The sequence below is a fragment of the Andrena cerasifolii genome, chromosome 1, assembly GCF_050908995.1.
Source record: "Andrena cerasifolii isolate SP2316 chromosome 1, iyAndCera1_principal, whole genome shotgun sequence".
Taxonomy (NCBI): Eukaryota; Metazoa; Arthropoda; class Insecta; order Hymenoptera; family Andrenidae; genus Andrena; species Andrena cerasifolii.
Window position 1 is genome coordinate 9663273 of NC_135118.1, and position 72089 is coordinate 9735361.

Below are 72089 nucleotides of genomic sequence, written 5' to 3' on the forward strand. Positions count from 1 at the left end.
GTCTGCTGCTCGAGGTAATTACCACCGGGCTCCCTCGTGAACCGAGTGACAAAAAGCCGCGTCTTAATGCAAACGCGCCGGCCCAGGCCATAACTCGTTAATTATAGGCCGCCTCTGATTGATCCGCGGCCACTTCGCCTCGGTGTCCGCGAGCGGGCATGCCCCGTAACCTCCGTGCACCGACACCCTGTCGATATCCAGCGCGGCACGCGCGACCAAAAGGCTACGAACTGGAAAAAAATTAATTGAAAAATACCAAAGCTGACCGGCCACTGGACCGCCTACGTGCGTGACGTCCCTCAGAGATGACGCTAGCCTCGCTAGAAGCAGGGTGCTCCGCGACTAACCCTGCAATGCTGAACAGAATCAAGTCCTGGCTTCCGGCTATTGCTCGTGGAGATCGCTTTCAAACCATTCCAACTTATATAAATCTACCCGCACCCGGCGGGTTAAATATTTCTCAAAAGACGACGCCTGCCGTGCTGGGTTGATAAAAACTCGATATTAGAAAAACGACGCGCTGCAGGGATTCCAATTTGGTTCCCCCCAATTGCGCCGGAACTTTAGCCCTAATTCGATTCAACTAATCCCATTGTATCTGACGAATCGGACCCAGCGAAGATCTGCAAAGTCCTTGTGCAGCCCTGCCCTGTTACCCCCAAACACGGAACACGGGAACGCAGGATTCGCAGGATTCATAGCGCGGTAATTCGATTCAGAGGCTGGTAAGAGGCGAAAGGCCCAGGGCGGAGCGATATCGGCACGTCAAACGTAAACACATGCAGATTAGATATTTTCCTACGGCGCGAGGTTGATGGTCCCCCGGCCTCAAAGGATCCACGGGAAACCGCGGAACCGTGTACTCCGTCGATTCGTCGTAGAGACACGGATCTGCATGAGGATATTACGCCGTGGCCGAACGTGTAAGCGGATATTGGCTATACATATTTATAGAGGGCGAACAGCGCTACCAAGGCGACGGTTTTGCCGTTCGGTTCGTTTGTTTCTCGACCTCTACCGCCGTCACCACTTTGTTCCGCCTCCGTTCTCGCTGTCCTCCCTCTTCAGCCGGCCGCTGAGCGCTGTTCTTCTCGTGGCGGAGGCAAGAGGATGGGAGGGAGAATCCTTTGTCCGCGGGAGGACTTCCGTCGCACGGAAAAATATTTGCGTTATTATCTATCACCTCGAGCGGAAAATTGAAATTTTCCCCGCGACACTGCGGCCACCGCGTTCAGGGAAATAGTAATGAGCAGGATTCGCCCTTCAATTAACCACGCGTTCGTTCCTCGTTCTTCTCAACTCCCTCCTTAGTTTTAACGACGCGACTCATGTTGGTGTTTTAAAACATGGTCGTTTTCTAGTGCAGGAATCTGACAACGACTAGCAAAACGTTCTGGGCTAACTTTTAAAGGGGGAGATTCGATGCTTGATACTGGATGTCGTTTTCAGTAAATCGTAGCCAATATGTGCCACTGAAGCAATCAACTGAACTGTCAACTTTCAAACGAATTTAACGGCCTAGATTGTACGTGGTGTTAATATTCTCCACGCACCTTTCTTAGACCTAGATTAATGGTACTTAAAGTACTGCCTCTCTACTTACAAATTCGCTCATATCTAATTTGGTCTATTCGGTTCAATAAAACTTGTTTTATATTTCGTTCTGTGTTTCTCTATTTCAATCGGTTTCTTTATTTCAATTCAGAGAAAATGTTTCATCGGCTGAGTAAGCTGCAATTTCATGTCGACTACTGTGGATAGTCGGACACCCCTTCGGTGTAGAACTCTATGGTTTCTGGAAGCTATTTAGTACTGTGTATTTAATTCACTGCGTTGGAAGCAGGAATTGCGTATCTGATCACTCCAAAGATGCAGGGGAGACGGGGGAAATGAGAGCCAGTGGGTAATAGGAGCCAGTATAGTTTTAGCAATATTGTAAATCGAATTTCCTGCTATTTCTCGAAAATTTGCATCGAAATAATAGATACAAAACCTTTGTCTATTATATTTTGTTTAGGCATTATTTGAAAGATCCATAGTTAAGCTTTGTTATGATAACTTCAATTCTGTGTTTATTTCAAATGTTATTCCGCTATTTTTACAGAAATGATAAAACAGTAATGGGGGTAGTGAGAGTCAAGTGGCTCCTTACCCCACTAAAACTTTCAATAGTGACAGCTTTTTTGCTACAGATGCCATGAACTTGGAAACGGTTGGCACAGGTTGTGACACACCAAATACGTACTTATACATATGATTTCTGTAACTAAGTGTATCCATTTAATTAGAATTCGTTAAACATTAATCAAATCACTAAATTTGATTGTTGTATGAATCCCTAATGATTGCTATCCATTTTGTATTAGAAGAAAAGGTTTTAATTCTGTTTTGGGCTACATCATTTTCTGCGTCCTCTGTGAAGACTTGCTTGGCCCTCATTACCCCAACCTGCGGGCAATGTGGGCCAAAACTACTATTCCAAGAAATTGTTACACTTTATCTTGAGTTAGTGACACGTGAAAAAAGTCACTCTCATATTATTGTTAATTACTTGTTTAAAGAATTACTAAAGGTTCTAAAAAATATTTCAACAGATCGATTAAATACCTTGACTTTTCGTTAACTGGCTCGTATTTCCCCCGTCTCCCCTACCTAAGTAGTACTATACAATACTCAAGGTGTTTGTGGAAAAGGTTCAGGAGTTATTGGATAGCCAATAGCCACTAACAATAAGCTGAGTAATAGCTGGTAAATGAAATCAGGCCTGTCAGAGATGGAAGCAATTTTCGCCGTTAGTGATACGAGTGATTTACCTGTTTCTATTCATCGTGTGCATCGTATGACAGCAAACGAATGTCTTATCACATTCTTACCTTGATATTCACAAAACATGTTGATTTCTACCCCTCGCGCAATACATATCATTAAAAGCAGGCAAATCCCTTGCATTGCCTAAAATGAAAATTGCTTAGAATCTTGATAGGTTTCATATTTCGACCAACTTTAATCAAGTATCCTTTGCTCAGCTTAGTCAGCGCTATCCTAACGAGTACTGCCCTGTAAATCCTGCACCCTTTTCTAAAAACACACTGTATAGGACCGTTCATGTTGAGGTTCAATTATCACTCTAGGAAGGTTTCCTTACAAAAATCCTCCTATTGAAAGGCACTTCACACTTTGCCACGGATGAGCAGGAGGCATTCGAGAGCATAAATAAAAGTGTACCGTGTCCAAGCATTTCGTAATAAACAACGGTGGACAGGTGTTGCTGTACAGTCGTCAGGCAGTCGTCACCGAGAACGAGCGGAAAGAGGCTCGTCTCTTAAATCGTGCCCTTTGATAGTGCTTCTTCCTCCATAGAACGACGAGTGCAGTTTGGTGCAATTTGCAAGGTGCAACGCTGCGATCGCATTAGTCAGGGAACCATATCGGCTGGCAGCCATCGCGTAACGGTATGCGCTCAACAGCCAGCCGTCGTTGCGATTCGCCAGTGTTTTGCCGCGATGACACTAATGATCTGCTTAATTAGGATGCGACGCTGAATCCAGGGTCCACAAAGAGAATTCAACGATTCTCAGTAATCGATCACGAGACAGAGGAACGAGCTATTCGAGGTACAAAGTCTACGCAAAGTGGCTGGAATCGGGATATAATCAATTGCCCGTTCAAGGCTACTGACAAGGGGTTAGTGGACACGTGAGAATCGTACACTATTAAGAGCTGAGACACGGGAAGGTTGGGCCTGGCAGGCATGTGGATTCTACTGGACAGACTTCTTACCCTGTCTTCGTTAAACGCGTGATTAATTGAAATCAACAAAGAGTGTCATCTATTGACCAATACGAATGACTAATAACGATGTCTTGTGTAGAAATCTATTCGATGGGCGGTGTTAAAAAGCGTTCTCTATACCTCATAGTACGCCTTAGGTCCTGCATTGCCAGCTCCCAACAGGGTCTGTCGTTAATCCGTGATACAGAAAGTGGTCCTGAGCGGCCACTCCACACTGATTCCACTGCTGTAGAACGTTTTTACCAAAGGGAGCGAGTCCTGATAGGGATTTGAGAACCCAGGTGACTTCGGAGCTCAGTTTCTATAACTTGTGGCAGCGGGTTTTTCTATTCAATCGTAGATGGGGTCCGTTCCGGGGACCGTATCAGAAGTTGCCTTCCGTTGTAATTTATAATCAGGGTTCAGTACGCCGCACAGTGGTCCGTCTTATTGATAACCTAGCGGGACAAAAGTCCAAAATCATGATCCATCCAAAATGAATGGATCACACCACAAGCTACTGAGTCAGAGATATCGGAATGATATGGTATGCAAATTTAATAACAGTTTGTTAGAATGCATCAGAATCAGCTGTAAATCAGTAGTGCTCTGTTGTATCGCAATTAAAATTGTTAGTATTTTACAAAATGGATTGCAAACGTACAAGTAAGTACTACATGAAGTTTCCAGCCATGATTATTTTAATTTCCAACGTACAAAATTAAAATATGATCATAAAAATGGTGGATTTCTTCAAAAGCTTTCGTTGGAAAAGCTCTAGATATCCGGGAACCTCGTGGAACCCAGAAATTTTTGTGGAGCTTTGTTCTATTTGCTTTATAGAATACATATTGACAAGCTGCAGCTGCAAATATTTGCAACTCTGCATTATTAAATTGTTTGTTTATTCGCGAGTCATAACACAAAATCGGAAAATAGTCGGATTTTCAGGGGTCAATTTTCCCCCCTTAGACTGAATTTTTTAGCAGTAAAGGAATTGCGTAATACATACCGATATATCCTTTACATAACCCCAAAGTTTCATAATTTTACGAATTTTCGTGTCGGGGATCTTCCCTTGTGAGGGGTGAACGTTCTAAGGGTGGTAAAACAATGTGGCTGGTGTTTTCCAAACATTTTCATCTAATTAATGATTTATGGACGAACCGCGATTTTTGTCCCGCTAGCTTCTTAATAAACGGACCACTGTGCGCCGTACTGGCATATATGACGTCACTTGGCTTGGATTGGCTTAGCGTTGGTATGACGTCGCGGCGTCACCAACCAAATATAAGTGTTCCCCTTCTCCTACGCCGTACAGCCAAAGAGAAGATACGTCTGACGTCATATAGGTCAGCACACCGCCGTTTATTCAGTACGCCTGGCAACCCCGATTGTAATCGAACTAAAACAACTGAAGCTGAAGGAATTCGCAGCGTTCGATTTCGTAATGAAACGCATCTCTAGCTCAATTCACCCCTCGGCATTCCTACGACTGTATAGTTGCGCCTTGCGTTTGGTTTTCTCGCCGCGACGGCGCAAGGCGTGTATTTTCGCTGGAGTGGCAGCCAACAATACGGTTAATGTTAGCAACCGTTCAGGGGTCTGACAGAAATTCGCGGTGAGCTAGACAAATCTTCCTGAAAATCCGTAATAAGCGGCGACGCGGCGAGGCACATGTCGCGGGATGCGCGTGGGACATGTAACGAGGACGTGCACATTCGAACTCGTCAGAACGTGGCGCGTACGCATCGGTCACGCGTGCCAGCCAGGAATTCGAAGCTGCGACAAGGGGTGGGAGCGCAGCTCGCGCGACCAAAGCTCACTGCCAAATTCCGCGCGTTCCCAGCCAATTTTCGGCCCCGACCTTCGACCAACATCTCATCGATAGCATCAATCGAACGATGCTTCCTCTTTCAAGGTCATAGAACGATACCACAGTATGTCTGATCCCAGCTGACCAGAAATACCACTTGCTTCTCCGAATCGTAATTGGACGATTGCGCCCAGCAACAACCTTGCTCTCGCGCTCTCAGTTTTCCGGGCTTTCCCAGCCTGGGTCGATCGATCGGTAACCCCTTCGCTCCGGAGACTCTACCTTCCACCGAATCGACACAAGGAACGGCGAAAACGACCGATGCGTTTCGCGCGAGACGCTCGAAACGCACGCGTGTGAACGCGCGGCGTGTTCCTACGCATAAATCATTCTCCGCTCTCGTACAGCACAGTGGCTGGTGCAATTGTTATGCTAACCAGTCGGCCAGTATCTGCTCTTATATAGCCTATGTTTCCTGCTCGACCACCTGTTACCCTTCTCGAACCACGACCCCGGGATAACGTTCGACTCATCCGTCCCGGTTCGGCACGTGTATAATTGCGCCCTCCCTAACGCGATCTTCCTTTTTTCGCCTGTTCCCTGCCATCGCGTTCCCCTAGCTTCGTGAGTTTTTACCGTTGAATCGTCGGCCATCGATTGGGGGGTACGGGACTGCTCGTTGAATTATTCAGTGCTGCGTCGATTCCAAGTTCACGATGAAACGCGGACGCGTCGAGGTAATTGAGGGTTCGCTAACTGAAAATTTACCTGCAGCGGAAAGTTATTTATTAGCCGAGGACCTGGTGCCAGGGGCGCGAACGTTGGGCATGGGATTGCGCGGAGAGAAAGGGACCATTCGCAAAATGTTTCCTGCTCGAATCCGCTTGCAATGATTCGTGGTTTTCATTGCGAACTGTGGCGATGGAATTGCTTTCATTTAGAGCGCAACTACTTTGCTATCTTTGAGGAATATTACCACAATATTTCCTATACACTGCATCAATCTGTTCCCGTATAGTTCAGCCTGCTTAGCACCAAGTAAGCTGGTTTAAAGAACTCCAGACCTATTTCTTTGGAGACAAAATTATTATATCTGGTATGCGCCTGTGTCTTCTGTTCCCAACGTAGGGTTCTCTGTACTGCCGAGCGGACGGCACCTCTCATTGCTTTCCCCTTTTCCAAATGGGACCACGCGTTGCTCGATACTTTGCCCCTTTATCGCGGTGGCTCCGTTTCCCACCAGTAAATAAGAATAATGGACCGCGTTATGGTACATCCTCGATGGCTATCTTAATAACAATCTGTTCCTCGAATAACGCGTAAATTACGGAAGGATAAGCTTGCACCGGGATTTAGAAGGAACGATGGTATCGATATCAGAGGTGGTTATCAGACCATTACGCCACCAAACAACAAGACGTGTTACGTACGCTTTCTGCTCCAATGTATCGTGCATAATGACGCGTTCGCTCGCGTGCATGTCACGCAACATGATTTTGTTAACTATAATTGCCAAGGGATTTATGGTTCATTACAAATTAAGAAAGATTACAATACCGAAGGGATAAGGAATACGATGTTGGCCCTAGCGGACCAGGTAAGAACGCGCGGCCGACATTGGGCGGTTAGAAAATGTGAGATTCCACCGAGGCGATTTTTTGTCAACGGACGACATCGTCGCTCCTTTTTTTTCGCATGCAACATGTCACCCCCTCCACGATTTGCATGCGACATGTTGGAAACATTAGTTTTTCTTTCCGTGTTCCCAAAATTTCTCTATCTTCTTGAAGCGCTTGTTTTACAGGGGACACTTCAGAGCAGGGGATTTGGAGCAGACCAATTTTTTATTCGCTCCGCTCCAGCTACTTTTTTTTTAAAATAAAAATTTTTTTAATACCTTCAAACAGTGATCTTTCATTTGCAACAAACTCCATTTTTCTAGCTTTTCATTTCCATATAGAAAAAAAATCATAAAGAATGCTTAACTTTCGGACAAAGAAAGCACTGTGCCTCCTTAACACCGGGCTGCGCGGCCCTACGATATAATATTTTTTTAATCTATACTATTATTTAAAGAGAGAGCCGATTTTTATGTTCGCACAAAAGTCAAGACCTATTGAACCGATCTTCCTCAAATTTTAACACGTTATTTCTGGATACTCTAGGACGGACATAGGCTATGTAGCATGTCTAAAAAAAAACGGGTTATTAACCTTTAGAGGGCCGGGATTTTTTTCATTGAAATTGTAAATTTTATTTACTTAAAATTTATGCATATATGCCACCAAAGTGGTCGGCAAAGTATTCAAATTTTTAGGTGGTCACTATAGTGGCCCTCTAAAGGTTAACATGGAACGCAGAAGCGCCTGGTATGTGTTGCGCTGGGGGGAAAATAAATCTCCCAAATTTTCTGAAATAATATGAAATTAAGCTTTCTTTTCAAAATACTTAATTTCCTTAAAAGATATTAATTCTAATAAACATGAATCCGTCATGCTAATATCTCGGGCGAAGCCGAGACGGGGGACGCTAGTGACGAATAATTGCGAATTCGTATTTATTAAAAAAAAAACTCATTCATCTGCTGAAAGAAAATTCAAATAGTAAAAAAAAAAGTTGGAGCAGTGCAGCAGTAAAAATTTTCACCGGTGCTCCGGCTCCGCTCCTGCTTCGGGCAAAACCCCATTGCTCCACTGCTCCGCTCCAACGCTCTGCTCCAGAGAATCGAGGAGTATTTTTTTCATCAATAAGAGGGTGGAAACAACGTCAAATTCGAAACTAAATTTAATTTTGATTATTATAGCTTACAGCAGTAATGGATAACATTTATTGTACATCATTGTAAAGTAACGTATATAATTATGGTGCACAGATATTGAGGGTGAAATGGCGTGTAGGCCCATTCAGTTCGATTTTACAAAAATTTAATGGTGAACATCCTGAAAACCCTTCGAGCCTGGATGCTAAAATTTCGCGGAAACTCTTTTCTCGATAGTAAGAATAAGTGGCACGAATTTGGATAAAAATCGGTGACTATGTGGCGACTGTTGCGCGCTTTGACGTGGAATGGCTCATCTCGAACAATGACTGGCTACCTTCACGCGTTGCTCGATTTACGAACAGGAAGAACTGACGTCTATAAAAGTGCCACGGAAGATGCGCCCGTCAAGATCGTCAGGGAAACAAATGACGCCGGTGAGCCTTTTAATTGCCAGCACCTGCTCGCTGCGAAAACGCGGAGGTGATAATTTTTCTTCTACAGCTGGTCGATCTCGTTTTCGACCGCGTCATCGACGTGCCGCTCTTAAAAACAGCCGCAGGGCGCGAGTTGGTCCCCCCCTTGCCGCTTGGAGCCAGTTCGCTGGTACTAAGTCGCTGCCCGGTGAAGTGTTAACCTTCCTGTTCAACAGAAGTGAATAACACTGACTCGTCCATAGGTGGCACGTGCGCTGCAAGTGACTTGGTGATGCGTTAATCTGGCTATTCAATGGAAAACAAGTAACATTAATGCGTCACAGAGAGCACGTCTATTACAAGTGACCTAATTAAAACAAATCAGTTTCTCCAAAATGACTCGGTACCATTGCCACTTTTCGTATAGTAGTTCAATGTACTATGAGAAGTGGAGATGGAGGAGTATAACCATAGATTATTTCAAGTCAGCGTTGATAAGTAGGTACCTATGTATTGTATGTTTTCCTGGCATATTTACATTAGAATTGAAAATTCTCACAATCAAGTGTAGATCACCTCCAACATGTGGGGCTTCTTCGAGTGTTTCCCTGCGAGTATCACTTCCCCACTCATTTCCCCCGTCTTTCCTCGGCCGTCTGGCCATTGGTTTTCTTCCCAGGTGCAACGAACCGCGAACCGGCACGGAGGGATGTCACGAAGAGGCGTGCAACCAGCACGAAGACTAATCATCGACCAGATATTTATTTTCTATTATTTCGTGGGAATCGAGCAACGCGCTGCTCGTTCTCGAATCGGAGCCCCTCCGCCCGATGACGGATTTTTATTTTCGGGCATCGTGTATCCATCAGGAAACCCTCACGCACCTTTCTTCCCCAACATCACGAGGGTGAATCCTGCAGCCTGTCACGTGTCTATTAGCAGCAGCGGTCTGAGCCGCCCGGTCTGAGGATTGGCAGAAATTTTTACTGGTAAATTGCCCACCCTCACTTGCGATAATGATAAGTAGTAGCATCAATCAAGCGAAAATGCCAAATGGATGGTAGAACTAGGTCTAGTGTGAATTTAGTTTCGGGTGACGCAGAATCGTGAAAACTATGAGAAAGCTCTTCGATGTCGACTAGGGCTGGGATTATTCGACTAATTTAATATTCAAATATTTTACAAGTATTCGAATACTACGAATAAACTTCGAATATTTGAGTATTCGAATAATAACGTTCAAATACATCAGTATTCGAATAGTATGGTGTGAAGTGGGTCAAAATTAGCTTACAAGATTTCACCCTGGCAAATGAACCTAAAGAACTTGATATATAATTCACACCATACTTTTCGAATACATTAGTATTCGAATACTTAAATATTCGAATACTTGGATATTCGAATACTTAAATATTCGAATACTTGGATATTCGAATACTTAAATATGCAAATACTTAAATATTCGAATAGTATTCGAATACTTGGATATTCGAATAATATTCGAATACTTGGATATTTGAATACTTAAATATTCGAATAGTATTCGACTACTTGGATATTCGAATACTTAAATATTCGAATCGTATTCGAATACTTGGACATTCGAATTATATTCGCCAACTAATTGAGCAACTGAAGTATTCGAATATTCGAATACCGAAAAATTCGACAAATAGTCAAAGTACAGTGCTGCGATAGTGTGAGGTTCTCGTTTCAAACTCTAAGCACTCGGAAATGAATTTTCTCATCTTCAACTCTGCTGTTGTTTTGAATTGACAAAGGAAAGGAGTGCTTGAAAGCTGATTTTATCAGAGAGATCAAGTTGTTCTGTTTCGGTGAACCTTCCCCCCTGGAATATATCCTCACGTTCATTCCAATGCTAGAAAAACAGTTCTTTGCTAATTAAACATCGAAAAAGCATCTGGGCCTTGACTACAGGTTTCCCCTAATGGATGTCCATCGCAGTAGATCCATCATTAGAGCGTCTGATCCACGCACGCATTACGTTTATCACGTGAAGGTTGCGTGATACGTGGCCAATTGGTTCTGAGGGGATTCCGTCAGCATCGACAGATCCCCGTTTATTAACCTATTTAGATTTACGATTGCCTGCCGGCGGTTTCGACAGATGGAGATGTTCTCTGCGAGCTGCAGGCGCTACTGCTCCCAAATTAGATACCTGTTCGGTGGCATCTATCTATCGAAAATGATATACCACGAATCATTCCAGCTATTCTCTTCCCTGCACACAAAACGTGTACCCTTTATTGAATCACCAATAAATAAAGGTGCAACTAGAAGGATCTCGTCGATATTCTGAAAGTGTTCTCACGGGTGCTCCTGTCCTTGCCTAAACTACCGTGAACCTGAAACCATTCGTTGCGCCGATACGATTTTCAGCGAGCCAAGGCAGAATGCTGCACGAAGCAACAGGAAGTCGATTTCTAAACGATCCTGCCGGAATCATTAAATGGTACCAATTAAAAAAGGTAATTGAGAAACTCTCGTTGCCCGCCCTGGCGAACAAAGATTCCGTGCGCGGCGTTTCGTGGAAGTTAAAGGAAAACCGCAGCGTTCTGATGCAACGAAATCCAGTCGAATAGCATCCACAATGGAGTGCAGATCGAGAGCATCGCTATTAAAGATAATGGAACGGTGTAAAGTAATTTTCCCACGGTCAACAGGCTTTCCTACCTTTCACCTAATGCCACATTTCCACGTGTGTGCACGTTCGTTCGCGAAATCTGCCATTAAATTTCGCGACTCTCCAAACATCTAGTCGTTCGGAAAGCTCTTGCACGATCCTTTGACTTTCTGATCGAAGCCAATAATTAATAGGGTAACTCAGGGTAATATGCCACCGCAGGTAATATGCCACTTCTCAATAATTTATTAAATAATGCACAAATGCCGTTACCATTTGCGCTAATTCCGTTCAATTTAGTGTAACTAAAAATCCTATTTTGCGTTGGAAAAAGTGTTTTACTCAATTCTCCTCAAAATAATTAGTGTTACTTTCGCCCCCACCTTATGTTACTTTCGTCCTACCCCTGCAGGACAAAAGTACCAGTGACAGTCACCGCGGAAATCTGCCATAACTCTTTGACTGCTAATCACGTAAGGCTGAATCTGGGCTCAAACGATAGACCAAGAAACATACTATCTTGCGGCATAATTGTCATTTGTATATCTATAAAAGGTAATTGTAGGCTAGGCCAAATGTAAAAAATGTTACTTTCGTCCCCGCTCAGTCTAGACGACACCAGTGATTTTTCGGTTGTTTTCTTTTTTCTGGAATCCCCCGTGGAAACTTTTATCCATTCGCATTAAAAGGAGTGACACGAAAGCGTCCAACCTTTTGTCACGCACTCCGCGATATGGGTCGTTCGTGAACTACATACATGTTTCAATGCGGCAGAACAGAAACTCTGTTTCACGACAAACCAACGGATCTTTCTACAATTCAGCTTACAGTCCAATTGAGAAAGTAACGCGCAACCAATACGAATTTGTTTAAAAATCGCTCTGAAATTTCCTTTATGTCGGTCCAGTACAAAGCAATTCAGATTTTTATAGACGTTAGGTGTATAGATAGGTGTCAGGCTTGAAAGCAGTAGAAACAGAACGGAAGACTTTCTGCAGGTCGTGCCGTTAATTCAATCCTCGAGGCCTCTTTTCACCAGCGAAACTGATTCAATGGCGGCCAAGGTCTCCCGTTCCGCGAACCACAAGGGGAACGCTGGTGCTTTCCGTCGAAAGCACGGCACTCGCCAACCACCGAAACATGCTTTTAATTACTTTTCATACTTTTGTGCGATAAACGAGGCGTTGACTAACAGTTTGCCAGTGTCGGCGACGAGAAGGCCACCATGCACGCGGCTTTCAAATAAATAAAAGGCTGTCTTCCCTGTTGGCTCCGCGATAATGGGTTCGTTTGTATTCCAATTCTAAGAAGCTTAACAACATTCCCCGCTATCCGATCAAGTCTCGCTTCATCGGTTCAAGGAGCCGCGGGGAATCACGAAATTTTCCAGATTTCTGGTGGCATCAAACATTTTGTGGGCCAATAAATGATTGCAGGAGGCCTTTTTCTTGAATTAGGCTACCGTTTGGAAATCTAAATCGAAGGGGCCCGTTGTTGCGAAACGGTAACGACACATTGCCATTCCAAAACTTGCAATTCGTCACAATGAACGCTTGGCACGATATAATGGGAATAATGATATTCCCGAGACTCGCGGCTGAATGAAAAAGTTACCGACAAGCAGAGTTCCCTGCGAAAATTTCGACAAAAGCATCGCATTCGCGGGAATTGGAGAATGAAAGGTGCCGAACATCAACGTACGTGCACCGAACACGACGGTGGGTCGAGTTTCTATCACAGCATCTCATTAACGTTGTAATTTTCAGGCAAGGGATATTATAATATGAGACGGAGGCGGGTTGGAATACTTTTGATATCTCTCATTCTATACCTACCCCAGACTGCAAGTTTTCGAGTAAAAACTACGATTTTCGTGAAAAAGGGACGTCGAACCTCCTACCGCGAACATGTCTACGTTATCAGGAATCCATTACATCTCATTCACATTATATAAAAAGTTACTTTGGACATTAAATCCATGTGCTTCTCGTTCTAATGCATATCCACAATTAGTACAGCGCTTTAGGCTATTTCCAAAATAATACCCGCGTGCGATCGCGGCTAGGAGCTTCCATGAACCCTTCGCAAGGAAGCGGGCAACCGCGCGCGGGTGCCCACCCGCGGCGTGCACCCGCGAGCCCGCCTGCTGCCTGGTTGCCCGTGACGGGCACAACGAGGTAATGAAACGAAACAACGAGTTTTGGAAAGCTAACGCATCGTACCCTACTAAAATGATTCGATTCTGATAAACGTCTTTTTAGGATAAATTTAGAATAGTTGGTAAGCAAGTGCTTTTAGAAACAAGTAAGTAGTTGGCAAGCACGATTATTTTTTTGTTTCTTCCCATTCATGCCTCAGAGTTTCGTTTCGTTCGCGGTGTGTGTTTCTCATCTCATCAAGCATGAATACACATATTGGTACTAGGGCTGGGACTATTCGAATATTTTACAAGTACTCGAATGCTGCGAATCAACTTCGAAAATTTGAGTAGTCGAATAGTATGGTGTGAAGAGGGTCAAAATTAGCTTACAAGATTTCACCCTGACAAATGAACCTAAAGAACTTGATTTATAATTCACACCATACTATTCAAATACATCACTATTCGAATACTTAAATATTCGAATACATCAGTATTCCAATACTTAAATATTCGAATAGTATTCGAATACTTGGATATTCGAATAGTATTCGAATACTTAAATATTCGAATAGTATTCGAATACTTGGATATTCGAATAGTATTCGAATACTTGGATATTCGAATTATATTCGCCAAATAATTGAGCAACTGAAGTATTCGAATATTCGAATACCGAAAAATTCGACAAATAGTCCTAGCCCTAATTGGTACCGAGCGTCTCGTAATTGAAGTAAGTCTCCAACCCCATTTTATGAGATTGTACTCATAATTTGTATAAAAATAGAGATGCAAAGCAATTAGAATGGCTAAAAGTGTGTACTGAATTAATAGAAGAACTCATACGCCTGCCAAACAAAGAAAAAAATATTGGTAAATATATATTCGTATTTATTTTGCAGCAATAAATAGTAGCATCTAAACAATGGATGATGGTATGGTACCTGCATCAAATTATATAAAGCAGTTAAAAATGTACAATGTGTATAAAAAATAATTAAGTATGATATCTTCATACGTAATAGGTACGCGTAATCCCAACATTAATTTTTAATCATCACAGTAGCGAACCTGATCTATTTTTTGAAACCCCTTTCATTTCGCATGAAACAGATAGAGGTACTTCCCAGTTTAAACTCTCTTTCGATCACTACTGCAACTGCCCCTAAGCGCTACTCACGCGCCGTGGCTGCGTAATTCGCCGAAATCGATGTCCGATATTTCATGGTGGTTTTCTTTTTTAAACGGCCCCAGAGGCGACAATCGAATTACCGCGTCCCACCGCCAGAGAGATGAGGGACACGCGCGCGCGAACAGACGTGGAAGAGGTGGAGGACCGTACGTCGCTGGAGGAGCGTATATACTCCACCCCATCCCTTTCATGGCCTATTGATTCCCAATTTCACCGATAATGGTCGGGGCGCGACCGTTCTTTCCTTCTCTTTTTTTTTTCACGCGGGATACACTTGTTGAGCGCGTGATCCAGGGGCCGAGGGGTGATTTTCCACCGGCCTGCGAACGGGACGTAACCTTCCTGCTGGCTTTTTTTTCTCCCCCGCGCTAACCTCCGTTCCGCGGGAGGGGAGAATATGGTGTTCACGTAGGACGTGCAGGGGCTGATTTTATGGCGTGTTTGGGGCGACGCGGACATAAACGCGAACCGGGGCGAGGAATGCTGCGTCCCCAAGTGGACCTCGACTAGTCGACGAACGGGGATGCCTTTGATGACGATTGACAAGTCCCAGTGGTTGGAATTCTTGTGGACAGTGGCAGTTCTTGCCCTGCTTCAGAGCGCTCAATGTGTACGATGCTTGAGCCGGTGTCTTACCTGTGTCCAAGTGTTCACGGACTTTTTAATCTGTGTTTGGAAAAGGTAGCCGCACACATTAGTGTCGCGTCAGTTATAGGCGGCGATGTTCGCTATGGTTCCCAACTTCCCGGTATACAGGTAAAACACCCTCGCAAACGAAATGGTTAAAAAGTATAGTTCCAGAGAGATTATTATGTGGAAGTATTAATATTTCCCTTAGTCGTTTCATTTTTCCCAGGCGAATAAAATTTATTGGGCTCAATGTCAAAGTATCTGAATCTCCAATCACCAGAAATGTAATTCTTGATTAGGTCGAAGCTTCCAAATTCTGTTTCTGAACTCAGTATCAATAATTCTAGAAATATTAAAATAATCTATGCTTTCTATTAAAAGTAACTTTAAACATTTCCAAGGCATCTCCCGTATTTTCGGATAGTGAAATATTTCTTCGCTTTCTCATATATTTCTGAAGTAATAAATATATATTATCTTAAAAATTTAAATACCGCTCCCATATTTTTGTTTGTCTCCCTTTTCCAATGCCAGTAATGCTTCGGACTGAAAAGGCATATGTTCCCTGTAAATTTTTTGTACACTCTTCTCCTTTTTAAACATAAGAATTTCAAATATTGCTCAATAATATTCTTGTCAGTTAAAGCTGAGTTTGTGTTTTGGTTTAATTAACCCTTCGTTGACACTCTGGGTGTGAGCCACCCATAAGCTGATTTTGATGCTCAGTTCCTTCTATGTGCAAAATAAATAGTTTTTTTTTCCAAAGCCGACGTACAAACTATTTTTTCTCTCAAAGTATTATAGCCCAACAACAACTCTGTAGATTTCTAGCTTCTAATATTGGAATTTGTAAAAGTTAAAATTTTTTAAAGATATTCTTCGTTTCTTTCGACACGTGGTAATCTAGATTTTTTTTACAAAAACTGCGATAAAATTTCAATCAAAAAACTATTGGAATACAATCTAGAGACCTTGAAATTGATCCATGATTTTTTCCATAATAATTGGATTCTTTAGATGAGAATGGCAGTCGTTCAAAAATCTCTCTGGGTGTCAGCCACCCAGGTATGTCAAAATTGATCGAAAAACGAGGTGTGTCAACGAAGGCTCCTTAAGGCAACTTAAAGCTCCTCTACTATGTTATCATAACATAACATCCTCATTGTTAATGTCTCAGAGTTCGTTAAGTACTAGAACCATTCTCCATTCTCATTGCAGTGTAATGTTTCTAATACCAAATACTTTCCACCATATAGCAGGCATCTTTCAAGAAATATACAGTTCGGATAACAGAAGGTTCGAATGATGGAATTGTTAAAATAGTAGAATGTACGCGCAATAGGTGTTCGGATACTGTAAGCTCTACTGTATTATCATTAGCCAGTTAACCTTTCTTCGACTTGTCAGCCGTCCAATCAGCCCCGTTGAAGATCATCTCGCGGAGACGTGGTGGGAACCCTTTTTAAAACGAGGCCAATAAAGGGAAGTTCGAGATCAGACCCATTTTCATGCAACGGAGGAAAAATGGAGCGAGGTGAGAGATGGACTGTTGAGAAAGAGCTATTTGACTAAGGAGGGGTCGACGATGTAATGGGGTTGCCACGGAATTAAAGGAGACCCTATGATTATTGTCGGGAAAGGACAGGAAGGGTGCGACAGGGCGCCGGAAGGGACAACCGGTTGGCTAACCGAAGTAAACATCAGTTGACCGGAATCGTTTTGATGAGGGCCTTTGAGGCCTCCTCGTCTGCAGAAACAATTGGTGTGGCGATGTACCACTTGCGATTAACCGCAAAAGAAAACGTGAAAATTAATGGAAGTGATCCAGCGATCTTCCTTTAACGCAATTCTCCATACGCCCCGGGTTATTGCAGACATAAACGCATCCCATTTCTGAACTTTCCTCAATTAAAATCGCAGGAACGAATAATGTAGATTCTTTCTCTATATCTACAGGCACGCGGAGGTCTTCCAGTTTGTTTTGTCTATCCTTTCTCCCCGTCCCTCTGGCTCCCGTTATCTTCGTTCAAATAGACATCGCCACTCTTTTCCGTATAATACTGCCGTTCAAACTGCCAGCACTTTCCATCCATTGGGTAGCGCTGAACCCCTCTTCTCGTGCTCTTGAGAGAGATCAAGAGAACGGTTACAGTGACGGTAACAGTAATAGCCCTTCAGAGATACTTTGCACGTTTGCATTTTCCAACGGGGAACGAGACTGCCTTCGGCGGACGTAGACGTTATCGATTTTAATAATGATCGCTTTTAGCGGGATGAAGCTCGATATCAACGCGGAGGGAACGAAAGTGCGAATAACATTGATTCTGCCGATGCAATGTTTCTAACCACGGGTGCCAATTCTGCAGCGTTAGATACTTGTTTAAACTGGTTGCCAATTTCTAAATGCATTTGACTTCGATCAATCCATGCGACTGTCACCGCGCTCGAGTTCAGTTTCGTCGAGAGGTTTTACTGTTGCATTATAATGTACCCATACTAGCTAGTTTAAGGGGTCATGCCTAGTTGGCAGACGAAAAAGAACGTCATTTTTGGGGAATTTTTTGTGAAAAATGAGATGTATATTTCTTGGAACTATTTCCTTATTTTAGAAGTACGTATATTCAGCAACCCTCACGAATTTTGTTATAGGAAAATATTAGATAATGAAGGGATAACAGCCACTTTCGCGGAAGCTGGTTTTATAATGGCGCTGCGCGGTGAGCACAATTTCTCCGAACCGGATCATCTGAAATGAAAAAGTGAAGAAGATGCTGTTAATATATGAGTTTACCTAGTTCGTGAATGAAGGATTTTTCAAAATAATGATTTCAGACAAAATGGCGGCCGTTTAACGCAAAATCATGATTTTTCGATGTCTGAATGGTTTGTTTTTTGTGAATTAAAAATAGAGTTTTCATCAAAAACAAAAATCCTTCGTTCATGAACTAGATAAACTTATATACTAACAGAACCTTCTTCACCATTCGATTTAAGATGATACGGCTCGGAGAAATCTTGCTCACTGCAAAAACAAAATAGCTTCCGGAAGAGTGGCTGTTATTCGTTCATTTTTTAATATTTTCCTATAACAAAATTACTGAGAGGTGCTGAATATAAGTACTTTTAAAATAAGCAAATAGTTGTAAAAAGTATACATTAGATTTTCCACAAAAAATTCATGCCAACTAGACATGACCCCTTAAGGGGTAGGCCACCTTGGACGGAACAAAATTGCAGTAACTTTTGTCATTTTTTTTTAGGAAGATAATGAAATAAACAGAAAATTTAATATAAAGCCTGTTATTGTACAGCTCTTGCCGGAAAAATCGTATTTTCTTTCCTACAAAATGGCGACGGTAGAGCCGTGATACGAAAGATCTTGAGGAGCGACGTTTTCCACGGTGTTCAATCTCACGGCAATACCGTTTGACCTAGAACAAAAAACCCAAAAGTTTTATTTTTTACATAACTAAATCTAGAGAAGTACATAGCGGTTTTGCGATATCTTGAATATATTCTTTGCAATTGACACTTTTATATAAAAACTGCACTTTATCTCCCCATGGTCACCATTTCGAGACAAATTAATATTTCTGGATTTGCCTACGCAATTCGCTAGATTTAGGCATGTAGAAAATAAAACTCTTTGGTTTTTTGTTCTAGGTCAAACGGTATAGCCGTGAGATTGAACACCGTGGAAAACGTCGCTCCTCAAAATCTTGCGTATCACAAGAAGAGGAAAAAAAATACGATTTCTCCGGCAAGAGTTGTACAATAACAGGCCTAATATTAAATTTTCTGTTTATTTCATTATCTTCCTAAAAAAAATGCCGAAAGTGGCTGCAATAGTAGACATGTTTCTGTATTGGCCAACCATTTTACTATTTCAATCCTCTGTGTAACTTTTTTCAATACTGCGGTATCTTAGCCCTCTCGGGGATAATTTTCACCCCCCGAACGTAAATGTCTGCTGATAAAAAGGACATGTGTCAATTATTTCTTCATTCTCTACTTATTATTTTTGGGTAATGTTGTTTGTTAGTGATTTAGTCTTAATCATAACACTTTATCTGCTGCTCTTACATATGTATACGTAAGTTCCTGACTTCGATCTAGAATTGCGCGCGAGTCTGAGAATTCGAAATTATTTAACGAATAGTTACAACATTTAAAACGGATTGGCAGCAAACGTAAGTTTGCTCCGAAACTTTTTGCGCCTAATACGTATAGTGTTAATCCCATTAAGCTTGAATTCTTACTACCGCAGTTCCACTTTGAATAAATAATTCGTGGTGGATCTAAATTTTGTCCGTTTAAATTAACCCTCCGCAAGCAACAGCTCGGCGACAACTTTCGTACGATATCCATTCGTTACATGATGCCGTTGTCAATCTCCCGCAGCGGCGAAACTTTTCTCATCTCGTTCGACAGTTTAGAGAGGCCATCGTATCGTGGTTCGAAGATTAAAGAAACCAGGACCGAGCAAACCGAACCGGCTGCGAGAAGGCGCGATCGAGGGAGGACGGAGCGCCCACCTCTCTTTTCGATCCCGGCGCAGATACCCAGGGCGTAATTACTAATAAGTTTTCGACACGAAATGAGGTGAGGAAAAGGGAGAGGGTTAATCCGAAAGTACGGCCGAAAGGGGTTCGCTGCAGGCTGATACTCAGCAGACGGAGGACCCGTGGGGGCAATGAGAAACCTGGCACGGGGAAGGGGATGGCGGCAGGGGAAGGGTGGAAGAGCGAAAGAGAGCAGAAGATCACCCTCTGGTTCCCGTCCGGGCGAAGGAAGCCCTGCCTGAAACCAGTTAAAGATTTGCGATGTCTTTTCGATCCCGAGCCGAGATATTCGTAATTACTGTTTGTGTTTCTCTCCGTCGGCGCCGTATTTATCCCCGACGGGCCACCCCACCGTATCTTTCGAACTCTTCGAGCCTTCCCTCCCACCCAATGGCGTCCTTAAATCCCTGATTCCCGATTCCTCCTTCCGGCTCTACGCCCCGCTCTTCGGGCCCCTCTTCCGCCGATTGCCCAGGAACCGTCGATCCTTATCTCGCGTCGCGGGGGTGGCGATGAAAGAGCGGCTGCGAGTGGCGTTCGTCGAAAGGGTGGTCGCGAGTTTTCGGGGATCGAGTATCCTTTTAACCCGCTGCATCTGATTTATCGGCGGAGTGCTCGACGGTGTATTGTGTAGGGAGATCTTGGGCTTTCTCCTTGTAGCTTTTCTGACCTCCTTCCCTTTGCTGAACACGAATTTGCGCGTGGGTTCGGCAGAGGTGGAAGAAACTTGTTTCCATATTTTTGTATTGTCGCCAATAATAGGCAGACCTTTCGAAATCTATCCAAAAAGATTAATGTTACACTTTAAACATCGGCTTGATGAAATCATAATTTTTATGCACCGATGACACTTATTAGACCACAGCAAACTATTACATACACTGCGTTCCACATAAGAGCATACTCGTTTCGCGCAGGGATACACTGCCGACTGGCAGTAAACCAATCGCGGAAAGTGCTACGACCAGTCGCGTGTGTCCAGATCCGTGGGAGCTGCGCAGACCGGTCGCAAATCGGTAGGGGCGTTGGTACGCTCTTATATGGAACGCAGTGTAGTATGTATCTCGAACTATGGAACGGGAAAGGTAGACGTCGCGGGGGCCAGTGCAGCATTGAACCCTTTCTCTTAAATATATTTGTTACGCGTTTGCTTATAATTATGTAGGCCAAGAGTGGCGAAGGTATCATTAAAGTAATGGCTTCTGGCTGGTGGTCGACAACCAGGAAAACGTGTAATAGACGGTGGTTAAAGCCAGGTGTCAGAATCAATCAATATTTTACGATCGCTAATAATCAGCTTGGACACCGCTGGCGTCACATGTTCGCTGCTCCCCCAACTTATATTTTTTATGCCGCCCCGTTCGTCATCGTGTCTACCAACGTAGAATAAAGCACTCGCTACGGAATTTATATTGCACGTCTCAATCTGTGGACCCGCAATCAATCACCGACCAACGACAAGCCCGTGTTGCGTTGAAACAACCGAACAACCACTCCGTAGTGGTAGGTTTGTTGAAACTCCAGTTGAAAGAACGAAGGTAACCCAACATCCACTCGAACTCCAGAAACCGGCCGCAAATCATTCGCAATCAGCGGACAGTGAGAATTTTACTTGGATAGCATTGACCACTGCGCGAGTGTCTTCGACCAGGAGCATTCTAACGACCAGAGGACCCTCGTTTGCCATCGGGATGCTTCGAGGGGGGTAATGTTTTCCTTCCCGACCAGCCCGCTTGATTTATTTTATTGCTCCTGGCCTAACGTTCGGCGTTTATTTCGTCGAATTACAAGAAAGGGGTTGCTCGCGGCACTCGCTAAAAGGCGGCCCACCCCTTTCCTCTGCCATTTCTCAACCCCTGGACTCTGAAACCTTATGCTTCCTTCGATTGCGGGGAATTAGGCGTGGAAAAAGTTCTGAATAATGGTGCTGGGACCCCTGAACCGGCAGCAGCTTAAAAAAAAATTACAAAATCAGACATTCTACGTTAGCTGTGTGCGCATTCTTTCGAAGTGGGTAGTCGGATTCTGCAACAGAAGCAACCGATCGCCAAGCTCATTCCGCTTCCATCGCGCTTCAAAGCCTCCGGACGAAGGGATCTCGAGGGTCAGCTGCAGAAGGTCGATTCGACGTAACGAAGGCGGTGGGCCACCGAAAATTTCGAAGCTGGCGAGCATTGGGAAGCCACTGTAAGCCACGCAAGAAACGGCTTTCGCGAGTCGTCTTAATGTTTGCGATTTTACGGTTGTGGGGCCGCTATGATAATTGTAATGAACGCCTCGAGATTCCGCGAGCCCATCTGCGCCCACGTTCCGCCACCCCTGCGTGCCTTCCCCCGCAGACAGCGCTCGAAGCGGCAGGAGGAACGGGGCGAGCAACGCTCTTCTGTACAAACTCGGGGAGCTCTTAAGTACCGAACTTGTTAGAATTGATTTAAGTGCTGAATGCTAAATCAACCGAAGGACCCACCCTTCCAGCCTTGCCCGAGGAACGCGGGGCGCAGCGGGGGCGGGGAGGAAATTTACGAGTCGCTCTGCGTTTACGCGTATCTGCCCCAATGTAATCGGTACTTCGCGCGGACCCGATGCTGCTTAAATGAAAAAGACACGCGACGGATCCCGTTCGTAGGATAACATCGCCTCCCGTCAATAGAAGTGCCGAGCTAAGGCGCTTGGAAAGAAGAGGCGCGATAAATGGGGTTGCGCGAAATTGAACACTCGGGTTAGACTTTTCGAGGGAACATGCCGAAAAATTATTTGCTTCAGAGCTGGAACTTGTAAGACTTGGAAACTAGAACTAACCTCGTACTATTATAGATTGGAACTGAACTCGAGTAAGTTGTTTCGATGGGTTTCTGCGGCTTTTGGTAAATACAGAGAAGTAGGTGATACAAGATGAGGTTCAAGAAGTTTCGCTGGGGGTCACGGAGTCTAGGTTGGCAGTGCAGAGGGAGCGCGGAGGAAGTTGGAATTACGAAAGATGTATGCACGAATAAGAATTCACGCGTAGATTAAGGATGATCACTTTGCACAGATGCCTCCGCGGCCCTCTAGAGCTGAGGAGCAGAGATTGAAGCAGCGCTGTTTCACAAGACGAAAGAACTCAAGGAGCACAGAAAAGTTCCCAAAACGGAGAGCTTCATAAGCAGTCGGCCTAATCGAATAATCCAGTCGTCATCGGGTCTAGGCTGAGGATATTTCAGCCAGGTGACTCACCCTGACCGCTCCACTTAGCATAATAAATCACGGGCATCAACGCAGCGGACCAATTAACGCGGCCGCGCCATCCAGAGGCCTGGATCGGCTTTCGGAAAGCGTATGGCGATATTACAGTGTCGGTTCGTGAGGTCAAGCCAAGGGAACGACTTCCAAGAGTCCGTAGCACACGCGTGACCGTGTGTATCCGCGATGACGCACGTATCCGTCGCGTTTTATTACACGTGTCCGAGCGGGCCTCTCTGAGAACGGCTTCACCGGGAGCGGGCAATATCCATAAATCAGGAGTATCGTTGAACGAGCCGCGAGAGAATCAGAGAGAGAGAGAGAGAGGAAAAAAGAGAGAGAGAGAGGAAGAGCGAGAGAGGAAGAAAGAGAGGAAGGGAGGGAGTCCTCCGCGGCATCGTCACCGCGGTTATCGCGTTGAGCAATGAACTCCGGATCTTTATGTAGATCGTATCGGTCCTCCCGTGACACGTGGAGAGTGTGAGAACCGTCGCGACTGACTCTGATGGATGTAGACTCGCGGATCAACTCGTCGGATGGAGCGGATTCTTGGACGAACTTCGAGATCCTGCAAGAAGAAACGAGACCTATTGAATGAGCCTTCCATGGTTGAGTATGCTACATAGTTGCCGGAATAGGTGTACGTATATATATATATGGACGAATAAAATTAGTTGGGGGAGGGGGTAGTAGGACATTTGTCTTCAGAGTCAGTAGCCGAGGCACGTATTATTTGAGGCAGTGTAATTTTTGGAAGCTGTATTGTATGGTTGGTGCGTACAGATATAGCAAGTTGCTTGAGGCCCACTCGAGTGCTCTGTAATGCGATACGCCCAAGGGAGAAAGCACTACAAGACAGATTTGCAAAGGCAGATTTGTATATAGACTAAGTAGGCTGCAGCCTATGGCGGCAAATATTGGGCGATAGAAGTTGAAAAAAGTTTAAATACAGAAGCTTTAAACAATTTTAAAATCAATTCACTTTTTTCATGCAGCAGATTAGCAATAGCTCATATGTGAGCTGTCATTTTGAATGAATTTTAAAATTGTCTCAACTCTTTGAAATTGACATAATTGATAATATTTCGTGGAAGGGCAGCAGACGCTTGCTAGCCTAGGGGCTCCAAATCCTTAAACCCCACTCTGACTATAGGGTCAGTCTTTTATCCTGCAACCCGCGCTCGCGCGAACTTGTAAAATGGCAACAGCGCCTCAAGGACGCATTCCACTACAACCACGCACCGGCCCAGCGGAGAGCTGCCAGCGACCGCTGGACAGCAGTGATGCCCGAGCTCCGAAAATTTTAGGATGGTCTCTTTCAAATTAACGTCGCAAAGAGCTATTGGGAATTTCCCGGCACAGGTAATCGAGCCGCGCGCTCCGCTTTTATTATGGGTTTACCACTCGCACCCCAGATTACTGTAATGAGGTTTGAAAATAATGTCGACTGATCGCGTACCCGTCTCAATTTAAAAAATTTTAGCTCCGACAGGGTTGACCGCGGCGCTACACCCTTGTACGGAGAGATTTTTCGCCACCTGCGTGTAAAAGCCACACTAATGGCGCATCGTTCCAAAAAATAACATTAACGGAAGCCGCTATAGGCGTGGCGTTGAGTAGCTGAAACATTCAGACACAAAAATTCTAGAAAAAAAATTCAAACACCGCTACAATCAAAGACACGTCCCTTTAGCTACCCCTTACGTCTGATCTAGGTATGCACTGCATTAAGGATAAAATCATAAAAAAGAAAACCAGAACAATAGATTCTGAGGTCTGCAGAACTAACACATAATTGAATAAAAATTTAATTTCTCTATTTCTGAAAGTAATGATACAGAAACAACTAGTCTATTGTTTATCAACACCGCGGATTTTAAAAGCAGCATTAAATACAGTATCAAATGAACAGTTTGCAAAAACTTTTTACAACAATTATGGTTAAAAAATTGATAGAAAAAAATTAAGCAAATTTAAAATATGTTAAATTATCCATCATTAAGAGGGAATAATTTTATTCTCATTTTTCGGCGCAAATTGCATTCCAATATCTTTTATAGTTCAAAAGTTTTTCGAAAAGGCCCCAAATTTTTCAACCCGGGCCGGGGAATTCTGAATAGCTCTTTGCGACGTTAATTTGAAAGAGACCATCGCAAAATTCTCGAAGCTCGGGCATCACTGCTGTCCAGCGGTCGCTGGCAGTTCTCCGAACGCCGGGTCAGTGCATGGTTGTAGTGGAATGCGTCCGTGAGGCGCTGTTGCCATTTTATCTGTTCGCGCGAGCGCGGGTTGCAGGATAAAACGCTGACCCTGTATATACCTTAATGTGTCTAAAGCACAAAAGTACTCCTGCTCACAAAGTATGATACGTTGATTGCGTTTCTTGTTTATTGGTACTCAACCCCTCATAGGCGCTACCGTCTTCGATTCCTGCTGCTATATCTGTTCATCAGCCGTATGTGGATAACGACGATACACGTTCTGAGTCCACAAAACTTTAACCTGAATAACAACAAACGCATTTTTAAGGTATTGTATATAAAATAGGAATAGGTATTCCACGCGCGGGAGTCTGAAAAATCGAAGCGTGACCGAAGCATTTCGTAGCATTTTTCTCAATTGAAACGGACAAGGTACCTACCTTCTTCAGAAATACAATCTCTTCCCTTAGAATTCGAAAGGTATACCTACTATTACTGCACAGAAAAAAGACCCCTGGCAGGCGATGCGGTGCACCGCTAGCTGAGTCTGAACCCCTTTCTGCGTGCATAGTATTAAGTGGATATACCTGGTTCCATCAATAACAAAAATTCGTGCGCTCCGTAATGACGAGAAAAGTAACACTCTGACAAAAACCCATCATCTCAGCGGTGAACTGCACCGCCTACCAGGGGCCTTCTTTCTGTGCGGTAATAGTACATAAGTATATCGGCACTCTCAATATTGCAAGAAAATGTGTTATACGAGAACGATTAGTTTCATAAAATGCTTTCCAAGTAAAGAATCCAAACCGTGCCTTAATTATTCGCTAGTCAATACACTTTACACACCACTTGAACGTGGCCCATATTTATTTCATCAATTATGTATACACCCGTTTTCAGGAGACGTGTTTCGTCGCTATTTCTCGATGCCGCAGCACCAATCTACTGATGTACAGTTCAAGACTTTCAAGCACAGATGAACTTATGGCGTACCTGGTCAAGTGGACTTTTCAAACTCAACATAAATACGATACAATTTCACTGAGCGTTGCTAAGTTCAGGGTAATTTGAACTTGATTCTGTCGCGTACAGGTTCACGTGGGAAGTCACTAGCATTAAGCTGCTGTTAAGACTTATTAGCGATATAGGTTGCGTTCATCATCGCGTCCTTAATTCACTGTGTAAGATTTCCTTATACCGCGGATCACGTTAATCCTCGCAAGCTGGCTATGTTTCCCAATCTATCGCCACCCCTGTTGGTGTACGGCTTCAATAGGACCCTTTGAATGACTTAATCCTTTAGCAATTTATGTCACAACGAACGTAACTGCCTTAAGTCAAATTCTACTGTCGATTCCGTTGCCCTCCGTCGCAATCTTGTTAGATTTCGTTCCAAGTTCGCGTCCCTCCGAACAGATCTCGAGCAGGCAGAACTCTCACAAGTACACATATACGTCATGGATGCGCGTTTTTTTACCGCGGGGGGGAAAAAGTAAGCCACTCCTTGGCCAGTGGCAGCGAACAACACTCTGGAACAAAATGATTGAAACACGGCCAGGTATATTGCCCTTATACGGGAGTCCGCGGTGAATCCGCTCGCGAAGAGAAGAAACTGCACCGGCGACGTTAATTTGTGAACGATTACGGGCACCTGGCCTCCAGAGACAAAGAGACGCGCGAGAGGTCGAGGCGTAACGAGCCGGCCATCACGCATTCTTTTGCCAGCCGCGGACTTCTCGTCCTGCCATCATGTTTTCCGCGGACACACCGGCAATTCCAAAGGCTAAGTGCAATTTCTGGGCTGTCGTTGACGGTACCATCGGCTATCAGTCGACACAGCGAGTCTTCTTCTGGATAAGTCGGCGGGACTTAAAATTCGGAGCGCTGGATCTTAAACAGAGGGAGCCACTTCAGAGGTGACTGGACGCTAAAGGTCGATGATAAAAAAGCTCATGAAACTCTACGGTATACTTCATTCTGCTTCCAAGTTACTTATGCGCGGGTAGCCTCGCAGAACATTGCGCACAACTCTCTGTTGCAATTCGCGGATTCGCTTTTTGTCTTCGAACGAATTGAATCTAGGAAGAGACATGGACAATGAGGCTAAGCGCCGCTTCGCACGAGACGCTGCTGTGGTCCGTAATTACTATTTTGAATATGTTCTAACAGATCTCCTAAGCTGTTTAGCAATTTGTAAATTCTGTAAATAAGATCGCGGTAATCAAGCTTTGTAGATTCCGCCATCGAGCTAACGATAAGTGGAAGAGGTCGTCGCTGTCCATTTTCACTTTAAAGTCATTAGTGTGCCGTAGCAATTTCAAGTCAACTTTGAAAGTCAGGATACATGCAGTTAAGAGAAAAATAGACGACAGTGTAAATTGTAGGATAGCAGAAGGACCAGAAACGTTTTTTCATTATGCCAGATCAAGATCCACCGAGGAATAACTCGCGATAGAGTCGGAGAAGGCGACAAGTAGATCGGTCAGAGGCAGAGGTCGGTCTCCGCGGCGAGCCAACTGGCGCAGATGAATTTACATGCACGGCGTAAACTGAGTGAGCTGTTTCTCCAGTTTGTTCGACGGCGAATAGTGGAGAGAGAATGAGAGAGGTAGAGGGTTGGAAGCCAGAGGCAACAAGAGGGGCAGAGGATAGCGTATTAACGAGCTTAAACGAACGGAAACTAAGTGTCTCGGCGCGGAGTAAAATTAATTAATCGCAATGGCCCGAACTGCGGTGACGATCTCGTGGCTCTCGTTTCTCGAAATCGTTTGCTTCCTCGTAGCCTTGGCGGGCACCTATTTCTAGCTCTACAGGGAACAATATTACCTGACCGATAGTATCGACATGAGACAATGAACCATTATTTTCTAGGAAACCGAAAACTTTTCAGCTCAGCAGATTGCCTCGCGCAGCCACCTCCAAGTTCGTTCATTTCAACAAACTTGTTACTTCGAAAAGTAATTAATCGAGCTTCCCCGAACGAAGCTCATCTCCCCGGGACGTGTTCGGTGTAACAGTGCGAACGAACCGACCGGGTAGCGAGACTGTCACCCAGATGTCAGTCCGCTAGGTATCTCCCATCATCTTCCGTCTGGATTACCAAATTTTTCACGAGCACGTAACCCTGTCCTTTGCTCGCTCTCTTCCCCGGGTGACGGGGCATATATATTTCGGTTTCGTCGTCGGTTTAATAAAATTAGTGAAAAGAACAGGTCCCCGGTGCCGTGGGAAGCCGCTCGTGGGTCACCGTCGTCGGCACGGCGACGACACAACGGCGCATTTACACGATCCACTTCTTCATCCTCTCTCCTCTACGCTTCGCCACCGAAATGCTCGTAAAAGTTCGCCGCGCCGTGTACCTACGCGATGATAATTGCCGAGATTAGGCCAGCCGGGGACCCGATGCTCCCGACGGAGCTAGTTAAAAGTAATGACACGTTCAACGGGCCCCGGCGATTCGAAATCTCGCTTTTTGCCGGAACCAGACGGCCGGGCAGAGGTGAAGACATCGACGCCCTGGACCTGTCTCGCCCCGAATCGGTGTCCGTTACCAACTTTCCGCCGCGAAACACGCTCGTTAGGCTCGCGGCATCTCGGCGGAGCTGTGTTTCGGCACCTTGTCCCCGGCTACTGGAATCAGGCTTCTTCCGAAGCACTCGTAACAGCGAATCGGCCGGCCGCATTGTTCCCTTTCCTTCTACAATTAAACGGAATTACACCGCTGCTCGGAAACGGGCGAAAGGTGACCGAGGCGCCACCTGCTCCGCTCCTCAGCCAACGTCACCGATTCTGCACATTCATCCGATGGCGTCGAAATGCAGCCTGGCTATTAATTTCCTGAATCATCTGCCTTTGATTCCATTGGTCTTTTCCGAATTCGTTTACCTCCGTGGTTTTCCCACTTCTGGCTTTAATACTCTTCAATTTCTTCTTCCTCGTTTCTCCGATTTCTTCATGCGTCTGAAACGAATGTTTTCCTAATTTTTGTGACCTCGGTTTCTGCTGCGTTATCGAGTGCCTGGTGAAGATGGGGAACGCAAAATTAACTGCGATCCAGATCTCCGGATCGCGGGCAATGCGTGCAAATGCGAATCGTGGGAGAGCCGATGCATGAAATTTAATACGTTTGTAGGGAAGACGCGCCAGGGGGTGGCCGGAAACGAAGGGAAAAGAGGAGGAAACGGTGACACGAGACGAATGCCATTCCTGACCCGCGTGGTTTGGCGCGTACCACATTACTGTTTGGTTTCAATTAAGCTTTCATTTTACACGTCTCTACTTAAGCTTGCGATTCTCGTAGTCTGCTGGTGCTTCTTTGTTAGACCTTTCAACTTGGCAACTCTCAAATCGAGATTCCAGCTCTTCTTGGAAAATTGTCCTGTTTACTGGCTAATATAATTTAAACGTAACTCAATTACAAATGTGGTAAACAAAAGTGAAACGGCAATTATATAAATATATATATGCTTAAGGGGACTAGATAGTTATTTTCCGTGAAAGAACCACTTTCTTTTTAATTTATTTGCAAAAAAAAGTGAAAGCAAATGTATCCTTTTACTCAATGTTTATTATTATCACAGAGAGTGAAAAAAAGTTGGTGTGGAATATACGTGTGCTTTAAAAATGACAGTGCTGACTGGTAAACATTTTAACGTTCTTCTGTGGTTTTACTGTAATATTGGTCTTAAAATGTGACGTGGTCCAATTTCAAGCTGTGATTCTTAATTGTTACACCGGGAGATTCTCGCGCAACCAATAAAAACTAAAATTAAAACAAAATTATTAAATTGGTGGCCGAAAAACGGCGATTATTTTAAGAAAAATTCGGTCGTGTTTGTGGCTTACTAAGAATCCGCGACTTTTTAATTTTTTTTTATGAAAATCTCGAATTTTTACGGACCGCTTCATGCATCCTGTAATTGTTTCAAGTCGATCTGAACCATTCATTCGCAACTAGAGGAAAAGCAAGAGAAAAAATTATTTTAAAAAAAACGCGTTTAAAGTTTCTGGGCAAAAGCAACGCTGTAAGTTGCCGCTTGACCTTTCTAGCTGTCAAATCAACAATTTTACAAATTCAAATATAAACCAAGCGGCGTTTTGTTAAAAAAAAAATAGTAGTTTCGGAAAATGCAATAAAAAATCGATTTTTCGACTGCCTAGTCCCCTTAATAGACTCGAGTCAGTTAGAAGAAGGTTAATAATTGATACCACGTGATACTAATTGTGTATGTTAAAGCATTTCGAACTGATTGTGGGTCTTTGAAAGAATCGCGTGAGCCAAAAAATCAAACGGTGGCTGTTAGCGTTTCACAAGATTGATATAAAAACTGTAAGGAATTCAATACTACTACTACTACTACTACTACTACTTTTACTACTACTACTACTCCTACTACTGCTACTACTACTAATAATAATAACAATAATAATAATAATAATAATAATAATAATAATAATAATAATAATAATAATAATAATAATAATTTATTCACAAGACAAGTACATTAAGCACAAGAATAATATAGCAAGAGATAATTACAGCAAAATACAAAAAAAGAAAAAAAAGAGAGAGAAAAAAAAACTAGACAAGAACAAAGATTATCAGGTAGGTATATGGGGAATAAGCTAAGCTAAGTAATACGTTCCGCAATAAGGGCTCTCCGAGTACAAGTCTTAAAGCTAAAAAGAGTACCTACCGGCAAAGAAATCAATGCCCTCATAGAGCTGATTGGCGATACCGCAGATTCTATGAAAGGGGTCGGCGTGACCAACCCAGGAGGAGTACATCCAATTACCCAATAAAGTATTATCACCCAAAGGATATCGAATTCTTCAGAATCGGTGGGTAGGTGTATCCCTGTTATCCTTATCAGAATTCCCAACCTCATTACCGGAAGCGCTCCGATTAAATACCCGGCCACGCAATCGAATCTTCGTTTCTCCGCCGTATCAACGATAGACAGGAAACCATCGAAAATCGTCTATCTAATCAACTTCCTTCCTTTCAGCGCATTCGATACGAGTGTTCCATAGAAATGAAAGCATTCTTTTCTCGAAGGCAGCCTGCGCGCCACTATTCAGCCATACTTGCAATATTACTTGGCGATTTCGCGCGAGAGTTTATCCTTAATCAGATGGGCGCGCTGATGCCCGCGAAGAAGCGAAGCGGCAAGATATCCAATTAATTAAGACTCTCCAGATGTTCGAAATTACTTGCCACCGGACGTTCCTATCGATTGCGTGCCGAGTTTCCCAGGGGAAAACAATATCCCGCCAACTGTTTCTCGGTTCTTCTGGGAATTGACACTTTCGCACCTCCTTACGTTCAAACTACCTTCTCCCCGAAGCCGCGACCAAAATCTTTTGTCAAAAATTTGAAAACAACTTGCATGTTTGAGCTTGAAGCAGCGATGCTACTTTCGAGGAATATGCGATCTTGGGTCTGCTCTCTCGCGAAGAGTCTACGAGCGACATGGCTCATTGAAATGTATCGGTAAGATTGGTCAGTTCCATTCGTCCTTGTGGCCCAATCTAATCCGAAATTACGATTTTATTCCGCCAAAACGCTCTCCGGGTCGAAGTGATCGTTAAATTATATGTCCCTGAGCGTGCGATCCATCGGAGGTCGGCGACGGGGGAGAGAAAAACCCGGGAAGCAAGACAAGAACCGTGTGCATACAATGGTGCAGGAACGATCGTCCAAGGATGCGTTTTATAGTTCCCGATGCCTTTTATAGTCAACGCTGGGCCCGCTCTAAAGAGACTGCCACGGGATGAGGAATCCCGTGCAATTAAACGCTTATTGCTTGCATATCTCCAAATCGATCCGCCACTAAAGTGAGTATCGGCGCTGGCTGTAAAAGCTCCTAGATAACCGGGGACGAGCGCTGACCACCGACCGCGTGGTTTCTGATCCTTCGATTTCGTCGCTTCTAGCGGCGGCCTCGAGGCCCTCGCAATCAGAATGCCACTTCAAGCCCACCGCGTCGCCATTAGACATTCAGGCGGCGGAGGATTTAGCATATGGCATCGATGAAGAATGCTTTAAATCATTAACATCCGTTGCAAAGTTCGAATAACGACGCAGTTGCAGCTAAACTCTTGCGCACGTCCTGTAGGTCTCCGAGGGGCTGCAGAATTGAGAAAGAGAGAGAGCGATGCAAATTGGTCAGATGGGACTGTTTGATAGTTCGGTGGTAATGTGTGAGAATGCTTGAGAGGACTTGAGCGTGGTTCGAGGCCCTTGCTATTTGGCGAAAGATCGCGGGAACGAGAGCGGCCAAAAAGGACTGTAAATATTTTCCTGGCGGGCTATCCCTCGGGACCGAGTGGTTGATTTTATGATTTTATGGGTTCAATTTTATGAAGCTGTCGATTAGATTCGCGGTGCCCCTTTTTATGTTCGCCCCTTCGGTTTTTACGCGTGCCCGAGGGGGCGAGAGGAATGCGCATATACCTGAAGTCGGTCTTAAAAAACGCAGGAACCGATAGGTGTTCTGAGCAATTCATTTCTGGCTGTAGGGAATCTACGAAGGTGCACTTTGTTGCAGGTGCTTCAGTGAATCTGAGTCTCGAAATCCTGTGCAATTCAGAATTGAATCAAGAACCGGAATGGGGATCGTTCAAATTAACATATTAATTTATATTCGCTTTACATTCGAGGAGTTAATAAGAGTAGTTCCTCTTGTTGCCAGAGAGCTCCGTGATCGTTGCTTCTCGTGAAAGTCGAATCGAACCAACGATCATTTGCGCTTTGCCCAAAACCACGCGTCATCCGATCCGAACGAAAACGGTCACGAGGACCAGTCCCCGGCCCCGCAGTCCCGTTTCAGGCCACGGGGCTCGACAGCTTTACTCGACGCGGTGCTCATTGCTCCATTACTAATTTCCGCCCTCGGCCATGCACACTGCCGTACACGCTCCGTACACACGCGCACCGCAAATAATGCGTCCACCTACAAACCAATCTATTAGGCGCCATCTCTTTGACTGCTCACTTACATCGGGCTGGCTCACGCGGCCACCGGAAGTGTCGCGATGACGGACACCTACACGCTCTTGTCGCATATCCGAAGCGTATCGGCCCGGGAATATGGATTTTTGTCGAAACAACCCTCGCGCAGTGGCGAATTTTTGCGCTTCTTCTAATATCCATAGAATAAAAGAGAGGGACAATTCAAGGGTATAACGACACGGTAGTACGGAGAAATATAATGAAAAGCTGGGATCTGAAGTTGCATAGAAAGCTTATTCGTGATTTCGTTGGGAAAACTGAGCTCCTCCTCGATGCCGTGCATATTTCTTGTAGGTAGAAGGGAAAGGTGCTTATAGGTACCTAAGGGAACATTCGACGGGATTAAAGTCCTATCGAAAGCGGTCGATCAGTGTCCAGGCGAAGTGCTGATGCTAAAGTTTCGAGACCACCAAACACATCGCGTCCACGCATGAGCAGGGTGTCATTTTCTCCGAGTTAATCGAGTTCCATCGCGTGTAGCCGTCGCTGCAGCCTCATTTACCACCGTCCCAGCGAAGAAGGATGTTATTCACGGTACGTAGCATACGTGTGCCGTCGTATCACCTAATAACGAACATCCGAGCCGTCCCGATGGCCCGCAGCTGTAGAGTTCGTCAATGATGCGTCGTAGAGCGCGAAGTGCCACTGAAATTCATTATTCTCAATTCTCGTAAACAGGCAGTTATAAATTATTCAGGCCGAATACCCGGCCACCACGTTGGGATGACCTAAGCGGTCGGATAGCCGCTAACTGCCGGTAAATTAGCCAATTGAGGGCTTCGAGTATCCGCGGATATCTTATTACACACTTGCCAGCCAACCAGCCAGTCAGCAGCCATGGCGCCCGTGTTCTCTGTACGAGTTCTGTACGTGGCCCATGTCCGACACGTAATCCTCTTCCTCCGTCGGATCGACCAGTTTGAATTACAAGAATTGAACGTAATGCATGCCGGTGCGATCGACGTCGCGGCTGCTGCGCTTTATACCCCGGCAACTCTGCTGACCTGGCGGTTGACGCTTGCAATTCGTACTGTATTGTGGGACTAGATCTACCTTGAGACAGGACGAGTGCAGGTCCTAAATATTATTTACGCAGTGGGTTATCAGATACAGCATTTGCTGAAAGCAACAGTTCTCTATATTTCTAATACACATCACAGCTGGTGCATCGACAGAGACAGCAATTTGATGCTGATTCTCAAGCTAGACCCATGCCAGAAAGACAGATTCTTGTTACTCCTTACGTGGTGGGTTTGCAGGGAAATCATTTGCTCAATACAATCCTTTTCTTTCTTTCTCATCTCTCCCTCTATCTCTCTAATTCGCATCACAGCTAGTCTATCGGCAGAAGGAGTGGGTTCAGACCGATTATCATTTAGGGCTAACTCAGACAGACCACTTTTAGAAGCCCACCACAAGCAGAAAACAGTGGTTGGACTGTCGCTGGAATCAACCACGTTTGAAGTCGGTATGGACGACAAAAAACTGTAGCACGAAATTGTTGCTGTCGGTGGTTGACACAACGCACAACCGTTTCTGTGGTTGTAGTGGACTTCTAAAGTGGTGTCCGCCTGAGTTAGGCCTAAGCTGAAACGCAGAACAAGTGCAGGTTCACGAAATCAGTTCTATAGAACAATCAATGACCTATTCTGATCTCTCTTCTTATCTCTAATACATGTCACGACTAGTAGATCGATGGAAGCCGAGCTTTAAGACTAAATGACTAGACCCCACCCGGAAGAATTGCGGTTCATAAGTACCCTACACGTACACCGTGTGCAGATAGTACATACATGTATGTAGATATGTATCTCCCGGTCTAATATTCGGCTAACAAAGCCCGATCCTACCACTTCAGTAGACATCAGTCATTGGTACTAAGGTCTCTGTTCCCATCTGTGAATCCGTTGAATCTGCATACCTCTTTCTTGCGCTTCAACTGCTACTCGCTCCTCCAGAAGGAACGCGATCCTTCTCACAATGCGTAAAAAGGTAACAAAGCGAGGTTTCACACGGGGCAAACGGTAACGGTAACGATCGAACCATAAAGACAATGTCGCTGTCGAGTCGCTTGGCTACGTGCACACGTCTTATTACAGGATCCCGGTGCTTTACGCGCGCACGAGCGCGAGCGCGAATCTTTGCTAACGAGGATCGTTGAAAGGGAGTAATGACATGGCCGGACGCGGTCGAGAGGCGTCGCTCAATAACGGGGGAATAAATTTCCTTACCGGTTTAGCGAAGGATCGTCGGTGGACACGCGTACCTCTGCCCGGTCACTGTTGTTTCGAGATCGGTGACTGGTTCCCGCGGCCATCTTCTCCGAGCCACTGAATTATTCTTGTGTCTGCTTGCATGGCGATGAGTCAACCAGCGTTTCCTTCAGACGGATACATTCTGACGGCCTCGCCGGCACGATAGTCGTCGCGAGACTCGCCCAATCCCATTCTGCGAGCTTCCAAACTACCAGCTCAATATTTTGTTACCATGAGCAACCGATTCTCACTTCCTGCTTTAGCTAGTTTCTATCACATTGCTTCCACTTATGTTTACACAATTTATCAACCCCGACACGCTCCGCTTCGTTCATCTCAAAGGCATGCGGAGCTGCTAACAGTAGATGAATTCCTTCCGTGTGATAAGCTTCGAAAACTTATTTTAGACAAAGTTCGGAATGATCTACATGTGCAATTGAACATCCCGCCGTTTGCACTCGCGAGTGAACAACCAATCACCGTGGACCAGACACGCACCTCCTCCCGCGCGCCCCATAATTTCCGCTCTGCCGTCAGGGTTGATCCCAGCGCAAAGAGTGACTAAAGAAGAGGAAAGGATTTTCTCGATCGCAACGGCAGCGTCGTCAGGACGCGTTCTTGTACATCGCTGGGCATAACGGTTAAGTTGAAGGGACGAGCGGGCGCCTGGGAAGGACGCCGTTATCGTAGCTCAAAAGCGCGCGCGAGTTACGCGACAAATCAAATCTCTGCCAGGCGAGTGGAACGAGGAAAGGGGAGATCACGAGGGAGAGAAGAGGAATCATAATGGAGAGATGCTACTGGAATTTCACCAGACGCGTTCGCCACAAGCCATTGAACAGTTATCGCCGTCGCGGCGTTCAATGAGCGGATAACCGTCTCCGAGAGGACTTCCGGCTTAATAAACGCCCGACGAGGACGATCTTTCGTGAATGCATCCTCGAACATCCAGACGAAGAAGTATATATAGACGAAATGCTGACATTTTGTCAGACAATAACGTCTCGTCTGCTCGGAATATTCACTCCGCGACCATAGGTTCCGCTTCATTGCTTCAATAATCTCACTCCAGCGCGATTCGAGTTTAGAAGATGATACTTTGCGTCGAAGGTTTTAAACCACATTGTGAGAGCACACTTCTGTGGCCTAAAACAGTTTGGGCATCTCAGATTTGCCAAGTAGTAATCGCCTGGGATCAGGCTGTGTCGTAGCTGGATTGGATCTAGCATAGTCCTAACTTAGAAATAGTTAAGGCATAAGATTAAGTCTGGGTCAGACCAGACTTAGGTCTGGATTTGGGAATGAAAGCAGAATTCTTCCACAGCCTAAATTAGCAACGAGATTTTGTTTAGATCTATGTCAGTTTAAGATTATCTCTTATTAAGTGTGAGAACAGAACCCTTCCAACTCCTAAGTGACCGCCATTTCGATTTGACACTCAGCAATCATCAACGACCACGCGACAGAAATAAACTACATTTTACCTGCCAAGAAACGTCTATAACCTTCAGTTCATCCTACGATGCCGTCGCCTATTCGGACCCCTTCGCAAAATCGCGCAAGAACAGTTACAAAAGCCGGGGGTGGGGCTAATAGGGGAACAAGGAAGAGGAATCGGGTGAAAGAAGGGAAGAGGAGGAAGAGTCGCGCGGCAACTGCATTTCGTTCTCAGCCTGCCTAGGAGCGGGCTGCGGTGGGTGACGGGAGAGGTGACGAGAGAGTCGTCGCGGGACGGCGGATATGGAGAAAGACATTTCCCACAGATCAAAGCCACTAGACCCGGCCGCGGGCTTCACGCGAGCGTGACAGAGAGCAAGCGCGTAATTTATAAAAGCCAGAAAGCGGTAGCTCGCGAAAACAGTTATAAAAATGACGAGTTTAGCGTGCGTGCGTGCGCGCGCGGGCGCAAGGGGATGACGCGTGGCCACTGGACCGTTCACCAACGTCGCGAACGTCGCCCCGCTAACGACGCGACACGACGCGTAATCGTGACGGACGTAATAATCGTCGAGACGCGCAGCGTCGTCACAACTCGCGCGCCACCGCGGCCAGCCCGGTCACTTACAATTATCCTAGAAACAAAGACTCGTTGGAGTATCCAGTGGTTGTGGTATTTCTGTTCAGCTTGTTTTGGTCTAGGAGACCCTGGTGGTGGATTTGGTACCGTTCGTCCTCATCTTTTCCTTTGAAGGGTGTGTTGCTGGTGCCGAAGATGATGAACACACTTTATACCTGCAGGCTATCCTTTTATGTAGCTTTGTGTAATGACAATTTAAGTCGGACTAGAGATAAGAATTGGGGGCAGTTGCGAGCCTCGCTAGGGTACGTTTATGTTGAAGCTGCGATAATAGCGAAGAAAGAGAAATATTTCTTTTTAGACGCTTTTATCGGTTGGTCATCTACATAGTCAGCTCGCTCTGATCGTTTATCGCAGCTCCAACAGAAGCGCACCCTTAGTTGTATAGTGTTGTTTAAATAAAGGTAGTAATCTTGGTGATTGTTAATGATACTGCAGATTCGAAAAAACATCAGTGATCGATGTGCTACTTTATTCTAATAATAACTCCGCGATCATGGGATCAATTAGATGGAATACTGAAGTGATTTCAGCGTTCCTTACACCTTTCGATTGACATTTTTAATTGAATTCAAGCCCGTGTCACTCCAATTCTTATTAATCGTCCCGTTCCGTCGGAAAGATTCAATTAGAGTCGATTGCCAGCGGAGCCACTTCGCGCTACCGGAAGTGTGATTGATTTCCAACTTATAATCTGTCGAAATTGGGGACAATGATGGGAATCTTGAACGAATGAAATCCACGTTCTGATGAGCATCCACGTTAATCAATGTCTAAATATAATTGAACGCTGGCAGAATTCAAGAATTCACTAAAACCGCAGAAGACTTACTTTCTCGGCGATAACTATCCGGGGTTTGTGAACTGATCCCTGCAATTTTAGTTCACGCTGTCAGATCTTCGAATTCACTTGACACTTCTAATTCCTGCCTCTTATTGTGCTCCTCTTTAATGAAAGGTGATTGACGCTAGTACGATAGGTTCCATCTTTAGGTAGTTGTTTCTGGTTCAATCGAGTTTCTCCCAGCATATACATTCTGTCAAAAAAAGTACCGGGAATTGGTCAGTGAAACACAAAATATGTATTGTTCATCCAAATTTATTGTATCGCCTTCAAAGTAGGCCCCTTTCGAAATAATACACTTATGCCAACGAAGAACCCAATCATCAAAACATTTTTTGAACGCATTTTTTGGAATCAACTTCGGTACTCGCCGCGAATTCTCTTTTATGTCATCTATCGACTGAAAACGGGAGCCTCGAAGTGGTAATTTCAGTTTTGGAAAAAGAAAAAAGTCGGCTGGAGCTATATCAGGGGAATACGGTGGCTGCTCGATAGGATTTCTTGAGTTTTTGGCCAGAAATTCGTTGACAATAATAGCCTTGTGAGATGGTGCGTTATCGTGGTGCAAAATCCATGAGTTTTCTTTCCACAAATCTGGTCTTTTTCGACGAATTTGCCCTCTCAAACGCCGCATAACGCTCAGATAATATTCTTTATTTACTGTCTTACCTTGTGGCAAGAATTCCGAGTGCGCAACACCGCGGTAATCGAAAAAAAACTGTCAACATCACCTTCACTTTTGATCGACTTTGACGTGCTTTTTTCGGTTTCGGCTGAATTGGAAGGCCCATTCCGAAGCTCGTTGACTGGTTTGCATGTCAAACTCGTAAACCCATGTCTCATCACCAGTTACAATGCGTTTTATGAATGTGGGGTCGGAATTGACTCCTTCTAACATGTCTTCAGCGACCTTAACGCGATTGAGTTTTTGCTGAAAATTCAGGTCTTTCGGCACTAGTCGAGCGGCAACGCGTTTCATGCCCAAACATTCGTTTAAAATGGTACGAATTGATTCGCGAGACACCGAAATTTCGGTGGCTATCTCTCTCAGACTTAAACGACGATTTCCAGCCAGCATTTCCTTTACTTTAGCGATGCGAAGTTCAGTTGAAGACGTTGATGGCCGACCAGAGCGAGGCAAATCTTCCACCACACTTCGACCGCTTTTAAAAGCACTGTACCACTCGTACGCGCGTGTTTTTGATAAAGTCGATTCACCGTAAGCCTTATGTAACATTTTCAGCGCTTCGGCACACGAAATTCCATTCGCAATGGAAAATTTCAGACAGATTCTTTGTTCGATATTTTTATCCATTGTAAAAATAGCAAAACACACTTGAGATGAACTGACACAGTGGCGCACTGTAAACAAACTAAATGACAAGTGACGCTCAAACTCCGCGTGAGTATAGAGGACAGTTAACATTAATAATAATATATTTATTTTACGGGACAAGCCCATTACAACAAGTATATGCAGTACAGTAATTTGCACAGACAATATAGGAACCAACACCGCGTTCGAATCAGCAAAAAAACAAGTAAAAATATATTTATAAGGAGTATAAAGAGCTCGGCGTGCAGGTCAGGCGTAGGTCTGGAGTGTAAGTCTGGGTTACTCTAAATAAAGCCATCAAGAACCAAGGCTTTCTGAACGTTCTGCTTAAAACTAGAGAGGGAATCGGCAAAAAAATCAATGTTTCCATGATACCTGTTCGCGAGATCGCATGTTCTGTGTAGGGGATGCGTATTTCCGACCCAGGAGGAGTAGCCAGGAGATGTAAAAAGGGGAGTATGCCTTGTAGCGCGTACAGGCACGCTGAAGTTGACCAGCGTCAGAACATAAGGGTGCCAACTTAGCGACAAAAAGAATTTCAACAACCCCTTTAAGCGAGCATTTTAAATGATCGATTCCCGGTACTTTTTTGACGGAATGTATGTTCCCTCGGTAATGGGCAAGGTACCAAAGAGGACATCACGGAATCTGGATCGGACTGTGTTCAGCCCAGCCTATCAGCGAAGGTGAAAAAGAAGAGGACGAGAAGGTAGATCGGTGTCGTCGTAATCAGATCCCGTTAAGACTCTCGCGGGATCACGATCTGCGGAATCAAACACGGAGACGGGGCGCTAAAAATATGCTCCCACCACAGGTTTGGGGCCGCCTCCGCCTCGTCCATCCTCGCTGGCGCGGGTAATTCAAAGCGTCAGGACGATAAGGCATTCGCATAACTCCTTTTGAATTATTCGAGTTATTTCATTATTAGATATGGTATGCGGCTCGTGCACGGGCGCTCGCGCGCTGCGCCGCGACGGCCGCTCCGATGCGAATACCCTCGAAGAGCGCTTCAGCGTTTTCTGATCCTTTCGCGACGCTTCTCCCCATTGGCTATTAATAGCAGATGAATTTTGCTCGCGACGCGGACAACGATCGCTTTGATCGAAGCAGCAGGTGTCTTTTCGGCGACACCGCGGATGGCACGAGGTCACTGATGGTCATTTTTCGTCGTGGGAGGACAGACCCTGGCGACTGATTAATGCGAATTTCCCACGGCCGTTGGAAATGCCGCGCAGGCTTTCGCTGGGCGAGTAATAATTGTAAGCGAGTGTTTCGTCTGGAGGCTCGTGGTGCTAGTGCCCCGGTGTCGTTGACGTCGTCGTTCCGACGATGTACGGGCAGGAGCGTTCGCGGCGGTAATAATTCGTCCAATGAGAAGTAAACTCGCGCTATCGCCTCGGGTGGAAGTATACCTTGATGAAGTCCCGGTGAAATAGCGTGCAGGAAACGTCCACCCACCGACATCAAACGGTTTTCTAATATTAAATCCGATTTAAAGTACTGTGACGGATTTTCCACCCGTTCGTTTTGATTCCCGTCGAAAATAATACAAACGGACTATGGGCCATGGAACGCGAGGCTGCTAGTTGCAAGACAGCTGTAAGTTAATCGAGAAGTTGGATTGTGCTTCTCTGTTCGAGCGATCTGCTGAATGTGGTAAAAATCCTGCTCAGTGAACACTATGTGAACACTAAATAGTACCTATTTCTTAGTGGACTTGTTACCACGTACATGTGTACGCATATTCTGTCTGTAAATCACGCTGGTGATAAAATAGGTTTGAACAATAACGTCAAAAGTATCATAGTTCAGCAAGTAGAATATATCTCATAGCTTACATCGTATAGTGCCAAATGATTCCCCTCACAAGCGAACAGTATCAGCACAGACCGTGAACTGTACCATTAAAGTTACTCCACATACATACCTAAACATGTCAATATTCTAATTTCTTCTCATTATTAACTGCGTCTGTATTCGACTATTAGCAGTCTAAGCTTTCGTCTACCAGCTTCTATACTTATGATCGGTCATCCTTCAGGGCGCTTAACCGGAGTCTAGGAAGCAAGTGAACACCGAAGTGCGCCTCTACGAGTCCCAACTGCTCAGAAACACCACTCACGAGAGGAGTAGTACATGAAATTCAGATCACCGATTTGATTCAAGTTTTGCATATAGTTGACGCGTACGATACACGCTAACGTATTAAACAAAATCAAACTTTTACGATAAAACAGTGTTGACGTAAATCAGTTGCAGCATCAGCCTACCGTAAAGGTTCATACAGGTCTGTTTCACTCTTATATACGTCGTGGTAGAAGTTCGAAGACCAGTGAATATTAATTTACCAGTAAATCCTAGCATTTACCTTTAAGGGGCGGTAAAGTCCGAAATACCTTACAAAGTATTTGAATTTCGGGTTTAGGTCTGTTTGAAGTCTACGTTTCTTTGAACACCTCTCGTCTTTTGGCATTGCTCGCTTAAGTTGACAATGTTTTCTTAGACATTTCGGAGTTTTACCGCCCCGTAGCGGTAAACGCTATAAATTCTAAGTTTTACTGGTTCCTCGAACTTTTACACTAACATATGCTTGCCTATGAGCCTTATACACCCCAGATAAAGCAAGACTTCGAACTCGATGTTTTCGCGAAATTGTACATAGCGCGTTCTTTGCATTTAATAAATCGCGATGATATATTGCACGCACTAACCACGTGCAAGTAGCCGAATCAGTGAGCCAAACCTTTTGCACTCCCCTCGCGGAGCTAATCACTTCGAATCGGGCAGTGGATCAGCGAAACGGCCACCGGCCGTAGTCCGAATCCAGATGCAGCCCTCGTAAACGATGCTAGGCCGGTTCCAAGCGATGGGCACGCGTATATAAGAAAAATAATCCGAAGAAAGGGCCCTGCCGATGCCGCGTAACAGAATAACGAAGAGAAGCTACATACATACGTGGCGTCGTGCACGAGGGGCCACGATCAAGATCGCGAGATCTAACCAGAGGGCTAGCCGCTCATTCGACGCGCTATATTTATCGGTGATCTTAGCCGAGTTTTCCGACCCCCGGCTCGTACGTGGGTCGATAACGCGGTCGATCCTCCCCGTGCGCGCGCGTTCCTTTCGAACAATGCATCGCATCGCATGGCGGGCTGTTGTGCGTGAGCAAGCGTGGCCGCGTGATTCAGAAGATTCACCCTGGCATGCAGCCACGGGAGCGCTCATTAACGCTTATCAATAATTACGTTTCTACATTTATCGCGTAACAAGCGAGCCCGTCTCGTCATTAAACGGCGTTCCCGGCAGGGACACGGTCTACTTGCCTCGACCTCGGCCGATTCGCGGCTTCGGAGCGTTGCGCGGACGATGATGGATCACTCGCGGGGGATCCTGGAATCCTCTGTCACTGATGCTCGCTGCACTCACTGCGGGCATCCCCTCACACTTCTGCTCTAATTGTCCTTCGATTACTCGGAGAACCGACCAACTTGTAGGACATGAAAGTGGCATGCTGAGATTGACAGGGTCTGCGGGCGACCAGCTCTCTGTTGTCATTTTCTTAGGCGCTGAGGTACTTTCGCGGAGAGGACTGTCCAGCAACATCGTCGAGAGCAGACTACTTATCGCCACATTTCCCATTTCAAGGTGCAAATTCGTACCTACACCGCTCGACTCGCTCGGACTCTATTGCTAACGATTCTGCACGGTACCCAGAAAACTGCATATCGAGTTGGCATTTCGAGAACGGTGGTAATTCAAAACTACTTAGAGGCCCAAAAGCAGATAGTCAGAACTGGAAGCAGAGCTAGCGCACAGTAAAAGGGCAGTTGAGAAATCCCAACTGAAACTTCGATCCACATAGCTCGGTACTTCACGTGTACCTACTTATTGCTAGCTCGTTTTCTACGAGTGCTTAATTTCTGTCGCGTTTGCAAAATTTATCTTAATAAACTAATAAGCTAGAGCCCGTATTACATTAACGTAGAATCAGTCCTCGACGTTACTGGCCCGGGGTTCCAGCAGGCTAACTTTATTCCGCAAAGATAGATAAGACGTGATGAAGATAGGGGAGAAGAGAAAAAAAGATTAGAGCAAAGACAAGGTTCAGACGTAGGATTGCGATGCAACTTAACTTTAACTGCTTTGCAACCTTAAACTTAACGAAACACGTCATGTATGGAATTGCGCTAAATGCATGGGACGCAGGACTCAAAATTGTCCGGGGAAATCCAGTTCAAAATTTTATTTCTCCCAAACCCCTTGTTTATAAATCTATACCTACATTAGAATGATATCAATTTAAATAACTTAATCGTAGGAATAATAAGAAATTAGTGAAATTATACACATACGTCTAGAGTTATTACTAGTATATGGAATATAGCTGAGTTACCATCACAACTTATGTATAATATATGCTTTAGGTATGAAGATGTGTATAATGGAGAGCTTGGTAAAAGTTTGAACCTGATTTTTTCGCACGGTTTTCAGTAATGCAACCTGTACATTTGTTACATTATGATACACACTAATCTAATGTATGGGAAATTTAAACTAAATCTGTAAGTTGAACTTGGTGTAAATGCTACCCTTTGCATGGGTTAAAGCTGGCTTATGTCAGCGTTAGGCCAAAGTCCCTTCCAGGTAGGTCTGAAAGTACTCAGTGAATTAAAACTTTCCTTTGGTAAATATAGTAGCACCTGACTAAAACCTGAATAGTCTGCGACTAGATTCAGTTGATGTCCTCCAATTCATTCGCATCGTTTTGATACTGAAAACAAAGTGAATCTCACGAAAGCAATTAGCCTAAGTCTAAAGGAATACTTGCAAAGGAATACTTGTTGTGATTTAATCCTTATACGATATTCGCATTAAAGTCAAATTACATTTAATACCAAAATAGCGGCGCGCAGAAGATTGTCCAAGTCTCCTAAAGACGGGGTCACTAGAAAATAAAAGAGTTCGCATTCGACTGTCTTTGAATAAGTTGCAATCCCCTTGTTCCCCGAATAAGACTCTCAAGTATCTCAATAAACCGATATCATACATAAAATTACAATTTGGAAACTTAAATAGGTACTTATGCTAAACCGGAAAAGAACTTTATTAGCTTTTATTAGAGCGTATCGGATGCACCCATCGCGGAGGAAGATTGAAGAATCCTTCCACGCAGAATTGCATAGGTTTCCATGCAGACCCAATTATGACCAATACATATCGAGGAGAAACGTGAAAGCAGTCAGCGATAGAATTCTCGAACGGCACCAGCCATTAATTAGACCGATTCAATTGTAGATATACAAACTGTTTTCGTGGTTACCTCATTTCTGAATCGTTGAAGCCGGCGATAATGGCCGGGGATTAGTCGAGCTTGAACAAAAGCGCGGAGGAATTACGTATCTCCTTCATAGAAGCCGGATGTTCCTTTCCTTTAATAATTCTGTCTTCTACACGCCGTTTCTTTCGCGAAAGCTGCAAACGACCGGGCAAGTCGATGCCATTTCCTATAAACGCTGCTGGCGCGATACATTTAATAGGAAACTGAATCGTCCTAATGAACGTTCCTCAGCTCCCATCAGCCTATTCCCGATGCGAACGACAGAAGCATTGCTCGTCGCCTTCGATCGTTGTTCGTGCCGCGATGAAAAGTGATGGGCGCAATTTTTAATGCACCTCGCGTCGCGATAGGACGCGCATACATTCCTCAAGATAACGCGGATAAAATCCAACTCGGCCGCCTAATGAATTCCACGGTTCGAGCTGGAAAGCTGCATAGTATACACGATTAATAGCGCCTCTTGGTCTTGATGGAGAAATTATGCCCGTTAACAACGACTGTTTATGCCGCCTAATGTTTTAGAATGTTTCTTCGTTACGTTGCATTTCGATTCCCGTGTCTGAAACGAAAGCTCGCGTCATTTAGTTACGGGCGTTGTTTATGCTACTTTGGCATCGTCATTCTCAGAGGCGCAAACTTCGGTGTCCCAGGAGCGGTTCAAGTTTTATCAAAAAACGTCGTTTCACGTTGAAAGTTCTTTAATCCCATCTACAGTGACGAAAGTAATAAAAGGCATCGCACGCTACATCGGCAGAATCGTCAGCTAGTGACACAATAGATGTCTAAAGTCAGTTGACAAAGCCTGGGCTGCATGCATTGACGAGCAAACGGCGTGATTCGCGCCGAGGTTCCATCCATGGCCTCCAATGTCAACTGCTCAGCCTTTAACAGACCATGAACCTATATTTCATCCCTGATAGTAATGGAGCATCGTGAAAAGCTGGGGGTGAATCGTATAAGGTTCCAGCCAGGTTCTCGCCCATAATCGATCGGATCTTGATTTTGCGGGCTAATTATTCCGCTTTATCGTGGAAATGACATTAATGGCCGCCGAGGCGAGCTCCTCTAAGGGGATGTGTCAGTGGATTCTCCAGCGATGGTGCCCGGAGGAGACGTTCGGGAGGGGAGCGGGGGCTGTTTTGCCCCGGTATATTAATTTAATTCTTTGGATACTCGATAGATGCTGGAAAGAGAGGACGGCCGAGGGGGTTTGGTCTCGTCGAGTTTGAATATTCATAGGAAAGAGGGAATAGAGATCGGGGTGTAATAGAATTTAAATTAAGGAAGGGAGGTCGGCCGAAACTGTATGGAGAGTTCCATAATATGATAATGCTCGTCCTATCGATATATTCCAGTGGAAGACTGGCCCACGGGGAACTGGAAATACCTCCAGAAATTGTCGTTCCCGCGATTGACCGAGCGTGCTCGCATGGAAACCGATTATGGCCGCTGTTAAACCCCGCGTTAATCGAGCTGCCACATCCTGGCGATGTTTCCACGGGATTCGCTGGCGTTTCGTCGCGACAAGTTCGTCCGAAGCTGAAGCGAACAAGCTGATCCCACTGAATTTGCCTTGCGACCGATCTTGTTCGAGGGTGTCGCGAAATTGATTTGAAGTTGTTTAGGTCTTTGGGAGTTTCCGGCACGGAGCGACGCGACAGCTGAACGAATTTCGCTTGACATATTTTCGAGTGGACCTATCCTTTGAAGCTAGAAAATGTTTAACGCAACCGTCGCGCGTAGTAATTGTTCGTCTCGATGAAACGAATTTCCTGCCCGTCTGGTAGATAACAGAGAACAAATCCGAAAAACAAAGAACGAAGTTACGAACACACGGGTCACTGATCACCGCAACCGGGAAGTGGAGATGCATGCTCAGTCGGAGCCGCGGCAGTCGCGCGAGTTAACAAGGTTAAACACCTCAACCGTGCTAACGGGAACATTAACACTCCACGACCATTACGATTAGAGGCGTCTCGACGAAAGGACTCCGACGTCGAGACGCTGCCGTGAGCTCTACTCCGTGGCGGGCCGGTGGGCGAGGGAACGAGGGCGGCATAGGATAGCCAGAAAGTAAGAGGTTCAAGGTGGAAAAGGTGGACTTTAACTTTAGAGCCGTATTAAAAGTTCCCCGAGTTGTGGCGGACATTTTGCTAGACGCTGGTTGTTTCTCTGGGATCCGCTTGCGGAGCTGTCTTCAGCGTCGCGATGGAAAAGAATCATAGAAACAAATACAGGTCTGGATTATGTATATGTAGATCAAACCACTGGAAGCAGTCCGATAAAGTTTGAACTGGGTGATTAGATATATTATGCACTTGTACGAGCGATTGGTTAGAAATGAATTGAACCGAGTTAACAAGTGATTAGGCCTGCCCATCTTAGCTTATGTGGTCCCCGCGCAATTGAATACATTTTTGCTAATAAGCGCGCCTCAGATTCTTCCGCGTCGCCCTTCTCTTCCTCCGCGAGCTATCGATGTTCCAAATACTCGAAGGCCGTGCCTCAACTTTCCCAGAGCTTCCTTCCGAGCGACTAAATCATCAACTCCACGGTCACACGGCAGCTTCTCCCCGTGACACAGGCAAGCGACTCGAGAGCAGGAAGCGCTTGTACCGTGCGGAAAAGTGACTGCAAAGTTTACCTCGAAGCGACAATCAGTTAAATAGTTTCCTGTGCGCCGCGGCTGGCGCAAAACGCGGCTAGAAACCGCTCGAGGAGGCGCACAGATAGACCAGGTAGATAAGCGAAATAAAAGTTATACTCCTCATTGTTCGTGGCGGCTTCTAATTACGCGCGTGAACCGGCGTAGCCGCGCGTCTATCGCGAGCGTCGCCTCGCTGCATCGGATTTTCGCATGTGCAATCCGGATCCTGCTCGAGTTTCCTCGTGCAGCGATAGAAATCGAGGCTCGAAAGCTGCCATAGGCTTTATTCGGAGAGTGTACAACCTATGGTGGAATGATTGGCGCTTCGGGATACCTATGTAGATACATGCGGCGGTATTCTCCAAAGTTCTGGAAACGCAATTCAGCCAAGCTGGGTCTCATTTTGTTTCAGGGCTTGATCGAAAGAGCGACATCCATCGTTGGTGCTCATAAATTTATGTAGAGCGAGCTATTCGTGGTCTCTGTGATGCGTAGAAGATTCGCTACATCGTTGATGACAATGATTTCTAGGATATCAATTTCTTGTTGCCTGTATATATGTGCATTGTACCTATTTCGTTCCGACAGACTTGGGCGGCGGTCACAGAACAGGATTATTCTGCGCGATCATACGTGGTAGCAAGTTCAAATCCAATTACAATGGGTCCGCATCGTTCCATCGTGAGAGATCTTGCAAGGAATTGCGACTTCTGGTACTTGGACCGTAACTTGCGCCAATCTTTCTCCGACCACATCCGCCGTAACGCTGCAGTTTCGACTCCGGCTCGTTATCAAACGCGCATCGGGGTCCACGGACACGGAATAAGTGGAGGAGTACCAAGGAGAAGAATTCTCCAGTCCGCGGGAACGAGCGTGACCAAATCCCGTGACGTTTCCACGGAGGTCTGGAATGATTTACCGGGACTTGTCGTAAAACGGTACCGCCGTTCCACGCACGGGAGACACAAGAGGACTCTGATTATCATTCGAGATTGCCCGCACAAAAGGGCCCCTCTCTGTTCCCGGTAAAAGGGCCTCGAGATTTAGATATTTATAAACGAAGAAACCCTCAAGGTAGAGGCGGCCGCGACTCGATGATCAGATTTATTGTGCGGAGATGAGATGGGAGGAGGTTGCGTATATACCCCTAAATCTGTTGGAGCGACGTTGCCATCTAGCTGACTTCTTTGTCGCAATTAGATGTGATTTTGGAGGGTTCTAATCTAGGTTATTAGATTGGGAAGGAAGGAATGAAAGTGGGCGAGTACTGGCTACCATTTCGCTCTCATATTGGTCGATAAGGAACACTAATGATCACTTGTATCAATTTTTGAGTTTTAGAGACTAAATACCTAATAGTGTCCATGTCACTGACGTACATTCTTGTATTATAATTCTTTGATTCCATGAAATTTAATTACGTAATCCGTACAAATCGCCGGGTTTAGGGCATTGGCATCGTGAAATCAATCCTACGACAGCTGAAACGTCTAATTTACGATGCCATTACCGCCCCGAAGAAAGAGAGTTAAGCAGAGGCACTGGGCCAAAAGGCGCTTGCCTCGAAACGCTGGGTTACGCAGCGATCAGAGGGGGATGAAACGAAAGACGTACCGAGAGACGATGGTCGCAAAACCCGGGCGAGGCATTAGCGTTATTTTAATCAGGAAATATAATGATCGTCCCGTAGAGGAGAGGGAGGAAAACGATGCTGGGCTGGCTTGCGAACGCAGGTTGCCGCGCATTTGTTACGGGCCGATAGCGATTGTTCCCCCTATCTACGAGCTCCACTGCGACACTGTAGCCCACTGTTTGGTTGGCTGCACTGTCTGCCTCCGTTCTAGTGTGCACGCGAATGCATGTGCGACGTGTACCTGCTTACAGGGCTGCCAATATGCTTTTATGTAACCACCCCCCCGCGTTGCCTGGTGTAGATTGTATTCTATCAGGATATACCGGGTGAAAGAAATATAGTGAACATCTCGAGGCATATTCAAGCGAGCTGAAGCTCAAAATACTTTTGTCTCGAGCACCTTCGCAACGACGCATGTGCTTCTGACTACTCGTTACAGACCCACAACACCCTGGCTCCTTTGTTCTGCCACGGCCTTAAATGCGCTAATGTCTAAAAATTAGAAATAATAAATGCGCTGCTGCCTATAGACGTCATCGTGCCTCTTTAATTCACACTACACATAGCATCGTATGACTAAAATTGAAATTGGTGGAAAAGAGAACAGCTGAATTCAAGGTTTCCATTCGCGTGCTTCTAGCATCTTGTTACACGTTTTTAGTCCTATAGTGTGCGCGGTGCGTGGCAAGCTCGGTTTTCGATTACCTACGTCCAGCAAGCATGAAAGGAATTGAAATATGACGGCAAGGGTTTCCCTAAAAAATAGATTTATTATTCCCAGTACAATAAAATTTCACCTATCCAGCCAATGAAGATTCTGATGCGAAGTTTATCAGTCGGATAACCCTTTTGACACCCCTGCAGAGTCACGTAGAAAAAAGAGGCTGTCCCAGCTCCTTGATCGACAAGCCTAATTACCCCCCGGGCTCGACTCCACCATAGCTCGAATTTCTGCCAATCTGCGTCAGCCTCACACCCCCGGATCGCGTCGCCACCGGCAATCACAGAAATTCGCGTATCCATGCTCACGTGATCACCGTCAGGTAGATTCGTTTCGGATAGAGAGGCCCGTCTGTCGAGAGATTAAGTTCGACTCATCTCGAAATGCTTGTAGCGACTATCCTGTTCGTACATAGTCGACTGGTAGGCGACAGATACATAGACGTTTAACCGTGGGGGGGGGGGGTGTGGGAGGCGGGGGATGGTGAAACCGGAGAAGGGAAGTGGGGATAAGGGAGGAAGAAAGAGAGAGGGAGAGTGAGGAACGGAGACGAAGAAAAGGCAGAAGAGAGGAGGAAGGAGGAAAGCGAGACTCATGTACGGCGTGTATCTATTTGCAGACACAGACAAACACGGACAGAACCAACACCCCGATACAACACCGGGACAGAGCGAGAGTGTTCTTATAGTGGAACTTATTGATCCAACAAAACTCATTTCAAGATACAGTGCGAAGTCTCCAAGATACTGCTCTCCTACTCCTCTCGTCCTGCCTCTCCTCCCGTTCTTCAGCCCCCCCCCCCACCCACCCCACCCCCCGATCCCACCCGTTTCTTCTTCGTCCAGCACCTCCGCGCCGTTCGACGCCCCCGTCCACGCGACGTCCCTCCTATCACGCCCGCGTCCTGCATCCAGGACGCTTCGTGCACGTGTGTGTGGGTGGGGGGAGTGGGGTGCAATTAATGCACACGCGGAAGGAAAATAACAAGATACTGGCTCAGAGACCGATATCTCTCTAGAAATTTCTAGCTCCGGAATGAATGTCGTCCCATCAATGACGAGATTCCACCGCGATCGAACACTCAGTCGATGCCTGTGTCGACGATGGTAGGCTTCATTTGCTATGTAGGATCCGAGGAACGGTGAGTTTGTCAGCCCTCGATCCGACAGTGACGGTGATAGAACCCACAAAGACTTTCTACGAGGGATATTTTTGTGATTTGTGACTGCTATTTCGAGTATAACGATTGCGTACGCAGCCTCCTCTCGAACAGATGTAAGAAGTTAGAAGTACTATTCGTGTCGCGACAGTGTTTAGTCGTCCTCATTGCAAACACTCCTGCATCCTGGATTTCTGACATTCTTCCCACGAATTACGTTCGCGCGGTACCTACGTAAAATTGTGATCAGAAGAACATAGGACACGCTTAGGAGCAAAGAAACGGTAACGAAGTGAGCGTCGCGTCGTGTGTTCGACGGAGAAACCCTGGCGTGGGCGCGATCTTCGCCGGAAAAGTTAATAATCAGCTCCGACGCGTGACCTTGTACTCGGTTTTCCCCTCGCCGCTTTCGCCGCGCTCCGTCCGAAATCCAAAGTTTCTCGGGCAACTCGACACTGTAATTTCGGGCGTCGAGCGGTTCTCCTCCCTCCCGAACGTCGTCCTACTCACCTAACCCTGGTGGCGAGCAGTAAAGGAAAGTGCATAAAGCTGTAGAGCGTCGGTAAGGTCCTCTGCTGTCTTCCCTCCGCGAGAAGGGAGCAGCCTCGTGCAAATACGTTGCTCCACGAACAAGATCCACGGATCTTTATTTCTATCCGTGTCTACGGCTTCTACAGAGCCACGGCGCGGTTTTACTTCGGGGAGCGTTGTCTCTGTTTAATGAACATTTAAATCGTCGGCAGCGTGGACGCGGCTAGCGATCCGCGATAAACAGAAGGTTTATCGAGTCCCCAGGAACGTTGGTCCGTTTTTACCTTCTGTTTATTACGCGGGGCCTCGCCGCAGTGCGTAACAATATTCGCGCGGCAGCGCCGGGCGTGTAAACAAACGAACGAACTCGCGATCGCGTAAAACTGCAAAGTGTCTGCGGTTTGTTTGTCGGCGAGAGCGTTCCGTAGCTGAGGCCTGCGGTGGGAGAGAGTAAGAGAGGAAACTAGGGAGTGAGGGAGAGGAGGAGAGAGAAGGAGCAAGTGCGTGAGAACACACAGGGGTAGGAAAGAAAAGGGAAAGAGAGAAAGGGAGCGAGTCAGGAGAGTCTGTCGGAGTCGAGAAGGAGAATGGCAGCGAGAGGGGTGGGCGGGTGAAGGAGGACGAGGGGGTATAGGTAGGCGAGTCGCGAAGGATGGGTGAGAAGAGGACGCGGAGGGAGGCTGAGCCGGAGAAGGAGAAGGTGGAAGAGGTAGAGAAGGTTGGAAAAGGGGATGGAAGGGGTGGAAGGCCACGAATGTCGGCGGGGGAGGAAAAGAGGGAAAGAGGAGGCGGGTGAGAGGAACGGCCAGGAGAGGGAAGGAGTCGGAGGAGATAGATGTATGTAGGAGGGCCGCTCGATACAGCTCCAGCAACCCCCTCCTCCACCCCCTCCTGAAGCCAAGCATCGCATCGTGAGGTTAAAGTGAGAAAAGTCAACCCCAGTCACTCGGCGGGTCCTCCTGCGCTGGAATATCGAGAGGCGGGCAAGATTGCACCCAGGAACAGGGTTAAAGACCCAGTCGCCCAGAAGGTAACTATTCAACCCTGCTTTTTGGCAACGCTGACACCGCGATTCTCCGGTCGCCGGTCGCTGGCTTCGGGCGTCCTCGAAACGGTCGCACGAACAGTTTTTTAACGGCGTTCGATGCTCGTCACTGGATGGTAGCGGCTGGTTACGAGGCCAGCTTCAACCTGAGCGCGATCGGACCAAGCCAGAGTGCAGAATGATCCATCAGGACGTGTGCCTGGCCTTCGTGATGAACAGAAACGGTTCCACCGGCGAATAGGTGGATGCAATTGCAGGCCATTGTGCCGACACTTATCGAGAGACTTTTAAACCCACTTTTCCGAGTTGGCTGCCTTTCAAAATTCGAGTCGAGAGGCGTGCTCGCGCTGGCAGGTCTCTGGCTTGTCACTTGGCTGGTTATCCAGCCACTTCCATGCCCGGCCACGCGGATACGAGTGCATAAACACGCGAGCGAACGGCGTCCTAGCTAAAGAGCACCTTTATCTCTATCCAGCCGCTTCCTCCCCGGCCTCCGCGCAGCCTGCAGCGGCCTTCTCTTTTCCTTTTCTGGCCCTTTCCTCTTTCCCCGGTGTGTCAGCCCCGCCGAGCCAGGCATTCTCTTCGTGTGACGCCGTGCCGCGCCGCGCGGAGGGTGGAGAAGCAAGCTCACGTAGGTTACTCCTTTCTGCCCGGCAGAGGATATTGTGATTTTAGCGTCTGTGTAATTATGGAAATTAGCGACATGGAAAGCCTAGGATAAAAGGGTTGATTATAATCCGGCCGCGGGGGGTGAACGCCGGCCCTTCCCGCCCGTCCTCCACCGAGCGACCATAGATTCAAACGCTCCTTCTACGCTAGCGCCTTTACTTCCACCGACTACCCCTGTCCATCCCCCATTTCCACCGCCACCCACCCGTCCATCTCGCGCCATTCACTCTCTCTCCACATCACCTACCTTATCCCTTTGGCTTCCCTCCACCACCTCCATCGCAATTTTTCTCCTTCTCGCTGATCACGTATCTAGCCCTGCCCTCGCTACCCAGTCGATATTAAGATAGAGTTCCGCCTGGACCTGCGTAGCGGCCGAGACAAATGGTATCCCAGCCAGCTCAGCATCATCCAGAATCGATATTAACGATACCTATGCATCTCTAAGCGTAGAAGCTTGCTAGTTGGCGGATTGGCAGGCGGTCTCGTTGATAGTTCTAGGTGTCTTCTCTGGCTAGAGCCCGACGACTGGAGGCATAAATCATCCACGAGTACGTTGCGTGTGTTCTCGCGGGCGGGCGGTTAGAAATTGTTTGCAGGGGGTGAAAGTGTGAGCTATTCGGGCGATGGAAACGCGTTTAAGATTAGCGTCGGTTAGCTTTATTAGCGGATCAAGTTAAAGTGTCCTCCTCGTTCAACTCAAACTACTGATCTGCTTAAAAGTTAGCCGGCAAAACTTTCGTCAAGAAACAGAGGAAAGTTTCTGTTCTCGAGGTCTGAAGGATCCGCGAGATCTGACATTGTGCTGGTTAGGCGTTACCACTGCCCACATGCCAGTTAGCGCTCGGTCATCTAGAACGTTGCGCCGCTCGGCACGATCCACCGAGGAGACACCATTTTGGCGTTCAGTTCGCTTCCCGTTCCACCCTCTCCCTCGGGGAGCATCAACCTTGTCCAAGGAAAAAAATGGCGAGACCAAGGACGAATTGTCTTGCCACGAGGTTGGGTGCAATCGTTCCCCAGCCTTAGCGCTTTCTCTTTCACCTCCTCGTGCGCTTTGCTACGACATTGGCGCGAGTGTACCTCTCCCTCTCGCCCCGTTCATCCCTTTCCGCGCATCCCTCCCCGGCCCTCACCCACTCGCTCGCTCTCTCCTCTTTTTCCCATCTGGCTATTGGACTACCTTGGCGTTCGTAGCGGCGGGCAGGAACCTATGATGTGATCGGGTATCGAATATCGGCTGGCTCTGTGATTGGTCGTTCTACCGCGCACGGTCACAGTTGGTGCGCGACAGTTACGACTGATTTGTTACGTAAAAACGTCGATAGCTTCTATACCCTCTCTTCTGTCCCACCCCCGGGGTGCGCCGCGCTCCCTCCATTCCTCCTCCCTCCTCCACCGCGCCGCGCTCACTCCGCCAGGCTGTGTCCTCTCCTTTCCTCTTTCTCTGCCACCCGTCGCCCGCCCGACCGGTCTGGCCACCCCTTCGACGGTCCTCGACATACCGCCACCGCCCCCAAACGGCATCGCGCGCGTTAGACGAAGGGACGGTAGACAGAGGGGACGAGAGAGAACGAGAGAGAGGACGGGAGAAGGAGGAAACGAGAGAAGGTGAGTAGGAGAGAGAGAGAGAGAAAGAAGGGAACGCTCGTCTTTTTTATCGGCGCCGTGCGCCGCTGCCTGCTCGTTCGGTCGGCCACCGTCGCTTTATCGAAGAAATGGCTGGTCCACGTTCCTCTGATCTTGTAATTTCCTAACGGATGTGTGTCGCGTGAAACTTAACACCATAGTACCGCTTTATTACGTTGCCACGCGTGGTAGATATAGTACGGCCACTACTTACGTCGCAACATTTGAGTCTGACGGTGGTTAAAGAAGGTGGACCAGGGTGTCAAGATATCGCGGAAGGAAATCGATAGACGGAGGTGTCTCGGTGAGTTCAGGGTCGCTCCTGTTCTCCTAAGTGGCCCTCGTCATTGCAATCATGAGCACACCACCTCATTCGGTTCAGCGTTGACCGTTCTACTCCAACTTCGGCGTACCAACGCTTGCAAGGCTCCCTTTTAATCCTCAGACACTGTCTTCCATTTTTCGCAGATTTTCCGGCCACGTTAATTTCTTATTTCACATATTGCTCGTGCTTCGCAGAAAATGAATTTTGCAACGGATCACGTTTCGGAAGTCCTAAGTAGTTAGAATTTAATCTGACTGTCTGTACCTATGTAATAACTTTAGATATTAAATGCAGGAGTAACTTAATGGCGGTTATTGGAAGTGTATAATGTGCGATTGACACGAAGAAGGTCTATCTATTGTACTTTGCGATTGCATACTAAATCTGTCGAATAAAAGTTTGGCAACGAAGTTTCGCTATTGGTACTTTTCCAATAGGCAGCGATTAAACGTTTACACTGACTATAAAATGACATGTACATAGGTAGATCCGCGTGTGGTGAAGGTGGGTCGAGTTTCTGAAGAAATAAATAGTTTGACAGTGATCCCTGTATTTCTCACAATTTTGGACACTGAATGCAGAAAATAACGCCGGAACGAGCTTATGAATACTTCGATTACTATCCAAGGATCTTTGATGATTAGACCAACATCGATATCTCTGTGGCTTTCGAAAATACTGAATTCGATCGCATAGAAAATATCCTAGAATTTTTTTGAATCGTTACGCACCAACAACTGGGGTCTGACTATTTTTTAGGGTCAAGAAGATGCTTCCTACCGCGGTCACGAATATTCCTATCACGGCGAAGGTAAAGAGTTGCCGCGTTTCTGACCGTATTGTGGAATGGCATTCAATGCCTGGCCGCCATTTACACCTCCGGCAAGCCGCGAAGTTTCCTGCAATGAAAGCACCGGCCAGCGGAACCTATTGTGAAAATATCTGACCACTGTCCAACGCAATGAGCTATGGCTGACCCCAGGCCGGGTACAATGCATGCGTGCGTGGAGAAAATACTTTACACGGCCACCGCTAAAGAGACGTAAACACCTTACGATAGTTCCGTGTCGCTAACCCACCGCACAGTGGTTCCAAAGTGCCTTTTTGTGGAGAAAATTCCGTATCTCCGTCAATTCTCAACCGATTTTTGATTTTTTTTGATCGTTTTGTCGGGGATTAAATTTGCTAAAATGAGAAATAGTAGTTTTTCAAAATTTTCTTCAGGGATTAAAAAAAATTTGGATCTCTTGGTTCCGAAATGAGTTTATTAACCAGTTTTTTTCATTTAGTTACTCTTCTTCCATATATTCTACACCTTATTTATAATTAGACAAAAGATATTTTGCGCTTTTTCAAGTGCAACAGACGGAGTTGGCCATTGGGACCTCAAAATCGAAATTAAAGGATCCGATAATATTAATAAATTAATTTTAATCCCTAAAGAAAATTTTGGAAAACTACTGTTTGACATTTTAGCAAATTTAATCCCCGACAAAACGAGCAGAAAAAGATAAAAATCGGTTAAGAATTCACTGAGATACGGAATTTTATCCACAAAAAGGCACTTTGAGCGCTATCGCCAATTAAACAACATCGGATTGACACTGCAGTGGCAAATAGTAGCAGCTAATTCTGTTCTGAATGTGTTTGTTACATTGTTACCCACCTTCCAAATGCAAAATATGTGGTTCGGAAAGATTCGATAAAGTTTTATTTACTAATAAACAATAATAAAAACGTAAAAATATAAATCACGGTTTTTGACTATCTGCAATATTTCTCAACGTTATTAGGTTGTATTAGTTCTGGTTGTAGTAAACTCGATAGACATTCCAAATTTTCAGCCATTGTAAAGTTGTATTTCAAACATTCTGACGTGTCAACAAATCGCCTGTTTTATGTTTCCGCTATTGCCAAGTACCAATTAAAGATTTTACGTAAAAAAAACTACTTAGATAAGCAAAATCTTATCAAATTAGCCGCCAAAGATTGTTCTACTAAAGTTTTCATCCAACTTTGTCAGAAAAAAAGATAGAAAAGACATGTTTGGCCGCAATTCAGGTATTTGATATTGTAGAAAATTTAATCCCCGACAAAACGAACAAAAAAAAAATCAAAAATCGGTTGAGAATTGACGGAGATACGGAATTTTGTCCACAAAAAGGCACTTTGGAACCACTGTGCGCCCTTTGGAAGCAATCTATGCTGATGAAAGTATAAGATTGGATAATTGAATCTCACATATGTAAGAAATTAAAAACAGTCCTTCTTGAAATTCAGAAAATTTTTAATGCCCTTCAAAATAGTATCCTTGAGTTATTACTTTTAAAAAATATTGAACTTCTTGCATCTTGACTCGTGACTATATGCATTATGCTGAGTGTCGTTCTGTAATTCGTAAAAATGTTTGAATCTACCAAGTGATTTCTAAAATGTGGTGGTCCAGGTTTAAATTGAGCCTCCCTACGCTGTTTTCTATGTCATACATATGTCAGGATTCAGAGAGAAAGGATGATATTAGGAAAAGGTACTATCTGAGTATGTGCCTATGTGTATAATTTCCATCGTTCACTCAATGCTGCCAACTATTAGCGTTTCAACTGAATGAGATACGTAGTACAACTCTAAAATATATAAAACGCTGTGTTCTATTCTATATCGAATTCTTCAGTTACTGGAAGACTCGAACGCGCGAAGTTTGAATTTGTGAACCAGTGCCCTTGTTCCTGCGTCAGCGTATATGTAGAACTGCGCTAAATTTCTTACCCCAAGTAATATTAAATATTTTTAAAAATAACGAAAATAACGTGCATCATTTTTAATCTAAATTCCTTACAAAAAATTTTGTTCACATATTTTACAGAAATTTAGTAAAGACTGTTTCACTGAAACCGATCCCTCCATGCTGAATTCTCAGATTAAAAATTATTGTCACGATGACTATTGCATTCGTTAATGCTACGTGCTTCCAAGTCCATATAACAGATTTAGTCGTGCAACTTAAGTTACGCGATGCAAGGTCACCGATAAACAGTACTGTCTCATGAAAGGTGAACGGTCCACCGTGGAAGGTCGACGAGAATGGGACGAACACCACGGAAAAGATGTCGACCCCGGGTACGTGGGATTCGAGGGAAGATGGCAAAGAGGAGGAACAGAAAGAAATAGGGTGCGAACAAGGGAGATACGGGCAGGGTGGATCAGCGTTAACCACGAAACGAGCGCATCGCCGAAGAATAGAGAGCGCAGACTCAATATCTCCGAACCGAACCCTCCGATAGGTCGAGGTTCGACTTTGAGGGTGGGAATAGATTTCCAATCGTGAGGGGGGGTGGTCCTGCAGGCGGTGGATGCTCACCCTGCCCGAGTGCTGCCTGCTACGGTATGCCGGGGTCCACCCTTTCCTCTATAGGTGGACCAAAACGCACCTACACGCACTTCACTCTCTTTCCCTCTGTCTGTCTCTCTCCCTAAACCCCTGCGCCGCTACACCCCTTTCCGATTCGACGCCGCCGACTGTCCAAGAGGGCTGGCTGGAGAGGGTAAGCTACGACTACGAACAGGAGAGACAGAACGATCCTATTGACCAGGCTTCGATGCGCGCATCTGGGCGTAACCCATTCGTTCGTTCCGTCGGGTCCGAGGCGATGAGAGGGATGGAGAGAGGGATATCGAGGAAGGAAGAGCGGGGCTGAGAGAGGAACAGAGAGTGTACCGCGCCTGCGAATTGTCGTCAGGGCGACGGCGACACTGGAAAAATCGAACTGAAATAAACCGAAGCGTTTTCTTCGCGGAGCTCGAGCACCGGTCCTACTCGTCTTCCTCCTCCCACCCCACCCCCAACCTCCTCGTCACCTTCTTCTTCTTCCTCCAGCCTGCCCTCTCTGTCGCACCACCCTCATCCTTCCGCCCCCGCGCGCGGCAACGGCCGCACTCTCTCACTCCGTCGACCGTTACGCTGACGTTCCCTCCTTCCGACGCTGCTCCTCTTACCTAGACTCCGACTGCGTTCCTTCCTCCCAGGCTCCTGAGGAGTTTACCGTGTTATTGCCAGACCGTCCGGGACGACTGCGTTGTCGGACTCTCCGCGTCGATCGAACGTTTTCTTTCTACATACTTTCCGCTCCGCCTGGCGAAGTTTTGTTCCGCTGCGACTTTTCTGATGGCGGAACCGTCAGCAGGCTACCGTAGGGATGTGATATTCTGGGAGGTTCGTCGCCTGGTGATTATACAAACGTTACCCAAACGGTACAGAGACAGCTTCAAAGAGTGAAAGGAGATTATACATTGCCTTTAATCGACTGACAGGAACCCCAATTAAAGCGGATACCAGTGTCAACTTCGTTACCCGCGAATCAAAGACTCCGGAGTCTGGTACCGTCGAAGTAGTCGTCAAACAGCGGAATAAAGAGGAAGGAACCTAACCTAGACCTAATCCAGACCACCGGCAGGATAAGAGTCCGCGAGGAGCGCAGCGTTTTGCCAGGAAAGAGCCGAAACTCCCGGCGTCGTAGATCTCCGAAGCTCGTCGCAACTTTCAGCGGATGAGTTGTTGGAGCGATTTAGACGTTACCGCGGGAATAGGTCTGCCCCCTCTGCCCCCCCTCGCGAAGGCTCTTTCTCGGTTGTGCCACGTCTGGCAGGGCTCCCTGCAATCCAGAGAGAGCCACGCCGCGGTATTTACACGTCTCCGTGCCGGGCGAAACAAAGAATTATTATTTGTACACTCTGCGTGGGTGGCGGAGGATTTTGCAGTTCACAAACTAAGTTAGCAGCTACAACACGGGGGTGGGCGGGGGAGGGGCGGTCAGGACGCCTTTCCGCGGTATCTGAGATTATGTGCTGCGAATCCACGCCTGTTACAGCACCTCCATCGTCCTGCTGCGATGTAGAAGCTTCGTCCATTCCTCCTTCTTCCGTGGACCCTGTCTTCTACGAAACCCGCGCCCGTTCTACTCTCGACGCTCTTATAAATCCCTACCACTCTACGCTGGATTAGATTAGTCGTGAGTTACAATGGGACAGGGTCGTGGCCGCTGTCCTCTTCTCTGGTACACATCAGGGTGGACAGCTTCGGAGGTCAGAAACGGGATCAGGAAGGGAAGTCGTAGGAGGTGTACTTTCTTTACGGCCTTCTGGGTGAGATAATCGTCGATGATCACTGGTAACGATATTGGAATATTGGTGGAAATTGATCCTAGGAAGCGAAATGAGAGGCAACTTCGAAAGATCCAGGACAAGGTTTCTGGTTGTCCTGGAACGAATATCCACGTTCCTCCGTTACCTGAAGAAAGGAAACGCCGTCTGGGGGTGGGAGAAGGAGTGCTCAAAGTCCCTGAGAGGTCTCAGTCCGGGGACTTCCACGGAGAAGCCAGGGGGGGCCACGATGGGGCGGTTGGTCGGAGGTATTGATCTCAACTCTTGCTTTTCTCAACTTTTTATCCGGCAGAACCGACCAGCACTACCACCGTCAGCCGCGACGACGATTGCTGGAGCCAGCAAAGCCGCAACTTACTTCAATTCCTCATTCCTGTGCGAATTCTTGGTTTGAACTTATGACCGTGCTCCACGGACGTCTGGCTGCTCCGGCCTCTCGAACACAGTGAATGCTAAACGAGCCTTTCCCACCTTCCCGTCTTCTTTCGCCCGTACCTTTTTGCTTCCGGAGAACTCGAGACTTTCGCTTAGACTCTTTCCTTCTCCGATAAATTTTGAGTTCGGCGACGCCGATCTCACAAATGTCACTTTGCGGCGCGCTGGAAGATGTCAGACTTTCCTGACGACTTCCTGCGGATTTTCTATTAAAGCTTTCCTTTCTCGCATCTCGGTTAATATTGTACAACATAATTAGAACGATTTCGATCTCAAGACACAGCAATCGCATTAACAGTAGGTCTACAAAGAAGATATGTAGGTACATCAGTCCCATAGCACCATTTGGATTTCACAGTGATTTGGTATCCAGATTTAACCCTTAACTGGTATCCTGGGATCGCTCGTGACCCCAAGCACCCAAAGTTCGATGTACAATTTTCGGTTGTCTAAGTTGGTAAACTGAATTCCTAATTCATTTTATAATAATAGTTTAACTTTCCACGCTTCCATTATTTTCTACATTACCTAAGAAGAAAATATTCATAGTGGTTGCTCTAGTGTCGACTTTACAAATTTCTGTGCCCTTTTTTATTTGGGGTCTGCCACGACCCCAGTATACCAGTCACGTTTGCCAAAAACAGTGTACCAGTTAAGGGTTAATATTACCTACACAGAAAGCAATGCAAACGTGCTCGTCAACGTGCTTTGAAATTTCGTCGGTGTCCACACACATTAGATCTCACCTCTGCAAGCTAAGCGTCCAATTCCTTCGCGAAAAAAAAGGATCGGGATACGCGTGACTCTTTCCCTCGACAGGCTTAAAGGAGAATTTGCTCGACTTAATTCGACGTTTCTCCAGTCGTTCGAATTGCAGAGCAGACGGACCCGGTGGATGTAATAAAGCGTATCTGTCGTACATAACGTGGCCGTAGTAGGTAATCGAGGCATGTAGATACACGCCGCTCCTCAGAATTAAAATTCAGTTTCCGACGGAGTCGAGCCGGTAAGCAAGCCACCAGGCAAACTCTCATTTCCCATCCACTGAAATATCGTGTATTTATTTGTCTGTGAAGCCCCCCTCGGGTTCCTCGTCTCGACCACCTTCCGCCACCCCACATGCCCCCTCGTGCACCGATGTGCCGCACTCTCTTTTGGGCACACCAGAAGCCCGCAGAAGCCGAGGCAGCGGTGGCTCTCTCCTCTGCCGTTTCCACCGTTTTCGCGAAATTAATATATCCCTCATATACTTTGCATATTATTGCAATATTCCGCAGCTATTACTCGTCCGCCTTTTCCCACCCCCGCGAACGTAGCTTCAGCCCGCGAAAGATGAGCCCCGTGCATTCGAATTCGCATCGCGAGCCGAAAGTAGATTCCCACCATCCACCCCACCACCACCACCCCTGCTTCGTCTCACCTTCGAGTGTCCTACATATATCGTACACCCGTTATTCCGTCTTTCAAATTATCTTTCCTTGGCTTCTCGAACGAATAATCGAATGCTGATTGCACTCGAAGGTTTAGAAGAGGCTTTATCTCCGTTCGGGTTTCTAGAGGAACGTGGAAGTTTATTTTTCTTCTTTTGTTTTTCGTTTGGGAGTACATATTCTCTCTTATACGAGATATATGGAGCTTTCGTATAGGAAATAATTGGAAGCTTCTAGTTAGAGCCAGTAGGATGTCCAAGAAAACCAGTAGATCAAGTAATTCCACTATACAAGATTAGGAGAATATTCGGTGTAATATTAATGGTGTAGAGATCGTAGACTCTGGTTTACAATAGCTTCGACTCAAATATAGCAGAATTTTATCAGAATTCCTGTCAGTAACACGGGAATTAATTCTCTAGACGGTTCAATGACATCTGTAATTAGTCTAGAAGTAACGCCGTCTGACCTCTTTCTATTTAAAGTGGCTTTACCCAATGAAGAGCCGCGATATTCGGAAAAATCAATTAATAAACCTTATTGTAACATATCCTGTTTGAAATCCTGAGAACCTCGTTCCGCTTTATTATTCGCGCTACTGACATGTAAGTACATATGAGGCTTAATAAGACGGTCGAAACAGAAGCAATTGGGGAAAGTGACACAAGCTTCGCTGCATGATAATTCTTTGCCTCCATTCAATTATAAGTCTTGTTTACAAGTGACCTACATATTGCGTCTGAACTTCTATCATTGGCCAACTATCCCCACTGTTCGTCACTACCTGACCTACCCCAACGTTTTTGTGTATTCTGAATTTCTAGGTAAACACTAATATTTCTTCAAAATAATACATGGCAGTGAGTATTATTTGGACTGCGAGATCGAGCCGACCTACAGTAGGCCACAATAGTATTTGGAGGCCCTTTAAAACGGAATAACTTTGTTAAAATTGGTCCAATCGACTTAACGGGTTGTGCCGATTTGTAAGGTCTGAAAACTCAAGTATTTTCGGGATTTTTTATATAAACTTGAAGACTTTATTAAATAAACGGTTGTATATTCGAAAGTATATATTTTAAAGTTCTTGTAGTCTTCTTTTGCAATGCGATGTCTAAATAAATAATGGAATTATAGGCGATTTCACGGCGGCGTTTTTGTATTTAAGCACTTTGCGGTCCCCACTGTAGCTTTGACCTGGATCATCAGAAATAAAAAATTCGACCAAACTTTGTTAGTATATTAGATTATCTAGTCCTAAATCGTGGCGTTTTCATTGCCGTTGCGTTATTTTTATTTTACAGATGAAAACTGAGAGCGACTCTGTGGCGAAAATCGATACTTTTGCTACGAGGAGCCGCCATTTCGTAGCAAATTAATTTTTCGGGATAATGAACAATTAAGGACTAGATAATCTAATATACTAACTAAACTCCCGCCAATTTTTTATTTCAGATCGAACCAGGTAAAAACTAGAGTGATCATCGCAAACTACTGAAAAAAACATTCACTGCCTGGAGATCGCTGATATTTCTTTTATTTATTTATATTTTCCATTGCAAAAATTACTACAAGTAGTTTAACATGTACACTTTCGAATACATAAAGGTTTGTTTAAAAAAGCCCTCAAGTTTTTCCCCCCAAAATTTCCAAATATGCAAGTTTTTTCGGACCTCACACGGTAGGCATAACCCTTTAAGTTTTTTTTGCGAAGCTAGAGGGATTAGTTTACTTGATGACGTGTTTCGTCGTTCTGAAAACAATGGTCGAAATAACGAGGAAAATAGTGAAGGTCGCTTTCCCAACTTTTTTATCTGGGCCAGTTATGAAAATTTAAAAATCCCGTTTGTGGATTTAAGTAAGTTGTATACACGCTGAAATTTTCATCAAAATCGCTTGATGACAAGCGACAGGCATCGATATATGTAAGGATCTTTAGGTTTATTACAGTTTTAGAAAATTGTGATTTCTGTTCTGTACGAGACCAAAATAAAAGTTTGAGAGACGTAGGTAGTAACGAAGTAGAATTCTTTTCTTATTAGAGTTGGATAAAGCTTTGTTGTAATCAGTGATTGAAGAAATTAAACAAATCTTTGTTACGTCGCCTTTTAGCGTGTAATCGATTCTGTAGCAGCATTCATAAATCTACCGATATAATATGTATTCGAGTAGATTTCATAATAAAGACAATATATTCTTATTAGGTAGATAGGGTCTGCAACGATACATATATAATCTAAACTGAATATATTAACTGATACCTGGTACCTAAGTATGTAGTTTATGGTGATGGTGCGACATTTTTTAATCGATCGTACGACCATTTGTATATATATATATATATATATATATATGTGTAATTCGCTTCGTCCAATAATCTTGCCACATCCCGTATATAGAAAGTATTATTACACGCTGATACTAATTTTTCTATACTCGGTTTATACAGAGTTAATCGAACTCTGAGCTCAGACCGTCCTCAAGCATTCCGTGAAATTGTCCTCAACTTGGCACGATCTGGCCCGCAACGGTGTACGTATCACAGAACGCGAAACTACCGTCCGGCTAGCCCAGCTCCGCGGAAATAGTAACTTAGTCCGCGCGTTAATAAATAACTCTGCCGCTTTAGAACAGTCAACGAGTTCAGTGCACACGGAGTTTTTTGCACCTGTCGTTCAAACGTGATTTACGCCGTCAAATTATATCGACCCCAGCCCTGCTAAATATTAATCATCCCACATCGACTAACCTGATTTTATTCGCTCAATAGACGAAATCGTTCTTGACAATTGTTTACTCTGTTTTCTCCCCTCCTTTCCCATCGTTTCACAACGCCCAAGAATCTCGACATCTCACCTAAAAGATTCATTAATCATAAACGACATTCTAGGCGGATCGATGTCGATTCGCTTGATTCAAAGTGGTGTCAGAACTCCCCGCCTCCATCCCGGCGTTCTTCATTTGCATCCGCTAAGTGATAAGTAAACTTCCGTTAAACATATCCAGGCGAACGATAAGCGAGGGAAATAAATCGCGAAACTTTAAGTAGGTATAAATCTATAGGAGGAGGTGGCTGGCCGGGGTGGCTAGGACAGGGTAGAAGGAAGCGCGGCTGGGGGCGTGAGGCGAGGGGAAAGGATAAGACAGATAGACAGGCAGGAAAGAAAGAGCGGTGGCCTCTTTCGAAGATGAAGGCAGGTTGGAATAGAGAGAAGACGTTCAGCAGGGGGTGGCAGAGGGCATAAAGTATAATTGCATCGGATGGCGTCACCCGCTCCCACCCACTCCTCGCCCTAATAGCGCCACCGGCAGCCGCTTCTCGTATTTTAATGCCTAAATTATGTACGGCATCAGAGATAGACGGGCTTCTCGCCCATTGATTGCGATCCCGCCTTTTGCGAGACGGCGAATTCGTAATTTCGATTGTCCTCGAGCAGTTGCGCTACAGTTATACCGGGTGAACTACGTAACACGATCATCTTGATTATTTTTCCGAACCCCAAGGCCAACCCAGATCTTGATTACTTGCACAATTAATGCTCTGATTCAAATTTCTTTTATCTCGGATAATTTGGCCTACGATGGCCCGCAAGCCGATTATAGTTATCTTTTAACGAATTTGTCAAGGTGAATTCCGCATTTGCGGATAGAACCCAATCATTCTTAACCGTTTAAGTCGTAAGCCTCCACGGGCTCGGAGACGAATTTAGCAAGCACTACAGATGTTTATTAATGGAATTAAATATGTAGTAGAGAAAAAAAAGTTGTGGAATAAGATTGGCTCCTGCTATCAGCTTATAGACCTCTCTAAACCAAATCGATCAAGACAAAAGAAGTTCGAGTTGCTCCAGTAACACTGCAAACGATCACAGTGATCTATTCAGTTATATGGTTCACCCTATATCATTTAATTGATTATTTTCTCTTCGAAAATGATCGTGAACGCAACTGTTCACCTAACCCAATTTGGCTATTAACCTCGCCTCAGTCGTTGACGATTTTTGCCGGGAGCTTCTCAAGGCCTAATTAGTTGGCAGGCGTTTGGACGAGCCCCCTCCGAGTGACTCCATTGTACATAGTTCGATATTAAGTTTGTTTGTAAATATTATTTAGTTGTAAGTTACCGACTCACAGACTGTTACAGGGTTTGTTTAGGGACTTTTTTCTCCCCGCGTTCCTGCGTTCGTTGCGGTAGTACGAAGAGTTTTCTTTAACGTATTGTTATATCTTAATCCTACTTAAAGTTGCAATAAATAGTCAAGTAACAGAGACTGATAGGCTAAGAGACTCGGAGGCGCTGAGCAATTAGCTGACCAAGTGATGCAATGGTAGTTTTTTTATGTTTTTGACACCAAAGACTATACTAGATATATATATATTTTCTTATTATGTCCTTCAATAAACAAATTTAAAAAAAAAAACGATTTTTGCCAGTGTTGTGGAAGAGTAGTTTCAAATTTGCCGCCATTTAAGTTCCTATTAAAGAATTCTAACCTATAAACAACCGATGAAGGCTTAAGTTTCGGGAAAGTTCCCCCAAGGACGAAGACTTTCGCTCATAGATCGACGATGCGTCACTCTAACTTTGGGATCAAGCTCGAATACGCGATCCCCGACTCGATGCAAGCGGGCATTTGTTTAATTAGTCAGCGTCCGCCACAGAGAGAGGATCCCGGTTGTCCGTGAGCGATAATAGGCTCCCGCTTTCAAATGGATTTCGAGATTTATGCTAACACGCCGCATTTGTTCCTGCCAGGACACGGTTCGTTATACTCCCCGTGCGCGGACTCGCCGTCCGCGGAATGGAAATCGTCAAAGAAATCCTCCACGCTCGCACGTGCGGCCAGAGGAACGTCTCGTTTGTCGCGAACGCGCGAATGGATTTATTAATTGCGCCGTTCGCGATCTGGAGGGTTAAATTCGTCTGCCAATTTTTCCCTTACACTGGGTTCTGTTAGACAGCGAGACCTCGGCGAGGCAATGTCGGGGAGCAGAAGCTCGAATTCACGTGGAAAATATTCATTCTTTCCACCAGAACGAGAACAATTCGAGAGTGTAGATATAGAATCCGCCGAATTGGACAGAGCTCAGGGTCCAGTGTTTTTATTCTGAAATAATCTACTTGATGGAGGGCTGAAAAGTTCGGAAGAGATAATGCATTGCAAAATGAACGAGTATTTCGCAAAAGACTGTTAAAGTTTCGGTCAGTTTAATCGGGCAGTGGTGTCTCAGAAGACGAAACACTCCCTACAGTCTGTCCACTGGTACCACGCATGAAGGGAGGGATTCCTTTGTTCGGGGATTAATAATTGAGAAAATTAAGTTGACCTCAAATCCCACGGTTAAGACGAATTTTGCGGTAGCAGGTACTTTCTAACGAATCTCTACCGATTCACATGCAAAGATCTCAGACCATTACTTGCTTTGCACCCCGTACAAAAGGTTACCCGAGGAGAAAGAAAACAATTTTTAAGAGTCTCATTCTTAGAAGACCCCCAGTGGTCGGGGATGTTTTAGGGATATTAGCGAGCAAAACAGAGGGAGGGAGAGTGCGGCGGGGTCAGGACGAAGGCAGCCCAGCTCGCAGGAGGGTGGAACGCGGCAGATTAATTTACGACGAAAGATAAGGAAGAGCGGTGGGGTCCTCTTCTTGTCCGACAGGATTCGATTGTGTCTCGGGCAGCGGCAATAAATGTATTTCAAACCGTGCCCGCTCTAAAATATACCCATTGTTGTTGTTCCAATTAGTCATTCGCGGGGACGCGGCGGCTCGTAAAGAATCGAATAATGCATGCTCCGGGGATATAAAACGTGTCGGCGTTTATTTTCGGTCGGCCGTGGGGAGGAGGAACTCTCGAGAATTCTTCGCGGGAAAGACAGGAAATAGAGTGGAAATTGAAGAAGATCTCTTCCTCGCCCCGTACGTGAGAAAACGTGACTTTCAACCCCTTTCGCCCTGTTATTCCTAATGGGCATTGTGTTGAATTCGTTTCAATGACTTCTCTGTCCAATTTTGCGAAGTCATCAGCAATGTTCACCTGCTCCAATTTCCCCATTCTTTCCCGCCCTTTCTGCAGATACCTAGTCCTCCGAAGAGTGTTCGCGCGACTATTTCTAGTCCTCAGTTGCCATCGGGTCCGATTCCCTTTACCTCCGATTTCTTCGGCTGCTCGTCGACGAATTGGGAGACCATTGTGCGGCAGTCATTGGCAACCGATGACGCGGTTGCAGCATCTTCGATGTGTCGCGGTATCTTTAGAACCGAGGCCACCCTTCCAAAGAGGTGAGACCGTTGGCGAACGGCACCCGGAAGGTGTGGACGCGCGGAGATAGGTGTGTGATGCGCGCTAATTTATCGCTAACTAGGCAATAGGCCGCCCACCGTGAACAGGGAACAGGCCATGACCCGTCGGAGACGTCGAAAATAGCGGCCAACTCGAAATCGACCGCGATGACAAAGAGGAATACTCGCCGCTTCGACCTGTCGATGGTTTAATCGAGGACCTGCACGCCCAACCGCTCTGCTAGCCAAGAGGATTCCCTTGGATCTCGTCTGCTTTGGTGAAATTGGATTGCTGGCTTGCTCCTCGAGCTGCGCGTTTGCATTTCACAATTTTGTCCAACGATTTTTTATCGCAACAGAGGACAGATTCGAAGGGAATTTTCGAATTCACGTGACTTATTTGTGAGTCAGATACAGCGATTTTTCATGAAACGTGGATGCCTCTTTCCGCATTTCTTTCGTTCAGGATATACTTTCATAAGGTACAGTCTTATGCGGTGCGATGAAGAAAATATTTTCTTATTACAGTAGTACCGCGGTAGTACTACCAACTGGTATATCCCGGACAATCCTTGAACCCTGCGCGGCTTGCGGCCCTTCTGCCGCCACTTTCTAAGCTTCCTTTCGAGCATCGTCAAAGAACATTCCCGTCTGTTAGACGAAACACGAGACGAAGGCCACGCGAACTGATCGTAGCTCGCCGCTGCTACATGTTCGTAGAACCCCGAAACGCCGTGGTCTCGTCGTGGAGCGATCGAGGAAACTGTCGCTCGGATGGGAGGAACAGTTAGGGATCAATTAATATCCCCGTCGCGGGCCGTGCTTCAAGGAAAATCGTGCAGCGTTATGAATTTGCTCCGGTACGCGGCCCACGGACGTCGTTCTCGATGCTGGCCGGATATTATTGGATCGAATGCATCACGTCAAACGATACGTGAAATAAGTTATAGGTTAGTGGCTGCATTGGCACCGCTCGTGACAGCCTATTCCTGGAATGCACGGCCCCTATGGGCGACACGGAGCACGGTTCACCAATTCAGACGGGGAAGTTCGAGGAAAACCGCGTTCTAACACATTGTGTTAATGCAAGAAGAACTGGCGGAAAGAAATTAGAAAGATCCCCGCTACACCAATGAGCCGCAACAGTTTTTTCTAGGGGTACAAGTTCCGATAACTTTTTACCACCACGAGTCACGGCGTTCTTTTATCACAGTCTCAGATTTGACGCCTCCTAGTAGGATCGCTGTCGTCCTACTTACGTATCTCTTTCGCGTGTTGTCAAGCCACCTCGTTTCAATAATTCATCCGTCGGAGCCTGCACCAGAAACGTATAGAGCTGTTATAATTTAGAATATAATATATTTTCGCCAAGTTATTCAGCTGAGTCGCACTGACGCGACGTGAACTAAGTGCTCGCGGTAATGGGCCAAGTGGCATCTAAAGTCTGCAGTTTACTGGGCTTTGGATAAATTAGGTATGTATTGGGTGGGGTGAGAATGACCTTAGGCATTAGTTGCTGGATGATAAGTCTTGGCATCGCACAGATTCGAGTCTAAATGGAAAGTCAACAAGTGATAAGTACCATGCTCTGCTAGGGGGGCACTTATCGCATATAGGTTCCCTAGTAACTGAGGGTACACAGTAAGCTTGTTATGCAATATAATCATCTCCACTTCGGAATGTTGCAAATTCACAAGGACCAGGTCGCCCGTGTCTTAGGCGATCGCAAGTCGCTGTTTTCGGAACGTTTCGTCCTCCCGAGCCCCGCCAACTCACCCTGTGCTCTCGTGTTCACTTAAGTTTCCGGCAACGACAGCCCCTGCACTCGCATCTCATTGTCAGCGCGCGAAGGTCGCCTGTCCAGCGTGAACACGCCCGAACGATTGCAGTAGCCATGCCTTGGCGCGGAATTAAGTTCGAAAACGAACGCAGTGCATAAGTTAGACGGAGGATTTTAATGTTTGCCCGTCCCAAATTGATGGGAGTAACATCTGCGTCGTCGCGCTTTAAGTCAGCCTGAGTTCTCTGCCGGCCACTCTTCTTCGGTTTGTTGTTTCAGCAGGCCGGTTCAGAGAGCGCGGTAAACATATCCGACAGAAGATGGAAGTAGTCCCGGCGTTACGTTCGCATTGTCGCAGCTAGAGAACTGTGCAAACACGAGCGCGAGCTGCGCGCAACAAAGGGATCTACGACTCTGTCCCAATTTTTAGCCGCGAGAATAAGCTACCTCGAAACTGATCCCTGCTATTGATTCGTTACGACTGTTTCGTAATTCAGGCGGCAAGCTGGCTGAGAGCTAACAGGCGATAATTATGATCTGCGTACCCATACCTACCCTTCCCGGAGAATCGAACGGTAAAGTATTGCGTTGTCAGAGATTACGGGGAATGGAGTGACATGCGGATGAAATGAGCATCCTATGATAGGATTCGCGAAACAGAACATCGGGCACGCTGACAGCTACCCCCACCATTGAATATTTCAAGCGTCGTTTAAACCTGCAATCACATGGTCTCTGTCTTTCAAACGAAGTAATTAGCGGTTGAGAAAGTAGCCTATTTCCTACTATACTAGAGTAGGCTGGCTAATATAGTAATTAACCCTTTTGATGCTTACGTTTGCAAGGCATCGTCATTTACAAAGCATACCAGTGCAAGCTAAGGACTTAATCCGATCTACAGTCGTAGAAGATTTGCAGGATTTTGCTAGTCACGGTACAGTTGACGACACCTCCAGCTGATCGATCGGTGGACCTGGTCCATTCTCCAGTCAACTTAAAAGACCACCGATTGGAACTCTCGCCTAATAACCCGTTGTGCGGAGCCAAGAAATACTTGCCCAGAAACGTAACGGCGTGTCGTTCAGTCTCAGTGGTCCTCGAGTTGAAAGCTCGATCGCTCGTTGGCAAATGTTCCACGGTTGACGGACGCGTCGTTACGGAAGACATGTCAGGGTGTGTTTATTTGGAAACATGCTTTACGAATGCTAAACCGAAGCAGTTATTTAAAGTATTACGTATTGCTGTAGACATACGTGGGGGTTGAATATCACTGAAAATCCATCGTCGAAGGCAAACATGAAGATGACTTTTGCGACTGAGTAATTGGACGTGGACAGAGTTTGCGTTGGAATTGAAATGGACCTGTTGCAGACACGATCAAAATCTTTAAGGGATTCACTGAGATGGTAGGTTCTATTAGATATAC